This window comes from Medicago sativa, chromosome 8, assembly GCF_051527215.1.
Source record: "Medicago sativa cultivar Bolivia chromosome 8, Bolivia_mono, whole genome shotgun sequence".
NCBI lineage: Eukaryota > Viridiplantae > Streptophyta > Magnoliopsida > Fabales > Fabaceae > Medicago > Medicago sativa.
The window spans coordinates 30,502,764-30,574,852 of record NC_140756.1 but is presented as its reverse complement, the minus strand read 5'-3'; the positions used below and the strand labels follow the sequence as shown (position 1 = coordinate 30,574,852).

Sequence of the window (72,089 nt, the reverse complement as noted above, 5' to 3'; positions counted from 1 at the left end):
GAATCCTTGAATTGGATCCCATGATTGCGGGCTGATGATTGCTTCTTGCTTGCACCACCTCCAGAGGCTTCAATCTTCTTACTTTCTTCATTGATGTCATTGACCTTAACTTGACTTGGTGTGGATTTTGGGTGAAGGTTAGAGTTAGGCAAGGTTTTGGTTGGGAAGAGTTGGTTTAGTGATGGGGTTGTGGTTTAAGTGAAGTTTAAGAGTTGAATGATGGAGATTGGTGAAGAAGTTTTGGTTTTTGGGTTATGGTTTAATGGTGTATGAATTTGGTTTAGAGGGTTATGGATAAAGGATGAAAGAGATTATTTTGAATGAGGGAAAAAAAATAATTTTTTTTTTTTTTTGGCTGAAAAGTTGGCACACCACTGGCACGGGCCGTGCCAAGCTTCTGGAGGAGAGAAGAAATTTTTTTTTTTTTAAAAATTTTTTTTTTTTGAAAAACATTTTTTTTTTGTTTGTTTCAGGTCAATGACTTCAACTTTCTTTCACTTTTTTGTATCATAATGGACAAATACCTACAAAATAAATTAAAATAACACAAAACAAACAAAAATAAAAGCGATAAAAATCATGGGTTGCCTCCCACGAAGCGCTTGTTTAGAGTCACTAGCTTGACGGTTAGAAGGTGGTTTATTTATCCTATACCCAATCTCTCAGAAAGGGATAATGGCAACAAACTAACATGCTCTCCCAAATCACACATGGCTTTCTCAAATGTTTTATATCCTATGACACAAGGTATGGAAAATCTCTCTGGATCCTTAAGTTTAGGTGGCAATTTGTTTGGAAGTATTTCAATAAAATTTCTAAACTGCTCATCTAACTTGGATTTAGCAAACTCTTGTGTTAAATGAATTTTAGGCTCATGAGATGGTGAAACAAATGGCTTGTCATTCTCTCCTATAGCTTTCTCACTTTGAGGCTCATCACTTCCTATCTCTTCTTCATTGCTATGAATTTTACCAACGGGGTCCTCTAATTGGTTACCATCCCTAAAAATAATAGCACTTATATGGTCTTTGGGGTTGGTTTCAATTTGGCCTAGAAGGACGTCGGAGGTTTGAGAGGGATTAGCCACCTGTTGGGGTACTTGAGAAGTCTGAGTCTCTATCATCTTACTGTGAGTAACTATGGAGTCTATGTTCGATGTATGTTTGGCAAGAGAGTCCTTCAAAAATTCAGTTTGATTTTTAAGCTCTTGGAGCTGCTTGGATTGATCAATAACACATTTTTCTAGTAAAATTTCCAAGCTGGATTTTTGAGGAACTTCTTGGTTGTTTGCATAACCGGGTGGTGTTGTTTGTTGTCCAAAAAGATTTTGAGGGGTTTGAAAAAAAATTTGATTGTTTTTAAACCCTTGATTATATTGAGCATAGTTTACTTGCTCAGGACTTCTAACAACACTACCTAGTTGGCAATCAATGCCAATATGGCCCAATACACCACAAACTTCACAAAGAGGTGATACAGGGGGAGGTGTGACAGCACTAGTATTTATTTTATCAAATTTTTGTGTGAGTGCTTCAACTTTAGCAGCTAGATGATCAAGGGAAGAATTTTCATACATACCTACCTCTTTCTGAGAGGGTGAAGGAGCAACATTAGTGGTGTCCCTTCCGTAGGTCCACTGATAGTGGTTTTGTGCCATGTCCTCGATCAAAGCATATGCTTCTGTGTATGTTTTGTTCATCAAAGCTCCACCTGCAGCTGCATCAACATAAATTTTTGTGGGATACAAAAGGCCATTATAAAAAGTGTGCATAGTAAGCCAATTTTCTAAACCATGATGGGGACAAAGTCTAAGCATTTCTTTGAAACGCTCCCACGCATTGTAAAGCGATTCTCCATCTTTTTGAGTGAATTGTATGATTTGTTTTCTTAAGTGAACAATTTTAGAATGAGGAAAGAATTGGGCAAGAAAGTCTTGCTTCATTTGATGCCATGAAGTGATAGAACCAAGTTTCAATGAATTAAACCAAGCACTAGCTTTTCCCCCTAAGGAAAAAGGAAAGTAGTGCAGCCGTACGACCTCTTGGTTTGCATTCACAGTTCCACTGAGTCTTAAAAAAATTGAAATATGAAGATTCGGATCCTCAGTGGGTGATCCGAAAAATTGATTTTCCTGCACTAACTTAATAAGTGCAGGTTCTATTTCAAAATTGTCATCAACCGTTGGGTACACAATAGCATCGTATGACTCATTTGAAGATGGGATTGCATACTCTATGAGAGTGCATTCCTTAGCCATATCGTTATTATCTTCCCAAGAAGTTAAAGGCAAAAGAAGAAATAGAAAAAGATTTTTTTTTTATATATAAAATAAAATAAGATAAAGAGAAAGATTTTTTTTTGAAGTAAATAAAATAAAATAGAATCAAATAAAGATTTTTTTTTTTGAAAGAAACAATAAAACAAAATAAAATAAAACAACGAAAATTTTTATTTTTTATTTTTAGTCTAATCACTATTAAAAAGTTAATCAAATTTCAACAACTCCCCGGCAACGGCACCAAAAACTTGATAGAGCCAAACCGCAAGTGCACGGCCTATCGAAGTAATAGTAGTAAGAAGAGTATCGTTCCGCTAGGGAGTTGTGAATTCAATTAACTTTTAGAGAATGATTAGAAGATAGAGAAGTTTATAAAAAAGGGGGTTTAATTGCTGAAAGTAAATAACAATAATATAAAAGAGCCTTGGGATTATTGGTTTGCCATAATAACAAATCCTTCACTAGAAAAGACTTAAACATCTAATTTCATGGTTTACACACTAACTTCTAAAGACCGGTTTCCCTTAGCCCCTCACCTTTCCGATGAAAGTCCGGTGAGAGTTTACTTCTAGCAACCAAGCCTATTTCGCTGACATGATTTCTAGAAGATGCATAGAGGATTGAAACTACTCTTTGTCTCAATAATTGCAAAGACTATTTCACTGTTTTGCAATTATTGTCTAGATTCACTTGTTCCAACATCGAGACTCCGCTCTCGCTTTATGAATTGATGTTTGGGATGATGGATTAACGATTATCAAACCCTCCGCTTTCGTTTCCACAGTTTGATAATTGTTAATCCACGTTAAGACGGTGAATCTAGATTAGAAATTAGGGTTACATAGAAATTAGGGTTTAGGCTTGTTTTGTTTAGGATTGAGTCATTAGACTCCCCAACAATCCCAAGACGAAGAAGTCTACTCACTCATGTTCATCGTAGACATGGGGGAAGAAGAGAGAAAAAAACAGTAAAATAAATTGCAAAGAAAGTAAAAGAGAAATAAAGACTTTTTATTAAAATAATACTTGAAATAAACAAAGTAAAGGTGAATGTTTTATGGTGGAGAGCTACTCTATTTATAGTTTTACAATCGACTTAGAAACTAAGCAACTAAAGGGATAAAACGGTAAAGCTGCAACAGGGTAACTTGGGCCCGAAGAAAAGCAGCAAAAGAGTGTTCTGGGGACGGGCACGGCCGTGCCACATGTTGGCACGGGCCGTGCCAAGCTTCTGACTTTGGGGGAACATATTTTTGTCCCGTATCTTCGTATTCTTGCGCTGTATTTGCTCCAGTCCTCTTTCTTTCGCTCCAAGGCACCTTCCACCATATATTCATTCCTAAAATAAAATAAAAGACAATTTAAAGTAAAATATTCTAAAAGGAAATAAATTATAATAAAACTAAATCAAATCTTATTTAAAACTAAACTAAATAAAGCATTAAAATAAACTAATCTATGACTCATCATCTAGATACATTGGATAAGTACATCCAATTCGATGTTTTTCTTCACTTTAAGCAATGATAAATTATTGGGTAGTGAATTAGGGAGGATGATATCTATTTATACTGGAGGCATGACTATGGGTGGAATTTTTTAAGATAGTTGAGTGTATAGGATGAGTGGTGAGTTTTTTTGTGTAGTAAATTAGGGAGGATGATATCATTTAGATTTGAATAAGATAACATTGACGTCAGCGCAATCTGTAAATGTGATCTGATTGGCTGACTAAAATTTGGATAAGATGATGTTGACGTAAATGCTTACACCCTCGTGATCCGGAATTTGAATTTGATTGGTTCACTGAGATTTAGATAATATAATGTTGACATCATCACTCACGTCAGACGAATTTAAAATATGATTGGTTGACTAAAATTTAGATAAGATAACGCTGATGTAGACTTAATAATTTGTGCTTAATTGATATATCATTAATTAAATAATTAATTGTTTAATTAAATTTGATATTAATGATTTAATTAATATTTGGTTTAATTAATTAATCATTTATTTAGACTTAAATTTATTAAATAAGAGTTTTATTTTTGAATATGAAAGAAATTAATAAAAAGAAACATTTTTTTTTGCCGTAAAAAGAAAAAGGAATTAGAATAAAGAAGAAGAAAAATTAAAGAAAAACCAACAAAACAAATTTAAAAAAAAAAAAAGGACAAAGCTAATTTTTTGTTTCCATTCCCAAAACACACGTTTCATTAAAATTGATGGGAATGATGTCTTTTCGTAAACAAAAGTGGTAGTAGGATAAATAATCTAAAAACAATGGTAGTTTGGTATATATTGTTTTTAATAGTGGTACATTAATTGGAAAGAAAGAAAGAAAAAAAAAGCTTAGATTTTACTCTCTTCATGCATTGAAAAAAAATTCTAGAATAACAAACATGGTATGTGGCTCCAGTGTCAAGTATAAAGGTTTCAAGTTTGATTAGATTTGGAATAGTACAAATGATACGTGTATCTAATGGTGAATTTCTGGTGAAATGGTTCACACTATGAGAAGGTAATAATGTTGTGCTTGAATTTTGGAGATGAGCTAGAAATGGCTTGTGTTGTTTTGAAGTAAAGGCTAACTTTCCTATATTTGCATCAAGATGATCATCATCATATGTAATAGAATGTGAATCTTCCTCTTGTCCATTGGTATTTTAACAATTATTGACCCAAGAGCGCTTAGATGAGATGGAACGGGTCTCTTCTAGCTTAACCAAGGTCCTGGGTTCGAATCCAGCCTTGGGCATGCAGCAGTGTTAAAACTCTTAGGGAGAGCCTGCCGCCCATTTGGGTCCCACAATGCTCGAGGGATTAGTCTCCGCAGTTGCGCGCGGAGGATACCCGATTTACACCCAAAAAATTTTAACAATTATTGATCATGCCTCATTGATGTAAATGAGGAGGAACACCATGCTTTTTAAATGGTGTGTCCATTTTTGCCACAATGTGAGCTCACACTACATAATATTGCTCATTGAGCCCTTTGATAAATCAAATAACTTGGTCACATTCTTATTCACGCATCTTAGCAATAACATTACACTCATCAATACAATTGTTTACAGGAATAGGTATGAAATTATTCAATTCTTGCCAAAGTTTCTTCATTTTAGTGTAATATGAATAAATAGAACGATCAACTTGTTTCATAGTGTAGACTTCTTGTATATCAGAAATTCTAAAGATATCACCTTGATAAAATTTGTCTTTGAATTCTTTCCAAACTTCAGAAGAAGTATCCATCCATAAGATGCTTTGAGAAATTTCTGGTTCAACTCAATTGTTGAGCCATGACACGATCATAGTATTGCTCCTATCCTAAGCCATAGAATCATGATCTTCATCTGGTGGTCTTCGTAATGCATCGTAGATGAAGTGAAGCCTTTGCTTTGATCTTAAAGCTATCGTTATGGCACAAGACCAGGAATGATAGTTGTTACTAGATAGTAATGGTGAAACAAGAACAAGACCTAGATTCCCATTAGAATGCATGAAATAGGGGATTAATGTATCAGTTATATAACCTTTATTCTTGGTTATTGTGTGTCCACCATTGACACTTTCATTTGAACTATCAACAATGCAGGAAAAAAGGTAGAAGAAATTGAAAGATAGCAAAACTGGATAAACGAAATTCGTCTTCAACACAAATTGGTTAACCAATAACCACCTATAACTTTGTTTCATAATTGCTTTAACTATCAAACGAGTTAGTTAGTTACCTAACTAGTCGGTTACTTGTGAACCAAGTAACTGCCAAATCTATCATATTTTCCCTCTTTAACAATTTAAAATGAATATAAGTTTTAGAAAAGGAAAAATATTAAATTGCACGACACAATTTTCTTTACTATTGCACGGATAAGCTGATGATTGCAATTTGATTTGTCTCTTAATTTTTATTTGGATTGAAATGATCCATTTATCTTCTGACACGTTTTCTTTCCATGAAATTACAAATTACATCTTATTCTTGTTGCGGTGTTTATCCAAATCACTCATGTTGCGGTGCTTATACACAGAAGAGGGGCAGAGAAGGAGCTGAGCTAGCACAGCATTAATTATTTAATGAATCTAAAAAAGAGAAAGTTGCTAATAAATGTAACCGGAGGGAGTAACAATTACGGTTCAGTTTATGTTCTACGCATACCCTACTACCAGCACTATGATGCTCCCACTGCCTGTATTTATTGATACTCACCTCCCAGCTAGTTTACTACCTGCACTGCCCTGAGTATGCTTCGTAATGGGCTCAGCCTTACCATTGGCAAAAGGCCTAATAAGAGTTACAAGTTGCCTATGTTGAGCTGTTATTCACGCCCCCTTTCAGACCATTTGTTTTCTTGTAGAGTTTTTATATAATTTAAATCAGGGAAACGCTAGACGTAAGTATGCTTATTAACTAAGCATATAAAAAATATTGTGTTGGAAGAATTGTATTCAATTTTTAAAATTATTTTTTACTTTTTTCCTACATAAAACTTTTTTTTTTTTTAAAGAAAAAAAACTTAACAAAATCCTTAAAGAAACACGTTAGCAAGTCCCTATATACATCATTTGATAGTTATGATTAGTTTACACACATATATATGTGAAATAAAAAAACATGAGTTATAAGGTTAAATAGGTTTTTCTTGTAAAAAAAAAGGTTAAATATGTTTTTTTTTTTTGACAAAAGGTTAAATAGGTTTTTAGTTCTTACAAAATCATGAGTTTTTAAGTTTAGTCTCTATTAAATTTTAATCGTAAATTTAGTCCTCCACAATATTACAGTTTATAAATAGTCCCTGCATTAAAAAATATATATATAATTTTAGTCCTTAAAATAGTCTATATAAAATGCAAATATAGACTAAAAATGAATAAATTTTTTGAGGAACTAAACTTGAAATCACATGATTTAGTTGCGAATAAAAATATAATTAACCCTAACTCCCCAACCCCCCACATATTTTCTCCTTTTTTAATAATATATTTTATAAGTAGGTATCAGAGAATGAAGTTTTTTGGAGATGTCATCCTAATTGAGATGTTCAAAATTCTCTGTGATATTTAACCGCATTCTTAATTCATAAAAAAAAAAAAAAAAAAATAGTAGACATCATTGCAACTCACACATATTGTGAAGTCTTGAGTCCAAACTCTAGTCAACTGAACAGGATACTCTCTTCGTCCTATAATAACTGAGTCATTTGTAAAAAAAATATTGTCCCAAGAATATTGACTATTTTCACTTTTCAATACAACATTAATTACTTTTTACCAATTATAACTCTAATTAATACTCCCTCTGATCATATTTATAAGAAACATTTTACTTTTTTTTATTCATTGCATACATGATGTATTTGGTCTATATTCTATATACCAAAAGTACATTAATTACTCAATGAATCTAAAAAGTCAATTTTTTCTTATAACCAAAGCACATTAACTACTTTCATCACTTCCAATTCAATATATTCTACTTTACGAAATGTGCTACAAACTCTTACCTTCCACCATTAACAAATTTCTCAATATTTAAATCACAACCAAACATAAACAAACGAAAAATTTACAATCTACCTAGTCTAGAGTTAAAATTGGATATGGCCAAAAGCCAAAGTCCAAAAACAATAAATAGCCACCACAACTATCAATAGAGACAGGTGGCATTTCACATGGGAAAGGTGAAAATCTTCCCATGATGGACCATAAGTGATTATGGGTTAGATTTTAAGGTTGTATTAAATTTTAGAGTATTACTTTTCCCACCCTATGGCCTTCTCGCGCGCCCTATTTTTTTGACCAAAATACCCTTTATCCGGATAATATATTCCGGACAATATTCAGAATGTATAATCCGGACCGTTTGAAAATCACCCTGTCTCGTGAGGACTTGCGAAACTTGGGGTTAGTCAGTTGAAATACAATGCGGATAACATAATCCGGACATAACAGATGTATTCCGGAGAAGATATTCCGCACGCCCTGTATTCGAAACGAGCGGGAAAAAGTAGACGTTTTTTTCCGGAATATGTAATCCGGAGAGCTAGGTTATATATAGTTCTCCAGAACCTAGCTGAAGCAGACCACCTTTATCAAAAACACTCCCTACACCTCTAAAAAAAACACTCCATTTGGGCGAAATCATGGTTTGGAGCAGCAATCTGGCCATCAAGGGGTGTTAACATCATCATTTTCGTCTGAATGCAAAGGTAATGTGTATATAAACCTTTCCCTAGTCGATTTTTAGGCGATTAAGCTTTGATCACGTTGTATGATCTTCACTGTACTTTTCCGGAATATGTAATCCGCACTGTATTCATGCATTCCGGATAACATTTTCCGGACACCAGCAGTACAGAAACTGTGTTCATTTTCTGACTCTGTTTTGCACTGTTTTCAGTCATGGTTGTTCCTGTTGATCCCCCGAATGATGATGTACCTCAGAATGAACCTCCTGTTGTGGACCCGCTTCTTTTACTTGAATATGCGCATGATTCCGGAGATGCCAAATCCGAGAATCCCCCACCACCACCCCCGAAAGTAGTGGATGCTCCTCCTCCTATTCCTCCTGTTGTACCACCTCCAGTTGTTGCTGTTTGTATTGACCAGCGAGAACATTTTACCACCAAACACAAGTTTGCAACACAGAATGATTTGTTGGAGTGGGTTCAAGAGAAATCTAGGAAGCTTGGGTTTTCCACTGTTATTGGTAAATCTGATAACGGTGGCAACGGAAGAAATGCATTTGTTACTTTGATATGTGAAAGGGGAGGTTCATACACTGAGTACAAGAGAAAGAGTCGGCGTGAGATAGCTGGTTCGGTTAAATGTGAGTGTCCATTTAGGATGAGAGGTTACTTGTTGACTGGTGGTGAGTGGAGCCTCAAAGTTGGTGATGGTAAACACAACCATGGCATGACAGATGTGTTGAAAGGTCATAAAATCGTCGGTCGTCTAAACCCAAATGAATGTGTTCACCTTGAAGAGATGGTGGAATCTAATGTTCCTCCGAGGCAAATGCTTACCAACTTAAAGAAGAGGAACCGTACCACTTCAACTACCATCAAACACGTTTATAATGCTACTTACAGATATAGGCGGTCCATTAGGGGTACGAGGAATGACATGCAACATCTTTTGAAGTCTTTGGTTGATAATGGTTACGTTTTTCATTGTAGGAAGTATCATGATTCTGATGAAGTCAGTGATGTTTTTTGGGCACATCCAGAGTCTATCAAGTTGTTTAACACTTTCTCCACGGTGCTTGTGTTGGATTCCACATACAAGACAAACAAGTATCGTCATCCATTGCTTGAGTTTGTCGGTAACACCTCTACCATGAAAACATTCTCCATTGCTTTTGCCTATATGATGTTTGAGAGGCAAGACAATGTTTATTGGGCTCTTGAGAGGTGTCGTGAGATGTTGCACTCCAAAGATATCTATCCCAAAGTAGTTGTCACTGATCGGGACAATGTTTTGATCAATGCTGTGGAAAAGGTTTTCCCTAAAGCTACTACTTTGTTGTGCTCATATCACATTGGACAAAATGTGAGAGCAAAGTGTAAAGTGGATTGCAAAGTGACGGATCTCAAAGGCAAGAATGGGCAATCGATTAAGCCTGGTTCGGTTGTGAAGACTGTGATGGCTGCATGGATGGATATTGTGGACTCCGACACGGAGGGAGCATATATTGATAATTGGACCCGGTTCAAAGTTGTATGCGCAAAATTTCCCAAGTTTTTGGATTATGTTGAAAAGACAATTTTGGATCCGGTTAAGGATAAGTTTGTGAGGTTTTGGGTTGACAAACACCTTCATATGGGGAATACTACAACAAACAGAGCTGAATCTGCACACGCTCGGTTGAAAAAGTATCTGAGTAGTAGTGTGGGTGATTTGAGCACAAACTGGAAATCCGTTCATGCCATGCTAGAGCTGCAACATACCACAATACATGCTTCGTTTCAGACGAGCATTATCATGCTTGAACATTGGCTCAAAGAAAAGGTGTTGTGGTCTAGGTTGATCCGGAACATTTCAAGGGAAGCTTTGCATCATCTCGTAGTGGAGTACAATAAAGCACTTGAAATTGGTACCAATAAATCAAGATGTCGTTGTTTGAGTTTGATCACTTACGGATTACCGTGTGCGTGTATGCTAGCTTTGAAGATCAAGAACGGCACTGCCATTCGTTTGGAAGAAAATCACACCCACTGGAAGAGGTTGGGGTTCGAGTACGAGGTTGACCCGAAGCTTAAAAAAGAAGACATCTCTCTATTGCCAGAATGGGATATTCTCTAGGTATTTTTTCCCAACACTGTGTTAGTTTATGTTATGCCCAGGATTTCTGTTTCTGTATTATGTACTGGTGCAATCCGGATTACATAATCCGGACATAACAGATGTATTCCGGATTATGTAATCCGGATAAGTAGCATTTACGCCCCATGCAAGTGCATTTAAGGCTCATGCAAAGGGTGTATCGGGAAGTTCCGGATTATACAATCCGGATTACCTTGTCTATTTCGGATTGTATAATCCGGAAGACACCAGTAGTAACAGAATGGCATGTTTCTGACTGGTTTTCTTCTGACTGTTTTGTTACACATTGTAGGCGCGGTTCAAGGACGCCGATTACAACATGAAAGTGCATTTGAAAGAACAATTCCGGCAATTTATTTTACCCGAAACCACCTCTATGCGTCCACCGCCAAATAAGGTCACCACCAAAGGAGCTCCAAAGAAAGATAAGCAAAGCATTCGATCGACAAGGCGGTCCCCTTCCCTATGGGAGATTGTTGACTCCCAAGAGCAAGAAACGCAGGGTTCACAGACACGGTCAACAGGGACAAGTAGAAAGAGAGCATGGAAAAGCAACATGTCTCCTACTCCTCCTAAGCCAATTCCAAAAAATCCCAAGAAGCCAACACCCGTTGAGGTCCACATACCAAACAAAGACCAAATCCCAATTTGGATGCATGGCTTTATTCAAAAGGTTACGGATGTACCCGGTGATGGCCATTGTGCGTTCCGAGCAGTTGTGGTCCTACGTAACTTGACTGTTGATGATCACGTATTAGTCCGGTACAATCTTTACAAAGAGCTTATCGGTGTAGAAAATGACCGCTATCGGAGGATGATTAATGATGATAGGCGGTATAACGAGGTCTTGGACGCTCTATCCTACTCCGATATTGGCATTGCACCACCGGATAAATGGATGACAATGCCGGATATGGGGTTCCTCATCGCACAGAAATTCAACCAAACGGTTGTTGTGTTGTCCATTGGGAAATCAGAAACCTTTTTCCCTCTATGTGGTCCACCGCCTCCTCCAACTATCGATCCGTTGATATGTCTGGCATATGTGAATGACAACCATTTTATGGCCTTGAAATTGAAGGATGGTTGTCCGATTCCTCCCACTTCCGCTCTATGGAGACAATACCATCGAGAGGATGCAGACACATGGCCTGATAGATATGTCAGTCGTATGGCAGATTATAATGAGCTAAGTCGGGCGGCGGGTGTAGAGGTCATAAAAGATGATGAAGAATTGCACGTTGTTGAAAATCTTGATCCCGATGAGAGGGTTGGTGCTGGACCTGCTCCTGTTGTGAAGGTTGAAGTGGATGATAGTCTCATTGATCTTTCGGCGCCATAGATTAGATATATATCATTAGTTTAGTTGAAATGTATATCATTAGGTGAAATGTGTAATGATATAAATTCAACTCTTTTTTGGTATAATGATATATATATATATATATATAATCATTTTTTGAAATAATATTTAAGTTAATTGTCTTTTATACAAACATATATAATGATTTATTGAAAAAAAATGATAAAAACCACAATGACATGAAAATCTGTTCAGTTCTGTGCACTGATTCATTCCGGATTATATAATCCAGAAATCCCCGAGGGTAATTTTGGAAAAAAAATAGGGCGCGCTAGGAAAGGCATAGGGTGGGAAAAGTAATACCCTAAATTTTATCATACATCTCCCACACCACAACACTTTCTCTTTCTTCTCTCCCTCGTTGCTCCTCCCACCCCCACAACATCATCAACCTCAAACATGATTTCTGGGTTTATATTTCACTCTTTTTTCCTTATTTTTTTTATTTATCGTCAAAACATTGCTTATGACATTCAAGTTCATCATATAAAAATAATAACCAGTGGACATTGTTAAGTTCATCAGAGAAACCTTGAATTGAATTCATGCCTGTTTTTGTTTCAGACCTGATTATGATATCTAAGTCCATACTACTTGTTTTTAACGTTGTTAGGTTACTAAAGGAAGAGATCAAAAGAAGAAATTGAATAAATAACCCCCAAAAGAAGAAATATAGGGTCAAAATTGAATAAGCATAATGTTATTGAACATATAACCTTAATGACAAAGAAAACACTCAAAACAACAATGTTCTTGCAAGAGTTACCATAAAAAAAAACTCTACATGAGCAGATGTTGTACACTGCTTACATTTTTTTTTTCCAGAAAATCCATTCCATTTTTTTAGTTAAAAATCAATTTCTAATGCATAATATGATTAGGCGACAAACAACTGGAAGCAGCAGAAGCTAACAAAAAAAGACGAAGACAGATACATCAATTTCTAGTGCGTTTGAATCTGCTAATATTCTCCTATTGATCTTCAATGGTAATATAAACTACTTGGTATCCTTATCTCTCTCCAAAGTAGTTTAAGATGTCTAAATGTATTCCAGTAAGACAGTGAGAGGTACTCCCTCCGTTTCAAAATGAGTGTCGCTTTAGCCAATTGCACACAAATTAAGGAATGGAATTAGGGGTTGAAATGGGCTAGGCCGAGCCGGGCTTTGTAAGGCCTAAGCCTGACCTAATTCAAAAATTATAGGCCTGAGCCTGGCCTATTACCCGTCATAGGCTTATTTTCGAGGTCTGGCCTGGCCTTTTTAAAGGCCTGATGAAGCCTGAAAGCCTATTTAAAAGCCTATTTTACACTAAGGCCTAGGAACATCTATAAGCCTACCACTAAATAGGCCAAAACTTATGAAGGCCTAAAACACACAAATATGACTTCTACTAAATAACAAATACTTACGAAGGGCTAATCACACCAATATATCTGCTACTAAATAGCCAAATCATATGAAAGCTTGAGTTTATAAAAATAAAGCATCAACATTATCAATAATGAAATGCATATTATATATTAAAAGCTTAATAGGCCGGCCCGACGAGCTTAATAGGCTTTTTTGTAAGCCTTAGCCTAGCCTATTTAAGTAAATAGGCTTTATAAAAAGCTTGAGCCTGGCCTTTTTATTAAACGAGATGGGCCGAGCTAGGCTTTAAATAGGCTAGGTCATAGGCCCTTGTCGGACGGCCTAGCCTGTTCCCACCCCTAAATGGAATAAAGTAGTCAAATGTCACAACAATTTTACCAAATTATCCTAATCATCTATTGGTTTGTTTTTCATTAAAGAAAAAAGGTTAGTGTTAACTTGTGCCCTCAGGGCACATGTTAAGAATCTAAAAATGGAATTAAATAATAAATTTTGTCTTGAAAAGATAAGATTTCAAATTTCAAGAATATTGAATGCACAATTTCCAACAAAATATTTCTTTCTTTGGCTTCTTAACTTGTGCCTTGAGGGCACAAGATAACATTTCCCAAGAAAAAAATAATACTTTGGAAGTAGTGTAACATAGTATTAATTGAAGGGTACAATTGAAAAGAAAAAGTTATTATTGCATTGAAAATCGAAAATGACATTCATTTTGAAACAAATTTTTTTTGCTAAAGCGACACTCATTTTAAAACGGATGGAGTAGAAGATAGTGAGCAGAAAAATATAGTATAGACAGCCTATAGTAATATTAGTGTTCCTTTTCAATCTAGTGGTTAAAAAAAAAAAATTTCCCATGGTGGGAAATGATTCTCCTTTCCCATGTGAAATGCCAAAGACAAGCACCAAATTACACACAAATGCCAAGTGGATTTACCCCCACACATTACCTTTCACTCCATTAATTTCATCCCTCAATTATCATACATTGTTGTCCTTATTCAACCGTACCTTAGATTCCACTCAACCCTTCTTTCATTCATTCATTCCCTCTCTTTTCTTTCAAAAAATTGATTGATTTAATACATGTGACATTATTTAGGATACTGTCTGTGCCTACCTTGCCAGACACTGCACCTAGCCACCCTATACCTCTGCCATATACGGCTGTCAACGGCGGTGATTAAGGGTAGTTGAGATATGGTAACTTTTTCCCATCACAAGGTTTTTTTTATTTCCACCCCCAAAATCTTGTTCGGCCTCATTCTTCAATTCCATTAAAAACTTAGGCAAAAGTGGCTAAAATTTCAGGAACAATGACATTTTGATCATTGAATGTGTAATGAGTAGTCACAATAGTCTATTAATGTATCGAAAATTTCAAAATAATCTTTGATTATACATTATATTAATCAAAATAGTTTTTTACGTTAAAATATGTCGTTAATATTGTCATATTAAGCTCTCAATATACTTACTTATTGTCATATTAGTCCTTATGAGTATTTATTTACTATCACATGAGTCCTTATATGAAAAGAGTTAATGTCATCGTTGAGGGACTATTTTAATGTCAGATACTATTTTGACTAATGAATTACACAATCAGCAATTATTTTAAAATTTTGATATATTAAAAGACTTGTGATTATTTATTACATATTTATGGATCAAAAGGACTATTATCCAAAATTTAAAACAAGGTATAGTGGAGGAAAGAAGTGAGACAAGTTTCCATATTTGTTGGAAACTTTTTCAGAATCAAATAAACTTTTTCATTCCTTATTATCCCCAAAAAATTATTAAAATTTCCTGTCTATGTCTCTGCATTTCCATTAAATTTATCATCTGTTTTTCATTCTCTTTTTGTCAGATATTAATATTATTGTGCTGGTGAAGTTGATCCTCGTGAGTGTTCAGTTTTGATTTTCATTTTATTTTGTTTTATTTAATCTGTAAATATTATGTTCTTATTTTATACTAATGTTCTTATTTTATACTGAATATTATTTTTGAATTGTGTAGAAAATGTCTATATCCTAATTTTATTTGGTCACTACTTGTTACCAAGTTGTATTGATTCACATACTTACTAGTAGTAGTATTTCTTTTATTTGTATTTTGAAAAATGTACATACACAAAATATATTTGTAATTAGTACTAATTAGCATCTATCATTTTTTTACTTTCTTTTTAGTAGAATAAAATGCCTTAGGATATTGTTTAAACAACTAAAACAAGTAAATTTGTATAAAAAAAAGTTGTGTACATGTTACATTGAAAAAAAAAATTAACTTATATTTTTCATACAAAATTTATTTTTATAGATTTCTTAATCAATACTCTTAGACAGTCTTAAACAAAAAGATTATTTAAAATGAAAATCATCAAGAAATTTTAATCTTTAAGCAAAATGTTAGGGGTAACATTACTACTAGCTACCACTATTCGAGGTACTGCTTCTCAAAAGTCCCACACTCAATAATACATTAGAACTTTTTTGGCCTAAATGCTTGTCATATCTTACGTGCAAATCACTCAATTCCATTTATGCTTGTTACTAATTTATGATTACATAAAACACATCGTACTAAGATTCTGTGGTTGCTCGACAGTATTATCTTACTAGATTGGATTTTTGGACTGATTATGAAACTAACTAAACTAACCTCTGCTTGGTGTGGTTCATGTTGTGGTTTAAAGCTTTATGTACCACCCTAAAATACGCTTTGTGGAATCAACTTAATGTTGACTAACCAACTTGGTTCCTTTTCAATTGTCCATTGTTTAGAATTTTTTATTAGTTTATATGTTTATAATTGGATTAAATATGTTTTTGTTTCCTATAAATATTCTACCTTTGGTCTTTGTTTTTAAATCAATTCAGGTGTATCATTCAAAATTTTGAATTTTTTTTGCAATTATGTTTAGTACTTCTTTCGATTATTATTATAAGTAAAAATTTATTTTTTGAATTTATGGTGATTGTAAACCTAACCATATTTCTAGCAGCAAACATCCATAGATGTATTTATTCTAGATCCATTATTTAAAAGTCTTGTTTGAGAACTTAATAAATCAAAAGATCAATTTAAAAACAATTGAGTTCGAAAAAGCATTAAGCACGAGAATAAAACATTTATATAATAAAAATAAGATTATATATAATCAGTCATAAGGAGGGTTAACTTCATTTAATCTCAATATAAAGAGAAATTAGCTACTCATGCTCATAATCAATAGTATATATATAAAGTAAGGTTTTTTATGTCACATGTCACTTCCACATTCATTCTCAATATTTTTATTATTTTTTCTATTTTATTTAACATAAATATCTCAACAAACTTTTGATCTTATGCACTCAGTATTTTTTATCTCAACAAACTACACTTCAATTAATCAATCAATAGTATATATATAAAGTAAGGTTTTTTATGCCACATGTCACTTCCACATACATTCTCAATATTTTTATTATTTTTTCTATTTTATTTAACATAAATATCTCAACAAACTTTTGATCTTATGCACTTAGTATTTTTTATCTCAACAAACTACACATCAATCAATCAATCAATAGTATATATATAAAGTAAGGTTTTTTATGCCACATGTCACTTCCACATTCATTCTCAGTATTTTTATTATTTTTTCTATTTTATTTAACATAAATATCTCAACAAACTTTTGATCTTATGCACTCAGTATTTTTTATCTCAACAAACTACACATCAATCAATCAATCAATAGTATATATATAAAGTAAGGTTTTTTATGCCACATGTCACTTCCACATTCATTCTCAATATTTTTATTATTTTTTCTATTTTTAAAAACCAATATTTTATTTAACAAAAATCGGGTTTTCGGGTTACTTGATCGGATTGCTCCGAAACATCCCCAGAAAATCAGAAAAAATTCAAGGACCATGACTCCCATAGAAGGGACTTCTTACGGGACTCCGCCCCTCAAAATCCAAAATTCCATCGTTTAGACCCATTTTTCATTTTTATTAATTTTTCATATTCTCAGAAAAATCCGAAAAAATTTTCATTAGTTTTATTTGATTTTTAGAATTTTTTGGTACTATTTTTTATATTTTTATGATTTTATTTGACAGGTTTTTAGCATTTTTTACTTAGTTTTTTGTTGTTTTTAAAAGGAAAACTCAAAACTATTGAAATGTGAGAGAGTTTGATGGCTGATTATACATAAGAATTGTCCGTATTATAAAATCCGAAATAGTAAACATGAATCCAAATTTTAAAATCCGGAATGCACAAGGGCATTTTTAGAAATTTTACAGGGCGCGGGAGAAGGCAATAGGGGGGAAAGTAATAGTCCATGTTTAAAGGACCCAAAACTATTACCACTTGGACTAATTCATTATTGATTTTGTTACACTTTTTATTCTTGCATTAGACATTCATCTCATCATTTATATTTATTTTTAATTTTTTTTGAAATATTTATATTTATTTTTATGATATTATTATAATTGTAAATTTAAATAAATTCAATCTAATATACTGACACGTGTATTCGTGCACACAAACTTATAAAACTTATTTAATATCCAACCCGGGCAACGCCGGGTATTTAAACTAGTAGTTTTATAAGAGAGATGATGTGAAGATTAATAATTTGCATCCAACTCTCTCTCTCTCTCTCTAAATCTTCTCAATCTCTAACTTGATTCGCTAAGACATTAGTGAATTGTTCTGCATGTTTTCCTTTCAAATATTTGTTTTGATTCGCTAAGCAATTTGTTAGCTCACTTAGCGAATGACCCAATGCTCAGATTTATTGTTCTTTGCATTTCTTGGTCCTCCACACTACAAAGGGATATAATCAAAACTAAAACCTAAATATCTAATATGTATAATATATCAGGGTTTTTTCATATGTTTCTTGAAGTATAAGTTAATAAGTGTCATATAATATTATTAAAAACTACGTAAGTTTGACACTTATCAACACATTAATTACACTACCAAATTTTCTTAATAGATGTGCAAAAAGTACAATGGATTCTTATAAGGGTAGTGTTAACTTGTGCCTTTAGGGCACATGTTAAGAAATCTCAAAAAAAAAATATTCTCTTAAACTTTGTGCATTCAACTCATTAAAACATTAAAGATTAAATTTAATGCACGCATTCCAATATATTATTTTTACATTTGGCTTCTAAACTTGTGCCTTAAGGGCACAAGTTAACATTTCCCTTCTTATAAATAAGGACAATTGATGTATTCACTAAAATATCATCTATACTATATATAAAGGTAATACATAGTTTTATGGTGACTTTTTCACTTTCAATTATACCCTCCTTAAAAAAAATTGCTTAGATATTTATATTGTTGCTGTCATTCGATCAAAAGTGTAAGAATTTATATTATATATTTGCTATATTGTTAGTGTTATTGAAAAATATACGTATAGTTTGTTACAATATGAAAGTGTAAAATATCTTTATCTATAATTTTAATCAAAATTTCATTAAGACAATATCGAAAGAAGTCTGTCATTCATGAACACACATATATACATAGAGATTTTGGTGGGATCCTCAAAGAATCAAATTTCTTTAGGCTTTTGTGTGCAAGTTTATAGGGGGAGGGATCCTCTCTAAAAAGTGTGAAATGAGCAAATGACTCACTTAATTTAGGACAGAGTGAGTATTAAAATTCTCCATTAATCCATTAATCGATTTTGTTGCTTCTCCATTTCCAATACTTGATGTATTTTCAGCGAAAAGGAAGTTCAAGAGAATCACTTAACATTTTTTTATTCAATTAAATTATTTACATTATCGTCCAATAAAATTTTGCATGTGTTTAACGTTCCCACGTCAGCTGAGGTTTGATTAAAATGTGAGTAAGGGACTAGAAAATAAAAAAGGAGGTGAACATCGAGAGCTCAAAAAAACTTAAGAGGATTAAAATCGCACAATTGTGAAACTTCATGAGTTTAAATTGCATTTAACCCTTATTTTAACACTAATGTTACCCAAGTTATGTTGCTACTAATAAATTGTCCATTGCCACCATGGTAGATAATGACAAGAACTTAAGTGGGGGGACCATTTCCTATGAAACAAGCTTATAATCGACAAAATACAATTTTGTCACTGACATAAGATACCTCAATGGGAGACAAGACCCTAACATTGTTGAAATCAAAATAAAAGAGCAACATAAATTTAGAGCAATGGTGGGCTCTGTGCGATCCCATTCAACAAGAAGTTGCCTGCATTTTCGTTGACATTATGTACTTTGTGTCTCTCCAAATTACATAAACCACACTATCTTTGGGGCAACATTTTTTTAGAGAGACCTAACAAAACAGAGGGGACATTGATAGAGTACATTTTTAATTAGGGATTTGAAATAATGGGGTCATTGAATTTAATATTGCATTGAATTTTAAGTTTATGATTTCCATGTTGACACGTAGTTGAGTTACCACACGGCCATCCTCTCACGATCATCAATGTGTTTGCGAGGTGAAATGGAAATTTCTGTCGAGAAATATATAAACCTGAAATGCCGGCCATGGCATGACATATTTACAGATTATTCATCAACGGGATTCTGGTGTTGATGGTAAAATTTAAACTCTCGCTTTTGCAGAATATGAATGAACTCCTTACCAATAAAATCAACATGTATTGACAAAAAAAAGTACATGTAACGTAACTCCCCTCGATCACACAATAATTATCATAGATGTTTATGAGATTAATTAGAATAGACTGACGGTATAAAACAACTTTACACTGTCAGCCAATTAAAATTACTTAATTCGACACATTAGCCTAATGTTAAAGATAAAAAAAAAAAAAAATCAAATAAATTATTTTTCAATAAATGCCTTCAATAAATTCTTTAAGCGAGGGGTAGTAATCTCCAACATATCAGTGTCCAATAAGTGACTAAATTGAGACAAACACGACTAAAAACATAGTAAATTTTTATTCAAAGCTACTTAATGTTAGCTAAAGCATCGGTGCACTAGTTCGCTTCCTCATATGAATGTTGAATGACCATATCCAACAATCTACAAATCTTTAGGATGAGAGCCATTCCACAAGTCGTACCACATGCCCCCGAGTTGAGAATCTTCGCCATTGCTGCCAAATCAACATGCATCTCAATTAATGCGCGTAAATCAAGCCTTCTCGCATATTTCAAACCTTCAAACACACCCCACAACTTCCTTGTAAAGGCGCTACACATCCCCACACACCGAGCCATTCTCCTTGGCTATCTCTAATAACCCTCCACAACCAGCTATCTCACCCTCCTTATACAAGCCATATGTGTTCAATTTTACCCAACCATATGATGAGGTTTCTACCTTATATGAACAATCTCACGACAAACATCTTAAACCACATGATTAGTCTTAATCGACATAACATACTCCTTTAAATACCGTATTGGATGTATAAATGTGATCAGATGCATTAATTATTTAATAAACTTTAAAAAGTTTTTTTTATTTATAAATGTGATCAAATGAAGTATATATCTTGCTCTATTTTTCAAGTTGGCGTTATATTCATGCATAGTCATCACGTAGTAACCAGTATGACCTGGATGAAAGCAAGGGACAAGTCACCTTTATTGCAGCAAAGTGAAGCTTTTGTGGGGCCACGAATATAATGGGTTTGACCTCGTCATGAAACTCAGAGCTGGCTAACTTGCATATCAAAGTTCATTGCGCGGATTAAATTTGCCTTAGTTGGAGCATGTTCAAGACTTGATGATGAAAAAGACAAGGTGCATGCACATATTAGGATATGGAATTCTTGCTTAAATTTGTAATATGCATGTAAACATAAGTTATACTATAACAGTGAATTTACCAACAAATATAGTGTCCCACACCTAGCCGATAATTGAGTCCTTTATGATCAATGTATATGAAAGAATCAAATCAAATAATAATAAAATAAATATATATTACAATGAAAATGATCATGTCTTAGGACATTCCCCGTTCATATATTTTTGAGATTAATTCTAGTAATTCAACGTGTGAGAAGCACCCTTTTTATTGGTGGTGTCCGGGATTCGAACCCCAGACCTTTTTTGGTGGTGTCCGGAATTCGAACCCCAGACCTTACATATATTATACAGTATCCTTACCAACTGAGTTAAGCTCACGGAGATATGTGAGAAGCACCCTAATGATACACATAAATATTTCAAAAGCCATTGAAAATTAACAAACGAAAACCTTTGGTCATAATAGTCAAATAAATTTCGTTCATATATGATCAATGGTTAAGAATAATGCAAAATTCAACCTCTAGAGTCTTCAAATTCATTCATTGTTTGAAATGAAATATTTACCGATATCCGCTCGTATCAATTATAGGTGATCTTCGACATGATCAATTTAACATGTTTACAAGTCATTTGTCAAATTCAGAGAATTTGATTTTGGTGATAACCGACATAAACTAAACTCCTTACTTAAAATATGGTATCGACAAAACGAGTTATTCTTAAAATATATTTACCCCTGCCCTAAAATATTTACCTCTATTTTGAATCACTATGTACACGACCGCCCCCAAAACACCCAAATTCAATAATTTGATACTCTTTTTTTTATGAATAATTTGGTACTCTTATGATGATGTGCTTGGCACTATTATACCATCCAATTTTATTTTTGACACAGGCAGTATATACCAGCACATAGTGGCTCACATGTCTCTCAGCTTAACAAAAATGTTATTGGAACCTTTTTATTAATCTAAAGTTTGCAAAAGTAACACAATGGTTTATCAATTAATGATTGCTTGCTCCAATTATATTTTGTTTTTTGAGAGGTGCCCAATTTTTTTATAAACTTATTTTTTTTCTATGATAAAAAAGAACAATAATTATTCGACAAGCTCAAACAAATTCCCGTATAATATTTAATCCGGCCCACTCTTCTCTACATGGAATCATGCAATTGAGCAATTTAAAAAAAAAATAAAAAATTCATGCATTTGAGCTACCTCCGTTAATTACATGCAGAAAAAAGTTAGTATTAATGAAAACATTTTGATTGTTATCTAGAGTTATTAAAAAAAAAAATTCAATGATAAAAAAGAGAAGGGGTATTTTTGTAAAAATCATTAATAAATGTCAAATTTTGAAAAATCATATTCTCCATTTTTTCTTAAAGAAAATCATATACACCATTTTAACATTGGGTCCATGTTTGCTAACAATCAATTTATTAGACACTCACATCAATTAAAATTTAATGGGGATTTAAATAATTTTATAGGAATAAAAATTGCGCACATTTTTTAATTTTATGGAAGTTTGATTGTTTGAACTAAAAGTTAATGAGTTATCCAAGAGCGTTTAGATGGGATGACACACTAGTTTAACCAAAGTTTTAAGTTCGAATTCAGCCTTGGACAAAAGCAGTGTTAAGTCTCTTAGAGAGATTTTGTTGCCCATTTTAGTCCCATAAAATTTGAGAGATTAATCTCAATAGTTGTACGCGCGGAGGACACTTGATTTAAAAAAAAAAACAAGAGGCTAATGAGTTAAATAGTGTTCAAACTCCTAAAAATGTATATATAAATCCAAAATACATTTAATCTTTCTATTAACCTGGCTAGCCTTATTTTTTGACAACAACTTTCTGATTCATCATAGTTTGGACAGTTTCCTCGACAAATTTCATTCAATCTTATAAAATTTAAAGTCAGCAGAAATTTTGTGTTTTTGAGTTATGAGTTATGACTTGCATGACATGTATAGAAACACCTTTTAGGCTCTGTTTGGTAAAAATAGCGGTTAGCTGATAAGCTAGCTGATAGCTTTTAGCTGGTAAGCTAGCTGATAGCTTTTAGCTGATAAGCTAGTTGAAGTGTTTGGTAAAATTAGCGGTTCAACTGACTGATAAACGTAAAATGACATAAAAGGGCATTCTTGATTCTTAATAAAAGTTATAAATATTGAGAAAAAATATTTCTTGTTTCTTGGTAATTTCTTGTTCAAAAAAAAAAATTATTCGATAATTTAAGTATTTATATACATTTTCTTTTTGAAGACTTTTAAATTAGTTTTCTTGGCTAAAATTTTATTTTGAATTTATTTTCATTCAGTTTTTATACTTTATAAAAAAGAAAAGTATACAATTTTATTTTAAAACAAAATACAACATAATCCAACCATAAGATAAAAAAAACAAAAGTGCTAAATGAACAAAAACAAAGAGAAGTTCTATGAATATTGAACAGACAAGTTTGTATATATACACACACTGAGAACAATTTCTTTGTAGAAAAAGAAATTGCTATAAAAAGATCGTATATTATTAATTTTGAAGTGCCTGTACCGTACTTGATGTTGTTCGTATAGACTCAAAACTAAAATGTACACGTTAATTTAATAGCTAGCCTCGTTTTATTTTATAATACGTAATAAATGAATATTAAGGGTAAAAGTGGATTTTAATTAAAATAATAAGGGTAAAAATGTAATAAAAGATGATAAGCTAGAAGCTATAAGCTCAAACGCTATTTGGAATAGCTTCTGAAAAATAGCTTATAAGCTCGTGAAATAAGCTATAAGCTCGTATTGAAAAAGTGTTACCAAACGGGACTTTTTTTGTCAAACGAGCTTATAAGCTAAAAGCTAAAAGCCAAAAGCTAATGTTTGAGTGTTACCAAACAGTGCCTTAATAAGTGTTTTGGCTCTATGAAAAATGCCAAAGCCAACTGATACTATCTAGCAATATAAAATGATTTTGTTAGTAACGTGGGACAAAAAGATAGGAGAGTTATTTTTTTTTCCTTTCTAAATTTGGTATTCAATATAAATCCAACGATTTGTAGATTAATTTCACCATCTACTAAGAAAGAACCCATTTAAAGTTAAATCAAAACTCTATATAAACTAGTCTACAAAAATGATATCAGAATAATTTAAATAGAAGTCTTTGAGAAAAAGCACATTTGAAGATCTTAGTTACTGGATCAACTTATGTGGGTTTATGAGATATTTGATATATCAAGAAAATTGCTTTTTCATAAATATGTTTTTTCATAAATAATCCCAAGATTAAGGTAATGATCAAAAAAATTAATAGGATCCAAATAATTTATTTATTTTTATTTCTCCTAAGAGATATTGTCCCGAATGGCTAGCGATAATCAATTGTCCAATTAAATTTTTCCTGGCCACAAATCAAGGAAGGTGGTAGAGCATAATTTAGAGGAAATATTGAGTACATCTCGTGAGACTCTCGGGACAATAAGTGTTGCGATACATAACAATTTCCTACATATAATGATCAAAATTATTTATTTTTTTGAAAGAAGAAGAGAAAACTAAAATTAGAATATACATGTAATTTGCTAAAAATGGCATTGACAATCTCTTCACCACAATTTCAATCTACCAAAGTCTTGTTTCCTATTACTTTTAGGAGCCAAATTCGGAATCAATAGAATGATGAGTTGAATCTCTTTGGTCTAAACTAACTAAACAAAGAAAACAAACAAAAAACACAAAGAATAAAAATAAAGAGAAAATTAATTTATTTTATTTTATTTTTTTTAAAAAAAAGACAGAGAAAAATTAAAAGAAAAAAGAAAAAACAAAAGCCAGTTACTGGTTCCAACCAACCTTTTCTGTTTCCTTGTCAATCTAACAGCACAACACAACAAGTTTGTATCATCAAAATCTAAACACAACCCATTTTTCAAAACCAATTAAGGAACCAAAATCAGAGGAAAAGTTTCAAACTTGACTTTTGGGTTTGGTTTTTTTTTCATCTTGTTTTTTTCCTGCAGAAAATGCTTTTTTCTGCAACTTTTTTACCCTTGATGAAAACCATGCATTAATGGAACAAAAAGGGTGAATGGTATGTGGAAAGTAGAAATCTTATAGAGAAAAGAATCAATGAACAAAGAGTTTAACAGCATTGTTAAGGTTTGGGAAGCAGCAGTTAGAAAATCAGCTGGACCAAAGAAAAGGGTAAACAGAATATTCACAACACCAATGTCTGTTTCCCATGTTGATGATGATAATGATGTTTACCAGGTTGAGAAGATTCTCAACAATGGTGATTTTTACACAGGTCAATGGTTGAATAATTTTCCTAATGGTCAAGGTAAATATCTATGGACAGATGGTTGTATGTATGTAGGTGAATGGTTAAAGGGTAATATCACTGGTAAAGGTAGGTTTAGTTGGCCTAGTGGTGCTACCTATGAAGGTGATTTCAAAAATGGTTTTATGGATGGTAAAGGGACTTATATAGGTTGTAATGGTGATACTTATAAAGGTTTTTGGGTTATGGATATGAAGAATGGTAAAGGGACACAAAGTTATTGTAATGGTGATTTTTATGATGGAGAATGGAAAAAAGGGTTGCAAAATGGACATGGGAGGTATCAATGGAAGAATGGGAATCATTATATTGGTCAATGGAGGAATGGTTTGTTTGATGGAAATGGTACTTTGATGTGGCAAAATGGGAATAGATATGATGGTTGTTGGGAAGAAGGTTTTCCTAAAGGGAATGGTACATTTAGGTGGAGTGATGGTAGTTTTTATGTTGGTATTTGGAGTAAAGATTCAAAGGAGGAACAAAGTGGTACTTATTATCCTTCTTCTGGTGATTCCGATGATGATGCTCGTATGGATTGGGATCCTATGGACCTTTTTTCTGTTGATTTGATTGATTGTTATGTTTGTGATCTTGAGAAAGTTTCGATTTTTCCTTCACAGAAGAATTTGAACATGTTTGGTTTAGAGGAAGATAAACAGTTATTGTCGAAGAAAAGTACCGATGTTAATGGTAGGGCTAGGTGGATGTCAGGGGATGAAAGGGTTAGTAATTATAGTTCTGAAGATGGTTCTTATAGCAGTTATGATGGATCAAGGAGTCCTATGATTGATCATTCTGTTCCAAGAGTGCCAAATTTGAGATTAAAGGCTCCGAAGAGACAAGGAGAGACTATTTCCAAAGGGCATAAGAATTATGAGCTCATGCTTAATTTGCAGCTAGGTATCAGGTACTTATCATAGTTTTTACTTTTGATGTGATTAATTCTCATTTTTCATGTTTAGGAAGCTTTCTAGTTTAACTGTGTGTTTGGTTTTGTGGTGCTGAAAATTGATTTTGACTGAATTAATTTTATAAAATTGGTACGTAAAGTTGTTTATGTTTGGATGTATTCGTGAAAAAAGTGATTTTTATCGCTTCATGTTTGGATAGTTTGGATCAGAATTTCTTTTGTGTGTCTACATGTCAGTTAATATGTTTGAGAATTGATTCTATTCTAATAGAAATATTAGCTTTTAAGTAGAATTGATTTTGAGACAATTCTGAAGTTCGAAGCCAGACATAACAATTCATGCTCAGATTACGTCTGGCTTACCCAAACGAGATTCTGGGAGGTTCGAACACAGATTTAGCTTTCTTTTTTTGTTTTTTCCTTTCATTCTAAGTGATATACTGATAGCTTGTTTGCTTTTGCGGTGCCGAAAAATGATTTTGACTTGGCTTATTTTACCACGCTATTGGTGCAATGATGAATAAGGCACTCAAGAAAAAATAATTTTCCTTTCCTTGATTCTAATTTTAATTGCACCTTTATTAATTTGTTGTGCCATAGCACAGACATGCTGTTGGAAGACCTGCTCCAAGTACATCTCTTGATTTGAAGTCTTCTGCATTTGATCCAAAAGAAAAAGTATGGACTAAATTTCCACCCGAAGGATCCAAGCACACACCACCTCACCCGTCTTGCGAGTTTAGATGGAAAGACTACTGTCCAGTAGTGTTCAGGTAATCTTTTGATGATTGTTATTGTCAATTAGGTATGCCGTGTTTTGTATCGGAAAAATCTGCTAAATAGCGGCTATAGTGCTACAGCGTAGCAGAATTTGAACAAAACACTTTTGTTCCGTGATGCACTATTTTGTAAAAAATGTTGTCAAATAGCGAATATAGTGGCATGGAATTTGAACTAACAGCTATGTTCTATGATCTGCAATTGACAACACAGACTTTGTTCATTGATGCTGTAATTGTTTCTTGATCTTTATATACAAAGATTCGGACAATAGAACCTATCTGCTTCTCCGAATTCACCGATCCTAACGGTTCACTGCGTTTATATATGCAGGGCTCTAAGAAAATTGTTCAAAGTAGATCCAGCTGATTACATGATATCATTATGTGGGAATGACGCCCTTCGAGAGCTCTCCTCCCCTGGAAAAAGTGGAAGCTTTTTTTATTTGACGAACGATGACCGATATATGATAAAGACCATGAAGAAATCAGAAGTAAAAGTGAGTAGTTCCCTCTTAGTTGGCCTGATATAATATAAGCCATTAAGCCTTAAGGTTCCTTCTTAGGCATGTATTGTATACTTATCACATTATATGTTTTTGAATTAGTTTCAACTATTGTCAAGTTTACAAGGCTTCTTTGACATGATAGTTCTCAGTTGTAGCTTCGTTATAGATATCATTTTATTTATGTACTACTGAATTATATTTCAGTTGGAACTGTTTAAAATGATTGCAGGTTTTCTTGAGAATGCTTCCTGGTTACTACAAACACGTTCGTGCATTCGAGAACACTCTAGTCACCAAGTTCTTTGGCCTACATTGTGTTAAACTACCAGGAGCTTCACAGAAGAAGGTAATGTTGTGTTTTTGTATAAACTTCTACTTTGACAGAAGTACTTATAATAATAATTGATTACACTCGATACATTTCAGGTTCGGTTCGTCATCATGGGAAATCTATTTTGTTCACAATACGCAATTCATAGGCGTTTTGACTTGAAAGGTTCAACGTTTGGTCGTACAACAGACAAATCTGAGGAAGAAATAGAGCCTACAACAACGCTTAAGGACCTCGACCTAAATTATATATTTCGGTTGCGAAAGTCTTGGTTTCAAGAATTCTGCAGGTACTTATTAATCACTTCTTGTCTCACTCAACATGTGTATCAAGAAATCCAAATTATGTGCAGTCTTAAGTTTGTGCAGTCACTATCTCGGTCATTGGATGAAAATCAAATAGTTCGTTTACAAACTCGTAATATGAACTGTCTGATCCATATCCAACGGTCAAGATGCAATGACTGCAGGAATTTTCAACTGCATCAAATCCATTTTCATGTACCAAGTAGGAGATTGAACTATACTAGTTTTTGTTAAATTAAGCACAATTGACATTTTTACTTGTGCTATGTGAATAAAACATGGTTACATTTTGTAACATTTTTTCATACAGGCAAGTGGATAAGGACTGTGAATTTCTTGAACAAGAAAGAATTATGGATTACAGTATGTTGGTTGGTCTTCATTTTCGAGGAGTATCATGTAGTGATGCCGGTACACCTTCTCGCAGTTCTGGCGCTCAAACTCCAACAGGTTATGTCTTATCTTAGATGGGTTTTCTTAGGTTTTGATTTTTTACTTGAATATTTTCTGAATTCATTACATATACTGCAGGTAACTTCGACGATGGAGCTCCTCGTCTTTCTGGAGTCGATGTGGACCGTATCGTAGTAGATCCTAGCCGGTATAGTCTTTCACACACATAATAGCAAAGTTTTCAAAATTTTCAATAACTATTTAGTTTTGATAGCTAAGTTGTAACTAAATGGTTGCATTTTCTGAAAATATTTGCATTTTGTTTCAATATTTCAGGTGGATTCAATTAGGTATAAACATGCCAGCGCGAGCTGAAATGACTACCCGAAAAAGTTGTGACACACCACAGTTGGTTGGAGAACCAACAGGGGAGATATATGAAATCATAATCTTTTTTGGTATAATAGATATATTACAAGACTATGATATTAGTAAAAAGCTTGAGCATGCTTACAAAGCATTTCAATATGATGCAACTACAATCTCTGCCGTTGATCCAAGACTATACTCGAAACGGTTTCGCGATTTCATCTACAGAGTTTTTGTTGAAGACACTTCTTGAGGGGTTTTGTTTTTGAAATCTGACCAATGCACATTAGTTGGAGGGTATTTTGTGATTGATATGTTACACATTTCTGAAGTTTGTTCATTTTCCCTCCCTATAGTTTGTCAATTTTTCATTTAATTTTAGTCACAGCTAATGTATGTTGTAGTGTAGATTTTGAGAGTTACTAAAGCCTTTTCCAATTGTACATGAAATCATCAAAAGGGTAAAAAAAAACATTGGAAATTATACATTTTTGTACATGAGGTTGAGAGTATTGGTATTTTTTTATTATGTTAAAAAGGTATTAATCATCCTTACCACGTTTTAATGGTATGAGATTTTAAGTGCATGTTTGAATTCACGGTAAAGCTAGTCTCAATTACTCACTTTGAATCAAAAAGTTCATCTTTTAAGCCAAGGTTTGACAAGAAATGGTAAAAAAATTGTGTTAAAATGGGGGAAAAAATATACTAAAGTTTTAGTCATTTGATTTAAAATCATGTTTATCAAACTTCTATTGAAAGTTTTGTTCTTACCTTTTGACCTTAAAACGAAATTGTTGGCTAACTAACACCTCATTTGGGATTATGGTGCATCTTTTTGAATGCTATGGCTGTGTTTTATAAATGAACAAAAACAATAGTTTCATGTGACTCGATAAAAATAGTTTCATATGCTCTAAGAATAAGAGCATTACAATGTTTCAATAGATTGGATTAAAAAGTCAACGAACAACTTTGAAGTTAATGAGAAGCTATGCACATTTTGATGTTTTGGTTGATCAACCTGCCCAATATTGTGGTCAACCTATCTTCACCTGGCTCTCATATGATGTAGAAAAACATTTCAATTTTTTAATAACAAATATTATTAGAATTATGTGAGAATAATACAAGGAGTACTTAACCTGTGACTTAGTTTACGTGCAAGGGGTACTCCACCCACGAAAAGAAAATATTTGCACCTCCTATAGAGAGTTGAGATACAATACGAAACCCATTTAGGGTTGACCTAGTGGTTGGTTTGTAATCTTGAAGTTTGCTCTTCTCAATGTCTCAGGTTCGATTCTCTCTGGTGTCAATATCGGTGGGAAAGTCCATACAGATCCCCCACAAGATCCCCCGCAAGTGGGTGGTGTCCCCTCGTATCAGTCGTTTCTTGGATTGGATACTGAGTTTTTTCTTTTTTTAAAAAGAGTTGAGATACAAAAGAGGATTTGAAAACCATTTGAAATACATACAAGGATCCCCTTTTCTTCTCGTTAGAAACCTTCTCCGAGATTTATTATATTGCATCTAAAATATCTTCAACCTCCTGAATTTTGGATGAGAAAATTATATCATTCCTAACCTCCCAAATTTTCTAAATTGTTGCATCCAAATGAGAGTTAATCATTTTCGGTATTTGTAATTAGAAGAAGAGAATGAAATAAAATCAAGAAGAGACACCACATTTTTGGACAAAATCACACATGTTTCAATCCATTTAAAAATAACATACCAAATCTTTCTTACAAAGCCACATTGCAAGAAAATAAGGTCCCTTTTATTGCAAAATAATCCTCCCTCTTTATATATAACCCCCTTCGTAAGAAAAGTTACTATTGCAATTAATGTGTCTATTTTGTTTGTTAATATTACTAAATTGTCATTTGTTTGTATGTGTATTATTAAATTTAATTTTTCATATTTAAAAAAAAAAATACTAGCATCAATGAAGGGTATGTTTATGATAAAAAAAATGCATCTAGTAATTCGAAAATATTAACTCAAAACCACTTCGCCAATGAAAAAATGGAAGTGACTAAAGAAAAACTAGATAGAGAAAACCAAGACCGATTTGTTGGAGAGAGATAAAAAAAAATTGTTGGAGAAACATAGATATTTTACAAACTTCAAGAGTAATTATTTTATCACTTATCTGTCGATAAATTTGTTATATACCTCTAGAAAAAAGGATAAATTTGTTGAGAAATTCTTGTGTAGGAACGAACCTAACTATCATTCTTACAAACAACAAATTAAAACATGACACCTCATTTTTTTTCTTTTAACCATGATTGGTGGTGGTGAATACTAACTGCAAATAATGGTTGAGAGAGGGGAGGAGCAGTTATTTTTCATTTACTTAAATTATTTCCAAATTATTTTAAAATAAAACAATGATGTGTCATGTTTTTTTTTTTTGAAGTGGCGAATATTATTAACCAACGAGCCCGTGCGAGAAGCACTAACAAGCTCGGGTGGAGAAAAAAAATACAAACAAGGGGAAATCGGTTGCCACAAAAATTTGGCTCGAACAAAAACCCCTTAAAAAAACCACCCAAAATAAAGGAACCAATCCAAAATAGTTGTGACGCAGGCATATACTAATGACGAAACACAAGCATACCCGTGCGTCACCACCACGACCACCTAACCCACCAAAACAACAAGACAAAACCACCTGCACTGGTACAACACAGCCCAAACAAGGACACCAACTATCGCACAGCACTGCAGCAGGCAAAAAAGGCCGCTGTCCAACAAACCAATAACCAGCAGCAGGCGCTGACTGCAGCAGCTGCAAACCCAAGCTGGACAGCCATAACAACAGCCAAACAGCAGCAGAAGAAGCTCAAAACAGACACCAAAAAACTACCTCCTCAAGTCTTTCCTAGCAAGGCACAATTGAGGGTTCCAACACCACTCATAAAAGAGGCATGACGGCGTGGTCATTCGACTCAACATCCATTTCCACGACAACACCTTGATCTTGTCAACAATCTCATCAACCTCCATTATGTTATCTTTAAAAATCCTCTCATTCCGGACTTTCCACAACACCCAAATCGTTGCTTGCCAAATCAACCTAAGACCAAGAATAACATTTTTATCTCTAGCCCCCCCACACCAAACTTCAAAATGAACAAAAAGGTTTGGAGGAGTAATGAAAACATGGTCAAGCCACCACATCAAGACTAGCCAAACCTTGCTAGCCAAAACGCAATGGAGGAATAGGTGATTAGTTGTTTCCTCCGTCCTTCCACACAAGGGACACATATGCGAGATCTCCGGACCAATAGCATGTCTCAAAGCAAGATTGGAGATAGTTGGAATGCGGTTTAAAAGCATCCTCCAAGTGAAAGCTACCACCTTAGAAGGAGCCATACTCTTCCACAAATCAACGAATACCCCTTTTTCCTCCTCCCTCCAAACCTCCTCACATAAAACTAAACCCTCCAATTTTGCATATGCCGATTTCACCGAGAAAGCACCCGAGTCTTCCAACTTCCACCTCCACACATCTTCATTAGAGGACAACCTCGACATTTCCAAATCCTCCTTAAGACTTCGAAGCACCTCCTCCTCCCACATGAAGAGATGTCTTCTCCAAGTAAGGACCCAATCAATACCTTGGTCCGAAGCCACCCCTACCTCTCCCACTTTGGCCTCCTTTTGTGTTGAAATCGAGAAAAGTCTTGGGTATCTTTCTCGGAGACATCTACCCCTATTCCACGGATCATTCCAAAAGCTTGAATTCAACCCATTCCCCACCTTCCGTTCCACTTCCAAGTTAAACCAATTGACACTCCCAAAATTATCAAGCTTAGACAACTCCTTCCACTAAAGGGAGGCGATATTCGGGCAAGCTCCGCTCCCCCCCTCCAACAACTTGCCAACGCAATTACCATACTTTGCTTGTAAGACATCCTTCCACAACGCGGGTTTCCCGTCTATCAACCTCCACCGCCATTTTGCCAACAAACTCACATTCATAACCCGGATGTCCTTAACCCCCAAACCACCGTTACACTTTTCTTGACATACCGACTTCCATCTCACCCAACTAATCTTCCGGCCTCCACCGACACCTCCCCAAAGAAATTCTCTTTGGATCCGGACTATCCTCCGCCAAACTTGCACCGGCATCCTCAACAAGGACATATAAAATATTGGAATAGAATTTAGGACCGAATTAAGGAGCACCAATCTACCTCCAAAACTAATATATTTATGCCCCCAATTGTTCAACCTCCCACTAATATTCTCCACCATAGGATCCCAAGTTGCCATACTCCTCGAGTTAGCACCCACCGGGAGACCCAAATACTTAAATGGAACACTCCCCTTACTACAATTCAAGAAGTTACATGCCATATCCATAAACACCGGGTCGACATTCACCCCTATCAAAGAGCTCTTGGAGAAATTAATCTTCAACCCCGACACCATCTCGAAACCTCTAAGAAGAGATTTCAAAGCCCAAAGGTTTTCCACGGTTGGCTTGCCAATACAAAGGGTATCATCGGCATATTGAAGATGGGAAATTGCCAAACCATTTCGACCAACTTGGAATCCTTCAAATAAATTCCGATCCACCGCATTCCTCATCAAACCACTAAATCCCTCCGCTACCAACAAAAAAAGAAACGGTGCAAGCGGATCCCCTTGTTTGAGACCTCGGTTAATACATATTTCCTCCGTAGCGCTACCATTCACAAGCACCGACATACTCCCTCCAAAGACACACGCCTTCATCCAAGCTACCCACTTAGCACAAAGACCCACTCTACCCATCATATACTCCAAAAAGCCCCAATCCACCGAGTCATACGCCTTTTCAAAATCGACTTTAAAGATAAGGCACTCCTTCTTCTTTTTCTTGGCAAAATCCACCAACTCATTCACCACCAAAACCCCATCCACCAAATGCCTCCCTTTAAGGAACGCCGATTGTGATGGTGAAATGATTGAATTCAATACACCCGCTAGCCTTCTAGCCAACACTTTAGCCAATAACTTGTAGAGACAACCTAGCAAAGATATTGGCCTAAAATCCTTTAACTCCATAGGTGAAGAAACCTTAGGAATGAGAGTCACAAAAAACGCCAACATACTTTTAGGTAATACTTCATTAGCATGGAATTGATCAAACATAATTCTAACTTCATCTTTCATTAAATACCAAAATTCCTTGACAAAAGCAAAATTGTAACCATCCGGACCCGGACTTTTACTTCCATCACTATCTTTCACCACCGCCTCAATTTCCAATATAGAGAAAGGGGCCACCAAGAGATTATTATCCTCCTCCGCTAAAATTGAAAAATTCACCCCATCCAACTTTGGCCGCTCCCATCTATTAGCCGCAAAATGATTAGTGAAATAGTTCACCACCTTCGAGCGAACTTCAAAAGGAGACACCACCCAACCATTACCCTCCTTGAGGGCCTTTATAGAATTCCTACTTTTTCTTAATTTGAGACATTTATGGAAAAACTTGGAATTTGCATCTCCCTCTTTAAGCCAACGAGACTTAGACCTTTGAGCAATCAAAGCATCTTTAGCCTTAAGAAGCCTCCATAATTCTTGGAACTTAGCTTTACGGAGACTCACTTCAAACTCATTCAACACACCCTCTTCCCCTTTCTCATCAAGACTTCTAATGACTTCCACCAAACTCTCCACTCTCTCCTCCATCCCACCATACTCAACCTTATTCCACTCCTTAATCTTGAATTTAAGGCCCTTCAACTTCTCTTTTAACACAAAACTCATCCATCCGGGTATACTTTGGTTCCTCCAAGCCTCCTCGACCACCCCTTTGAACTTACTATGATTCAACCAAAAATTATTAAAACGAAACGGAGTCGGGCCCCAACTCCAACCTCCATTTTTTAGCACCAAAGGACAATGATCGGAAACATCTCTAGGCAACACCCAAAGTGCATTTGCCCCCCACACTTGAGCCCATTCTTCCGAGATAAGCATCCTATCTATTCTACTCATCGATCTCCCATTCGGATGGTACCAAGTGAAACGACGACCCAAAATATTAAGATCCTCCAACTCCATCTCACCAAGAAAGTTATTAAACAAAAACATCTCTAAGACTTGAGCCGCCGACGATTCCGCATTCACCCCTTTCCTCTCATCACGTCTTCTAACCACATTGAAATCACCAACAACACACCACACACCTCCTCTTCTAAGGTTACGTTCCCTAATAAGGTTGTCCCATAATCTCCTCTTAGCCGGCAAATCACATTTTGAATAAACATTAATAAGCACACATCTAGTTTTCTCCACTCCCCAATCCAAACCAACTCCAACATAACCCTCCCCTTGAAAGGCTTCAATTAAAGTGGCACTAGATTTCCTCCAAATAGAAAGAATACCCCCACTATTACCTTCCGATGGCCTAAACACCCAATCACAATCTTCATCACCCCATATAGAATAACATAAGGATGAAGTCACCTCTTCCAATTTCGTCTCTTGCACCGCCAAAAAATCAACATTATTTTCTCTAACAAGTTCTCGGATTTTATTCTTCTTAACCCGCCCACCTAAGCCTCTCACATTAAAGGTCGTCACTATCATTGACACGACCTACCCTCCTCCTTGTTAATCTTACGTTTCACAGACACCTCTTCTAGCTCCACTAACTTATCAATAATGCCACCCTCATTCATAGTAAAAGACATACCGGCCTCCTTTTGAACTTTAAGGACCCTTTTAGCCGCAAGGACTTTCAGTTGTTTACCTCTTCCAATAGTATCATCATTATCTCCGAAAAAGTGACCAATTCCGGAACCTTGTAAAGACCTCGCTTGACCTCCTCCTCTGCCTAGACCCCCATCGAGACCTTCCTCCTTACTCCAGTCATCGTCTCTGCATAGCGGATGGGATACCGTCCTTCTATGAGTAGAACAAACCTTATAACTCCTGTTACCTACTTTATGCGTCTTCTGGCCACCTTCTACAGGGAAATCTTGAGCATCCCCTAAATTCTTCTTAGCCAATGAAATTACTTTCTTCTTCTTCTTAGACTTTTGCCTCGCAGATAAGATCCTCTGTTCCTCTGCATCAAAGTCTTCAATAGAATCACTAAAGTCCGAATTATCCGAGCCGTCCGAGAGAAATCTAATATGTCGGTTCACCCTCCCCACATCCTCCCTATCCACCTTTGCCACATCCAAATAACCTTCATCACCCCTATGTGCCACCTGAATTGAGTCAGGAATAATTGAGTCCTCTTGCTGATTAGAAGAGACGGAGAAAGATAGTTCCTGGAGTCTTATCTGAACCCCCTTTTTCTTTAAAGAGCGACGCCTTTTTGAATCACAAGAGTGGGCTTGGCTCCCATCCTGTAACATCGGCCCAGCTGATAGGATAGGCCCACTTTTACTACAAATATCTTCACACAAGTCAACACCCTGGCCCACACCAGCACCAACATCTTCAATAGCAGGCGCGTGTACAAGAGATTGCTGAGCAGTCAACAAAGCTGGCGCGTGATCACTACCACCCCTGACCTGCTTCCCACTCGCCGACCCACTCCCATCCAATCCCACTTCCTCTCTAATACATCTGTCAAGTTCCTCTTTTCTAACATCTACACCCTCACCCATACTTGCCGCGTGGCATGATGCAATAGGGTCATTCAAAAACTCCTTCCCTAAAGGACACAAAGACTGATCACCTTTGGAAAAATCCTTCTGCACATGCCTTTGTTCCTCTGTCCCCATAAAAGTATCAGCAAAAGGTTGGTCTAGACAGACTTCTAGGGGTGCAGTATTCACCAATCTAGGACTGTCCTCATAATCTGAAAATGGGTCCCCTTCTCCTTCAACAACATCCCCAACACGTGATGCCATTGACGAGGCAACCTCCCCTGCATCCGCCGCCAACTCCGGCAGCCACCGCCTCCCTCCCCCCTCCTCCACCACCCAAAGACAGAAAGCAGCTCCCATCACTTTGAGGTTTACCTTGTTATCTATTAAACTTTTTCTATCAGTGGTAATTTTGATTCTGGCATAGTCCAGCCTCTTCCTAGTTATCGTTATTTCATCAAAATCCAAAAACACACCAAAAAGATCCCCAAGCTTCTTGAAGAGTGGTTCATCCCACACATGAAGTGGGATACCAAACACATTCAACCACACTGTCCTTGTATCAGCAACAATCTGAGGAGACCACCTCACCACCTTCTTAAACATTAAGTCCCACCAAACTTTGTGTAAGGAGATTACTGATTCAATCTCAGCCACCCCTTCTATGTATAGAAGCATCAGCTTATCTCCCATCCCTGTAACCTTAACTCTATGCAGCCCCTCCATGACCAAACGTTGACTCACCTCAGCAGCATCCATAAGACTGTGAAGCTCACCAACAAAACACCATTTCAGAGAATCCAGTAGCTCTTCTGATGGTTGAGCCTCCAGCGAAAGAACAGCATCAGTAACGACATTCTTGAAAGTTATACCTGGAACCCTTGGTGCTCCTCCACCTTTAACCACATTAGAAGTCCTCGCAACCACCACCTTCTTCTTTTGATCCTCCCTTTGGAACCTAGCTCTATTAACCTTCAACCTTGAATTCCATAACCAAACCTCCTTCAAGCCCTCTTCCAACTCATCCTCATCTTCAACTTCTTTGAACTTAACAAAGCCAAATCTCTTACCCCATCTATCAAGTTTCTTCGGCACAAAGACTTCCTCCACAAAACCAAATCCGGCAAAAAGCTTCCTGAGATCAGATGTTTTAGCTTCCTCTGGAAAATTAGTGAAGAAGAAAGGAGTAGTGGTGCTATCCAGGTGATGGAAGGATGTCTTCCGCCCTGGCGCCGGCAAGCCACTCCCTGCCGGACCTTTCCCTTTAGAATCCTCTCTCACATTTGTCCCAGTGGACCCACACCCCCCCACAGCCTCTCTCTCTAGTTTCTCACTCATCTCAGTACTTTTTGTAAGTAATCCTATGTTCAATTATGATGTGTCATGTTTTAATTTGTTGTTCGTAAAAATGATATGTTAGGTTTGTTCCTACACAAGAATTTCTCAAATTTGTTATATAAATATTTATAGTAAAGGATTTTGCTCTTACCAAATAAAATTTCTGAACCCCACCCTACGTACTCATCGAACACGACATGTTTTGCCATTGTAGGAACAAAATCCGCAAAGATAAACCACCAATCATTTCTAGCCTGTTTGTTAGCCGACTAATAATTTGAGAGGTGGTCAATAATGGACCATGAGCCATTAATGAGTTTTAAACGAGACAGTAGGCACACACCCATGATTTTGAGACAAGATCTTGAAAGTATGATCTCTACATTTGTTTTAAGAAAGGTTTAGAAATATAATAATCTTCTTGTACAAAAATAGATACAACATTTTTCATAATGTTGAAAATGTCAACAATGTTTTCATTATTTTAACTTTTCTGCCTTAAGATTTTGAGTGTAAATGTAATGTCTTTTGGTCAAAGTCTTGCAAGTGTTCAAGGTTTGATCTCTTTTGTATACCGAGAAAATAGAGTTGGGGTGAAGAATCTACCTTGTGTGAGATTCTCATACGGAAATTAATCACTACTCTCTCCGTCTGAAATTATAAATTGCTTTGCTGAAAAAAAATTGTCCAAAATCGTAGATCGCTTTACAATACAAATAAATCATTAATGTTACTTTTTTTAATACCCTTAATTATTTATTACTCTATCGTCTTTCAATTTGTTAATTTATCTTTCTAATACCATTTATTAAAAGACAATTTTGGAAAATAACTTATAACATCTCTTTTTCATACAAAATTGATTATATTTCTTAATTATCTCCAACATCATATAATTTGCGACGGACGGATTATTAAACAAACGTGGAAATTTGATACCTAGGTAACCCAACAATATATTTTAAAAAAAGCTTAGGATTCGGATCTTGGAAGATGTTAGTCAAAGTCTGGCTGAATTTCTCTTAGTATGAGTACAATGGACAATCTACTTTGGTTTGGACAAACAATTGCATTAGAACAGATGCAAAAATAGAAGATTTTGTCGAAGAAATTCCTGGGGAATCTGCTACATTTGACAGTAGCCGAGTAAATAGATGTTACAGGTGACTGAAATTGGCAGTTTTTGTATTGGTTACCAACGGATATAAAAAAAGGAGGTTGTCAAACAATGAGAGGTGCAGTATGATGCAGATGGATGAACCGTATTGTGTAAATTGTAGGAAGGAGGTTGAAATAGGACTGCATGTACTCAGAGACTGTACCAAAGCAGTAGCATTATGGATGAATATTGTGCCAACTTTTTCGTGACATGTTGTGTATTCGGACTCAAAATCACACCATTAAACTTAAATGTGTGAAGTAAAAGGAAAGTAATAATCAATATCAAAGTAACCTCAAACAACAATAACAACAACAACAACAACAAACTTAGACGTATTCTAGGAATTAAGTGTAAAACACAACCACAGTCAAAAGATAAAGAGAGAAGATAAACAAACACACCAAAAAAAGATTTACCTAGTTCGGTCCAACAACGACCTACTAACGGAGAGAGATTGATCTCTCTAATTTACTATCAATATTGAGCTCGTTACAAAGAGATACAAAAGAGTACAAGAAATTAGCTTTAACAAGTTCTTCAAGAACAAAACTTAATTTCTATAATTTTTCCAATCTCTTCTCAAGAATAAGAGACTCAATGATTTCACTCATCCAAGATGTTTACAAATGTTTCCCAACTCAAGAGAGTCTCTCAAGAGAATCTCACCAAAGACACTCAACCTTAAAATTACATCCTTTTGATTTTCCAAGTTTCTCTCTCTAAAAGTCCTCCCTAAATAACGAACAATGAAGCATTAAATAGTGCTCAAACTAGTGCAAAATCTTATCGTGATTTGCCTAAATCATACCACGATAAAGGTAGTACACAATACAGTATTACATCCTTATCCCAAAATTGTGCTACGATTTTTACCATCGCGCCACAATTTTGCTTCTAATAGCTACCTTGCATTTTGTCTAAAAGTCGTTTCACGATTGTCAACTTACAAAACTTCACAAATTTTTTAGTCAAGTTACAACATGACATGCTTTCTTCTATATCAATTTGCAGTTTGGATAAGGATAATGTAAGGATAATATGGAGTGGAAGTATTACGGGACCTTATTTATGGAGTTGGCATAACAAGGAAGTTCATATAGGTTGGAAGGCTCCGCAAGCAGGTTGGTAGGTGAGACACATTTAACTTTCGAGAACTTATAATCTCTACTTTCATAAATCACTTCAGAAGGACACTTCCAAAAGAAAACACAAACACGAGGTTTTTCAGAATTGTGTCAATTTGCATAATAGATTTCTTCAGTTGACTGATCTTTATAGGGTTATGCTAACTAATGTCCAATTATTAGTTAAGTTTAAAATAAAAATGTTTTATTAAAAAGAAATAATTGTTTATTTTAAAATGTTTAAATGTCCAAAGCACTCGTTAAAAAGATCTTAATTTATTTATAGTTTGTTTGGAATAGTGGTATTTTTCGCCTCCCAAGATAGATTTAACGTGAAAATGAAGAAGCTGCATTTTATAGTTTTAGAGAAAACGCACGTTAAGCTTGCAACAGAAACAAACAGGAGCTTAGTAAAAAAAAAAAACAAGATCCTAATTTATACAAGTATTCATTATGTTTGAATCTAAATTGTTGTCCTTAAAAATTACCCGTCTAAAGCCCAATGATGAAAGTAAACTTCAATTTAACATTAAATATAAATTCCCTAAAAAACATTAAATATAAAATTTCATGACATCGATATCTAAAGTTCTTAATCTAATGAAAGTTTGAAGAAATTGAACTTCAATTTATAGTAGAGAATTTACAAAATAACACAAGAACCATTGGATTTCCATGCATAACCGGAGAAAGATCTACCTGACATCAGAAGAAAAAAAATAAATTTATTAATTGTCATTAGAACATTATTTTCTTTATTTCCTACACAAATCTATAACACAAGAACCATTGGATTTCCATGCATAACCGGAGAAAGATCTACCTGACATCAGAAGAAAAAAAATAAATTTATTAATTGTCATTAGAACATTATTTTCTTTATTTCCTACACAAATCTATATAAAATGAAAATAATGTGAGTTAAAAAAAAAAAAACTGAATTTAAAAGTTGTTACCTAAACATTAGGGTAGCTACAATAATATGTAATGGGCAAAATGTGGACCATATTCTCTCCGGTCAATTTTTAGACTCATCTAAAACAAATATGGTTCTTGGATCAAGTTCAGACGATTTAAATTTTAAGTTTGATATATTTATTTTAAAAAAATCAAAATCTATATTGAAATTTGAACTCTACAATTTTTATTCAACCATCATGGTTCATAACCGTCCTCAATGAGTGAATATGTCAAAAACGGGCATATTTTCAATCCAACGATCCGATTTGGTAAAATGTATAATGAAAGCAAAAGAAAGAGCTTCAGCAGTTACCTAAAGTCATGTTGCTAGTTATTATTGAGCTATAGAAATTAATGGCTGAAAGAAAATTATTACAGCTATGAGATGTGACATTCTCTTGAAAATGTCCTAGTTTCTAAGGAAAGAGTGGTCCAAAGCTTGATGAGGAGAAGCAAGAAAATAAATGTGATGAAATGAGGAGACATGTTTACACAATTCTAGCCAAACTTAATCAATGAAAACATAAGGAAAAAAAAATCAACTTGTTTATATTAAAAATTATGTGAATGGCTAAAACGAACAATTCGTCAAGTTTAGATAGAATTGTGTAAACATAACAAATCAACATAAAAATACAAACTTTAGATAAAATTATAAAGAATTTGAATTTCAAAACAACCACAAAATTTGGTAACATAGAAAACTTACTTTGGAAGGGGTTAACAAAAAAAAAACCATAAATTGACACAAGTATACATAGACAAAAAAGTAAACCACTAAATTAGTCTCCGCCTTAATTAGACACTTTTAAATAGATCTACGAAATTACGAGTATTTAAAAAAGATTTGTGACTGTATTAAACTATCAAGTTAGTCCGTGTATTTAACTATTTACTATCAATTAAACCCCTATATTTTAACAACCTACTGTTAATTTGACCCAAGTTTATCCACTTACTAGCATCAAATTAGTACCTAGCATATTCTTTCAATGACTAATAATATGATTTTTTTTTTAAAGAGTTTGATACTTTTTTTAATATATTCATGAAGTCAATAACTAATTTAATGGTATACTCAATAAACTAATCAACCTAAGGAATTGAAAAATTAGGCACCGAACTCTTGCTGAATCAGATTCAACAACCTAACACACAGTTGATGATGTGTGGTTTTGAAATGTTTCACACACTAATGACATTAAAAAAGTGCACGTGCAATGTTTGTCTAGTTGTCCTTTTTTGATTGAAGGTGACATTTTTAAAGTGATCACTATTCTTTATTCTTATGAAACAAACAAACAAATGCATAAATTTAGTGTAATAAAACAAACAAATGATCTTATGAATCCAAAAAATGCAACAAGGTGTCAATAGCTCAATTAGTTGATATATTGACAGCCTTTTCTAATGGTAAAATGATAAAGAGAAATGATTTTTGTATAATCGCTTTGTAATAGTTTTTGTGACAATTTTCTCGCTCATTTTCACATTATGATTTTATTTTCTCTCTATTATTTTGGTTTTCGTGTCAATACCTATTTTTGTTTGCAAATATATAGTTGTTTCAGGAGTTATCATACAAATGGTTGTTCAAATAACACACCTTAATTAGAATACAATTTCAAGTAGAGTCAAATAATCAACAAACAAAATACTGTAAAAATCCAATTTTATTTTCTAAAACCAAATTATCATTATAACAATACAAGTACAACAAAAGGGTCTAAGTAGATATCAGAACATTACCTTAAAGCAATCTCAACAAGCAGAGGCAGGGTAAGCATTAGTTTGAACCTCAATTGCAGAAGAAGAACATTCTCTATTACTCTTTCCACTTCCATTACTTCCAAGTTGCAATTCTGAAACACAAGGCATTGTTTCATTTTTGTCATCAACACCTTGATCATAGAGAAACCCTTTGAATACATGGCCACTTATATTCACAGTAGCCAAGTAAGCAAGTTCATCTTCACCATTGCCAACAGCAGATACTCTATGGCACTTGAAAACAGCAGGCGCGCGAACATAGCGAGGCAAAGTCTGCTTGAAACCAGGATCTGCAATTCACAAACAAACATGAGAACACACGATGTTTAATCAGAGTTCAGCCAATTGTGTCTACCTCTCTGACGAGTGACGACCATGCCTCCGGGGCATTTTTCTATTAACCAAACTTAGGATATACACAATTTGCATTTAAATACTACAACCTAGTTTATAAAGTAACAATGATTCATTAAAAAAAGTGAGTAAATAGGTATTTTAGTTCTTGAATTGTATTGTTAAAGTCATCAATTTAATCCCTTAAATTTATGAAATAACAAAATTAGTTTAAGCTAAAGAATATCAATCAATTTAGTCTCAGAGGTGTCCTGGTGTCGGACACACGTCGATGACCAACACCGATACCGACACGACACCTATGATTACACTGGATTATGCCATTTCTGTAAATCATTATCCGTGTCGGTATGTTCGTGTTCGTGTCGTGTCTGGTGTCCGTGTTTCATAGGTCTCGGCCATAAAAAAAAGTTTTGTAAACATTCAATTAATATGATTATTTAATCATGGAACAAAAAGTGAAAGTACCTTGGTGACAAGAGCTAGTTATATCTAAGCTTAAACTTCTTGTTCTAGTGGCAGCATTAGAACTAGAACTATGAGAGTTAGCACCAGCATTATTCTGTGATGATGAAATCAAAATTCTCTGCCTCTTGGTACCAGAAGAAGCACCACCATCACTGTCACCACCTTCAGCCACCATTATACTCCGGTCCCGCCTCATCGAAGCCGGTATCCACGTGCTCTTCACGTGAGTACTACAATCAAAACCACGACCTTTACAACAAGTCCTGCATCTTTTATAGCTACAATCTTTCTTAGCTCTATTTCCACAATCTTGACAAACCCTAAACTCACCATTTTCCTCACAACTCATCATCAAGTTTTTGTTTCTTACATCATCTTCTTCTTCTTCAACTCTTTTTCTTGATGAATTCATCATCATTACTTGTTGTGGTTGGCACATCTTGAGGTTCCAAAAATTTGAGTCTTGATGAATATTCTCATTGTTATTGTTAGGGTTTTGATGATGAGGGTGAGTGGTGGTTAGGAGTGGGAAAATTCCAAGACCAACACTTAAGGCTGATGATGAAGGTAAGGGAAGGTTTGGATTGTGATCTGATGAAATGGTTTGGTTTTGTTGGTTGTGAAGTGATGAAGGAGTTTGAGCTATTAGAACCAAGTCTCTTAGGCCTAACATGTTCATTTTTGCAACAAGGTTTTGGTTTTGGTTTTGTTTATTTATTGGGAGAATGTAATGTAAAGAGAGGATGGGATTAAGAATTTTTTTTATTTGATGAAAAATGTGTGTGTGATTGTGATTTGGTTATGTATTGTTTTGTTTAGGGGAGTAGCATTGAGAATAGAATAGGGAGATTTTGGAACAGAAAGGCACCACTGCTACAGGTTTGAATTCTGACACTCAATCTCCACTTACATATTCTTTCTTTGGTTTTTCAAAGAAGAGCAGCTATTTATTATTGGGACTTGCTATTTATTATTGGGTGATTTTCATAAAGTTGTGTTATTTTCCCTAAAAAAATAAAGTTGTGTTATTTGTAGACACAATCTCTCGGCTGATATTAAGTGACACAATTAACTATTTTATATACTAGTCAAGGGATAATATACAAGGCATAATATACTTTATATGTTTTTAATTATAAGATTATTTATAAAAAAAAAATTTGAATATACAAATTTGTTTTCAAATATGAAAAGTAAGTTTGAAAACATTTGTGTACTTCCTTTGTTTATAATTAAAAGACTATTTACAAAAGTGTTTGTCTTTAAATAAAAGATTATCTATAAATTTTAGATACATTTATTATTATTTTTTCAACTATACCCCTTATCAATACAACAGGTTGTTTTAAAATATGAGTATTTTAGTTACTTCCTCCAATGAAAAAGGTGAATTTAATTAATCATTTTGTATCTTTAACTTTTTAAAAACTAAAAAAATTATTAACTTGTGTTCTAATGACACACGATAAGAATTCAAAAGTAGAAATTTTAAATTGAAAATGGCAATGATTAATTTGACAAAGTATTATATGTGGTGTGGTTCTTTGATGTATATCTTTATAACACTAGCATTTGTTTTGATTTTTTTTAATAATTTAGTATAAAACTATTATGGACTTGTAAAAAAAATATCTTAGGTCTGAACATGTGTTTTGGAGTAAATATTGAATGGTTTTTTTTTTTAAGTGATGATATCTTATAGGAATCGCTTAAACAATGTTACACTGAATTTATCAAGGAGGTGATCTAACACGGATTGGGATTCTCTCTCGTGGATTTTTAATCGGAGGAAGTGGTGTAAATCTCCATCATTCAACTATTTCTTATGATTTTGACTCGATTTAATACAACAATTATGTGGCTAAGGTTGTACATACTCTTCAATAACTTGAGAGGATCCGTTTCCATTCTAATGGAGAATAACATTTGTCAAGAAAAACAGTTTTAGAAAAGAAAAAAAAACGAAGGAAAAAAAAAACCCTTATTTAATTTTATTAATGCATTTAAAACCCTGAAATTTTCTCAAAAAGTTATTCTACTAATAAATACTTCATAATAAGAGCATTAGAGCTTTTTAGTGCTGCCTATAAGTGGAGTCTGATAGTGGAATTGATGTTTGGCAGTTTCTTGCACGTTTTGATTTTGAACTCATTGTGGAAGAAGATTCACCATTGTCTTATGTTTGTTTTAGTTGGAAATTGAATAAGGAAAAGCAGCAATAACACGAGTATTATTAATGTATCTGCATGTAGGAAATTTAATTGTATTTAGTGAGGGTTGTACAAGGTACTGCTATTTAGTATATGTACAAATTTGTACATGCGGAAAAATAGTGCAAATGACAAATTCTTATGCCAGAATCTATTTTAGATAGGAGGAATGATAAATGAACATCAAATGTTGTCGACCACCGTACTTTAATACGGTTAAGAGTATAAGTTAAATTTTTTAATGCTTTTTAATTGTTTTGGAATGCATGCCGGTTTAGAATTTCTTTACGAAGATCTATGGTGTCGAAAAAGGTTGTTGATTTTTTGTTTTTTTTTTGAGAGAGAAGGTTGTTGATTTTTTATTGTCTATATAATCTGCTCTTTGTATATGCTGTCAAAAACATCCATGTCGTTAAATTAAGATTCTATCACTTCTTTTAGCCTTCTTGCTTCCGCCTTTTTCGGTTGAGGGATAAAAAATTAAAAGTTACAAATAGTACCTTCACTTAAAATTGTTTTTAGCCTTTAAAATTGATTTTATTTTCTTTAAAATACCAAAAAATAGTTTTAAAGAATTAGATTTATTTTCAACATTTAAAAAACACTTTTAACACATCTAAAAAAAAAAATGGGTAGTTCTTTTATCGATTTGGCAAGCATCATCAAATAATTTCCGGATACTGAAGTAGAGCAAATGGGGGACCATACTCTAATCTAGATTAGATCCTGCTGTAGAGTTTACTAGACTCTATACGTAGGTAATGATGACATTCTAACCTAACCTAACCCTATTAGCCTCATAGATTTACCTTTTAGACCATGTACAATGGTTACTCTCATTCAACACCATTCAACACCAACTTTTTCAATTTCCAACACTCCACATCATCTTCTCTCTCTTAATTCAACACCCATTCAATTTTTACTCTCCAATGGTTTTCATTCAACACCCTACCCCACCACTTTTTATTTCTTATTCTTATTTAATTTTTGTTTTTATAATTACATAAAATTATAATTATCGATTATAATTAAATTAAAGTAATACAATTAACAATTTATTTTTTAGTTTAAAATGGAAAAACAAAATTTCGTAAAATAATTTATTTTTATTTTCTTAACTTAAAATGTAATACAACAAACTAAGCACGCGACACACAAATAATAAGATTAAGAGAGTGAAAAACTTGGTTTTTGTTTATGTATCCAAATGAAATGATCCAAGTCTCTATTTGTAGAGAAAAAAAATTACGAATTTTAGTAAAAAAATAAAAAAATAAAAAAATTATTTGCAACGAAATAATTGAGTCCAAAGCATTAAGAAGATTAAAAATTGAAACAGCCAATCATGTTGCACCACCTGTCCCTCCTTCCCACAGAATTCGTTTTCTCTCTCCGTCCTCTGCACACTCACGCTCCTTGTCGGCGCGTGTGCTACACGCGCCAGGTTTTGGCCAATGAAGCAGCGCCGCGTGGCATCCGGTGCAGGTTTCAATTGTGTTAAATGGGTTCATCATCTCTCTCATCCATGTCTTCATTCAACACACATTAAACACACCATTGCAATGCTTTTGCCTGTTGAATGTCAGATTCAACACAACCATTGCAAATGGTCATTGGAAATAAATAGGGATAGCCTTTAGCCCCTAAGACCTATAACCCTATGACAAAACTACGGCTAAAGATGAATGAAAGTTGGCCAATGGCCCCTACTTTCATGTTTCACCACACTTCACCCAACTGGATCAATAATAATGTGTTATAGTCAGGCGTATCTCAGACCACTCAAGGCTCAAATTTAATCCAAAGAAAATATTCATATTTAGAAGAAAAAATATTATTGATAATAATTAATATTTTGAGTGTATTCCTTTTCAAGATTTTGAATTCAATTCTCTCTCATGTCAATTTAATTGGATAAGTTAGTTTAATTTCTTAAAAAAATTATATTTAGTGTATTTGATTAAATAAGTTTTGATCCTTATAAATATATCAAAATTTGTTTTCAATCCTCGTAAAAAAGGTAAAATGTTGAATCCTACAAAAATTTTAAGCATAAAGTTTTAATCTTTATTAAATTTCAATTTGTTTAATTATCTTTACATTTTTATATTTTTGAATGATTTTTTTCATAGATGTTTTTTTTTTTTGTTACTTCTTCTTGGTGACAAGTATCGAACAAGATACCACATGATTGAGAAGCAAACTTCCAACCAAGTGGTCTCTTGGAAAACTGACTGATATTTAAAACATTATATGAAAAATTCTTTTTGTAAAATATGAGCTTAAAATATTATTTCTAGATTCAAATATTCATTATTTTTATCTTAAAATTTTGAAGTTAAAAAATTTATATTTAATTCATTTCATATTAGTTTTTTTTGAAAAGGATTTTTAATAAGGTCTAACATGCATGGAAAAATTCATTGAAAAATTTAGAGTTTAAGGATAATTAAATTAATTTAAATTTAACATATTTTAAAACTTCATGCTTAAACTTTTTATAGGAACGTAAATATGCAACATTTTTATGATGACTAATAGCAGAATTTGATATAATATTTATGGAAAATGTTAACTTGTGCCCTTATAGCATAAGTTAAGAAATCAAATGTAGAAAGTTTTTCTTGGAACTTGTGCATTCAATGCTTTAAAGTTGCAAAAGTTATACTTTCAATGAGAAATGATATTTGTACAACCATTTTATGACAACTTTTGTACAACTTTCTCTCTCATACTCACATGATGTACTTATCCTCTCTCTTCCTTTTTCTCTCTCTATTGTTTTTGACCAATGAGAAGAAAGGAAAGTAAGGTTGTCACAAAAGTTGTCATCAAATGGTTGTCAAAATATCATTACTCACTTTCAATACAAAATTTATTTTTAATTTTCATTTTAAGCTCCTTAACTTGTGCCCTAAGGGCACAAGTTAACATGACCCAATATTTATAAGGAGAATACTAATGAATGCCCTTAGGCCATTGGTTAGAATACTAAAATAAGTAAATGATTCGATAAAGACCATAAATATTTAAAGGGAAATGTTAACCAGTACCCGGGGACACTGGTTAAGGGTCAAATATAGTAGGATTTGCATTGAGAGATGTGTAATCAGTGCATTAAAAGCTGAAAAAGTATGTTTTTTTAATTTAAAATTTCCTCTTTTGACTTCCTTAACCAGTGCCCCGGAGGCACTGGTTAACATGACCCATATTTAAAAGAATCTGTTAAGAAATATTTACACACAAGATCTTTCATAACTTGATTTAAAAGACAAAACTTTTAAATTGTAAATATAATTCAAACCCACATTTTTTGTGTTCTCCCACCTTCACGAGTTTGATTGTATGTTGACAATAATTTCACAAAGCACGCAATTAAATAATATTCAAAATTATCACAACACATATAATTGCTTACAATAATCAGGGTTTGTGTCTTGTCTATCATGAAAGGGTAAAAGATGAATAAAAATAGTAATAATGAATAACTAATAAAGACCATCAAGAGATAAATAATAATAATTATAATTGGAAGAACGAGACTTTTCATACTATAAAGTGATCATGCATATTTATATTTCTACATACAAACAAATAAACGATATGGGTGAAATTATCAAGTTTGTTTTTGCTATGATTATTTATCTTTTTATGCTCACCATTGTAACCAATGGTAAGTTTATTATTGCAAAAAAAAAAAAAAAAAAAACAAACCCCTCTTAATTTGATACTCAATGTTTCATTGCATGTTACTAACAATATTTTTTTTTATTTGTCATCAAAGCGGTTACTATATGTGATTCTGATCAAGATTGTCGCAGATATCGGTGTGACCCTCCTGAATATCCAAGGTGCCTAGGGATACTTTGTAAATGTGTCTATATTAGCGATTAAGTTCAAAATTGCTTGTATGGTATTTCTAAAAGCGAATAATTGTATTTAAAATTACATTTATTCGCTCTTAGAAGTTATTGAGAATAATTTAGTACACAATTAAAATGATCCGCTTTAATAAATAAAACATAAAAAATGAGGTTATTATTGTAAAAGTGTCATGTTTTATGACAAAACTATTGCATTTCATAAAATCATGTAATTCTATTATTTTATATTTATTTAAAATAATTAGTTAATGACTCTCATTTTAGTGGTTAATGACATACTCAATGTAATTAATGAGATATATGTTTTTTTCTTTAAGTCATAAATGTATTTAAAAAAATCATACATAAATTGGGGGGATAAATGTCAAAACCCAATTAAACTAACAAAACCTAATAAACGAAAGCATGATACGTCTCTAAAGAAAAGGGTTGAAAAAAAAAAACTAGGGGGATCAAACCATGAGCATTCCAAAACAAGATATTCATTTGATATTGGAGACATCGTTTTTCTATTGTGTTTGTATGTGTTAATTGTTAGTATTATGGATTGTTGACTTCTCTTTTTTTTTTTTTAGCTTTCTTTAATTATAATAAGATATATGTACAATAAATGGTTAATGATATATACATTATGTTTATGTTCTAAAAATACTTCTCTAGAATTTAATTTTTTTAAAAACAAATTGGTCAAAAAAAGAGCATTCTTCGCCGTATAAATACATTCAACGGTAAATATGGTGTCTAAAAGTGTGTCTTAAAAGTGGGTTTTCATAACTATTTCTTATTTTATGCAGTATATTAGACATATATGTAGTTTGTTAGTGATGGGAACTAACAAATTAACACAACAATAAATCAATATGTCAGTAGAAAAAAAAATCTCAACTTATAAGAGTTTGTTTCCTTCAGAATAAATAATAATTTATGACCAGCGACAAAGATATATATATATATATATATATATATATATATATATATATATATATATATAGCAGTAAATGAAACATATCTAATACAAAGGGAAAAATGAGTTTTAATGTGAAAAAAATGTTCAAAGCAAGAGAAAAATTCATAGGACTTTCAAGAAAAATAAATATCTATTATAGCTTAATAATGGTATAAAAGAGTCTCAACATGGTGCACAAACCGGACCAACAGTCTATCAAAAGACATAGCAAAAATGCCTACAAATGAAAATAATATAATAAAATTACATAGTTTTGCTGATATTATGTGAGTTGATAACTCTCATTGCAAGCCTCATTTTGCCTTTGCCGGTCCAACTTTCGAAAATAAAAATCCACATGTTTTGAACCTTCTGTCATAATTTGAGCTCGATCAAATGATAAACAAATCCACAATCGCATTGTAATGTAACAAGTTTGAAAAATACAAAAATTATTTTTACATTTATCATAGCCTAAAAATTATTCATCAAGTAACATATTTTTCTCGAACAAAATTGAAATTCTTTAAGAACTTATTCAACCATAGACACTATTTGCATGTTTTAGTAATGACAATGAACTTCTCCTCACTAATAAACAATATAGAGTTCCTAATATATGTTGGAGGAACAACTTGCATGTGCGAGCGAACACAGAGCGTGAGGAAACCAAGTCTGGTGTTCCTCACATATTTGAGGAGGATATGTTTTGAGTGTGAAACGAAAATATAATGAGAAAAAATGATTTCTGCATTTGACGAATATGTGAGGCATACAGCTCACATGTTTAAGCATAGAAATGACGTGATCATTCGAGTCATGGATACATAGTATAGGAAACAGTGCAAGCTGATGAATCAATATTTAGTCTATTTTTATATATTATTTAGTTTCGTTTTATTTAGATTTAAGTTTATTTTATTTTAATATTATTTCCTTTTAGAGCTATTTTACTTCATTTGCATATTATTATATTTTAGGAATGAATATTTGATAGATTGAGTCTTTGAGCAAAAGAAAGGAGAATTGGAGCTGATTCATGCCAAAAATATAAAGATCTCATATATAAATATCTTGTGCAAAGAATTTGAAGATCCTTCACCAAAATATGAAGATTTGATACAAAAATATGAAGCCAACCAATGGAAGCTTGACACATCCCCAATTTGCTTTTTAGTAATGAGGATGAACTTCTCCTCACTAATAAACAATATAGAGTTCCTAATATATGTTGGAGGAACAACTTGCATGTGCGAGCGAACACAGAGCGTGAGGAAACCAAGTCTGGTGTTCCTCGCATATTTGAGGAGGATATGTTTTGAGTGTGAAACGAAAATATAATGAGAAAAAATGATTTCTGCATTTGACGAATATGTGAGGCATACAGCTCACATGTTTAAGCATAGAAATGGCGTGATCATTCATGGATACATAGTATAGGAAACAGTGCAAGCCCACATGTGCGAGTAGTAAAGGATGGATCCTGAGTTATGTGTCACGACGCACATACGACAATATCAATTTGTAAATGTGAATGATATATTCAGTGAACAACATATTTTAGATAGCATTGCATATGCAGTGAGGGCTGCTCGCATATGTGACAAAACACAAAATTAAACAATATTTAAGGTAAACATCATAATTATTTAGGTTTTAACCAAACCCCAAAGGCTGAAAATTTGTAGTGTGTTTTCTATCTCCTAGAGTTCCTTTCCTCAGTCATCCAAATACGTTCGATTTTTCATTGATTTTATATCAAATTTCTCAACCAAAAGCATAAGAGAACAATTTTAATTGAATTAAATTTTTTTTTTGTTGATTCTACCGATTGGTTAAGTTTCTGATTGCTAAAATCATCTTCTTCATTCATTGGAATATATATATAGTGTCTAATCCTACTTGTAATCTCAATTTTGTAGAATATCATCGGTCATTTTTTGTAATTATTAAGTTGAGGCCAAAAGGTCGTTTTATGGTAAACCTCAAGTATCCCAAGTTAATGGGGGATTTGAATCGATTTAGTCATGTGTATAGTGATTAGTAGGAAAAACAGAAATGTCTAATGTCCCACTTATACATGGGATAAAGAGTACTTTCAAACATGAATGTCCCACCCATATCAAGAATGTCTAATGTCTCTTCGATAATTTATGTCCATTCGGGATAAATAATACTTTTAAGATCATACTCCCTTTTTGGAATAATAATGTCCTGTCAGAATTAAGAATGTTCGTAATAATATATAGTCTTTCAATATTTTTTCTACTTTTGGAGAAGTTAAAAAGTCAGAATTGTGGTATCGCCATAATTGAGTGGTCGCAGTACCATATTGATATTTTGGCGAACAAAAAGGTTATAATGATGATAGCACCATATTTGAGTGGTTTTAGCACCATAATAGAGTGTTCACAATACCATATTAGAGTGGTTTTAGTATTAAAGAGTGATCTTAGTATCATAGTGGAGGTGTAAATCTCAAACGGTTTTCAATAGTGCAGTAGTTAACTGCACAGTTGTAGCTTGGATTGTTTTATCCTGGAGGCGGTGTGGTTGATAGTCTATCTTGTATAATTTTTGGCAGTGTCACGAAACATCTTAAAAAGAGAGACCTAGTCGTGACTCAATCTAGAAACAAATTCGGTAGATATTCTGTTTCAAAATAGAATTTGGAAATCCAAATACAACAATTTGGAAAACCAAAACTAACAATTTTAAACATTTTTTTTGCCATGTCAATCGAAGAAATTACTAACTCGAATTTTATAGTCCCTAAATACAAGAATGATAAAAAAAGGCTATTGAAATACACATTTATATTGAACTCGATGAAGTGCTTATTGTTATAACAACAACACTAAGAAATTCACATATGTGACTTTGAATTTGTTTGAAATTTATTTTCAAAAATAAGAACCACACTGTGAATAAGTAACTCTAACTCCCAACAGAATAGGAACCCCAGAATGATCCTAAATTAAAATCAGTAACCACCATAAAAAATAGCATTGGTTCACAATTTAATTTTAATACAATTTTGAGAAACCAGATCATATGTTCTGCAAGTATATGAACAAGTAAATTGATGCTCTGTTGTCTAGTCTAGCTAAAAAGAAATTCACTAATATGACTAATTAAACCAGTCTAGCTGGTGAATTAAGTGAATGGTGGATAAACATTACCACATCGCGCCATGTTTGTTAACGATTATGCTATGTTCTAAAACATATAATACTGCTGGAAATAAGAAAGTGTTGTTAGAATATTATAACATTGTTAAAGTTGTTGGCATTAGAGATATGAAATTGCAATTCACGTAAAAAAAGAAAGAAGCAGAATTTTCAGATTTCTTACCGAACAAAACTGAGTTCACTTCGACTTAATGAGGGACTTGTATGCCATTTATTCTCGATAAATAGAGGACTCCACTCAAGTCAAAAATCATACCAAAAAGTTCAATTGAGTTTTCGAGAACTCTTTCTTTCTTCTCTCGTCAGCTTGTATTAATGAGTTATTCTTCTCTTTATCTTCTTTTTGTGTCCCTTTGGAATTAAGCGTGTTCTTAAGACCTTAGTTCATATTCGGTATAATGTCCCTTCATAATTAAGAATGGTCTTAAGAGCATAGTCCCTTCGATATTTATGTCTATTCGGGATAAAAAGTACTTTTAAGATCATATTCCCTTTTTTGAGTAATAATGTCCCATCAAAATTAAGAATGATCTTAATAGTACATATTCTTTCGATATTTTTCCTAGTTTTGGATAAGTTAAAAAGTCAAAATTGTGGTATCACCATATTTGAGTGGTCGTAGTGCCATATTGATATTTTGGAGAACTTAAAGGTTAGAATTGTGATAACACCATATTTGAGTGGTCTTAGCACCATAAAAGTGTGGTCACAATTCCATACTAAAGTGGTTTCAGTATCAAAGAGTGATCTTAGTACCATATTGGAGGTGTAAATCTCGAACGGTTTTCTATTGTGTAGTAGTTAATCATACATTTGTAGCTGAACTTGTTTTATCCTGAAGACGGTGTGGTTGATAGTTTGTCTTGCACAATTTTGGACAGTGCCACGAAACATCTCAAAGAGAGCGATCTGGTTGTGACTCAACCTAATATAACTTTGATAGATATTCTATTTCAAAATAGAATTTGAAAATGTAAATACAACGGTTTGGAAAACCAAAAATAACACCCTATTTAACAATTAAACTAGTTAAATATTATATTTGGGTAACTTATTACTAAATGAGTTTGGATGTGTTATCTAGGTTGTTGTGTGATTAAAATTATATCGTAAAATTTCTAATTAATATGCCATATTTTTAGGTTGAATTAATATGTCATAATGTGGAGGTCAATTTATAACGCTTACTTGAAATTTGTTATATTTGAATAAGTTATTTTAAATGTAATAATTGTTGTATGGTGATGTTTTTATCCTTGGTAAGTTTTTATAATTGAGTGCTTATGAATGTGTTATGTGCTAGTAATGTGATTCTAGAATATTTTTTGAATTGTGTCAAACACACACAGAGTCTGGATGATATACCAAAGCTGAATAAACTTTTGGGTACATCAGAGCCTGATGATTTGGAGTCTGGTCTTCACTTGTTTCTGAGTGGCTTCTTTTTTTCTGATCCAAAAGATGACTTCTGATTGACCTTTCTTTAGATCTTCTATCAAGTCTCCTAGCTTCTCTAGTGCTTCTGATGCTCTTATACATGTTCAGACCTTGTTAAATTTTAGTCTATGGTCCTTCACACTTGAACATATATTAGCATATCCAACTGTTCTTCAATACTTTGTTATCATCAAAACTTTAAAGGCATTGTACAAAATCAATTTTATTCCAACAAAAGAAATTAATAGATATCTTGTAGAAAATCCAATGTATAGAAGTCAAGCAGTACATACTCTGGTCATTATAGTTGGGTTATTATAATGGATTAAGTCCTTGAAAAGTATTGAAGCAATGTGATTTAAATCTAACAATACTTTTACAACAAAGTTAAATGATTTGATAAAGAACCATAATTATTTAGGGAAAGCGATTAAGATAGATTTTTTTTTGGTTACAAAGCTGACGGGAAAACAAAGAATTAAAACAAACAGAAAAAGAAAAAGCTAATATGAAGCTAACTACTCCCGAAGATAAAAGGTGCCAGCGGTATCACTTCTAAGAAGGTCAAAGAGACCAGCAGAGGGTGAATCATGAAGAACAAGACCATCATCAGATGAAGCTCTAAGCTTCGCCATGAAATCTACGCACTAGTTCCCCTCATTGAGAGTGTGAGAAACCGTAATATTGCTTTGAAGAAATAACTATTTTATGTTCTGAAGAAGGATTGCATAAACATGGTATCTCTCAACGGGGCTTTAAGAAGATTGACGCAAACAAGAGAATCAGAATAATAAGCTAGCTCCGTATAACCCAAATCCTTAGCCAATACCAGATCATGATATATGGCACAAAGTTCAGCTAACATAATATCATATGAGTTTGGAAGAAAACCAGAAAAAAAAACGCAAGAAACAAACCTGAATTATTTTGCAAAACCCCTTCAAACCCTGTTCTAAGAGGAGTACCATTGCAGCTACCGTCAACATTCAAAATAGCACAAAAAAGATTATTGTCGTTCCATTTGACATATCGTTTAACTGTAGTAACAAGAGCAATGGGAGAAAAGTTGTTTGTTATTACGTCAATCGAAGGCTTTATGCTATAAATAAACTAGTGTAAAAACCAAGTTTCGCCTCCTAAACACATAAGGTTTCAATGGCACCAAGTCCACCAAACTCCAGCTGAAAAAATGGTTGCCTCAGAACCCCTAACACCCTCTTTAAGACAGTCATGTGCATGATTGGGAGAGAAGAACTCAAATTTAGCGAAGTCTAATTGATGCCATATCCTGGGAGAAAAGTTGCAGTCTCGTAACTTGATTTAAAAGAAAAATTTTAAATTCTAAATATAATTCGAATCCACATTTTTAGTGTCCTTCCACCTTCATGAATTTGATTGTATGTTGAGAATTTTGCTTCGTGTTGTGTTTGGCTATCTTAACAAGGATGATTTTTTTTCTTCTTTCTGGTGGTGGTCGGGGTTCGAACCTCAAACTTTGCATATATTATGCATTGCCCCCACCAACTTAGTTAAGCTCACGAAAACCTTAACCAAGATGATTGTTAACCATATCTTGCTAATATATGTATCATGCACATAAATAGTTGATACATTGTTTCTTTACTTTATTATCATCAAAACATCAATTGTGATAAATTGTTTCTTTACTTTATTCACTATCTTGCTAATTTATTGTTTCACATAATTAATTGATGCATCATGCATTAATTGATTTTTTTCCCCCCGAATATTATTCATAATAATATATTCCATTCTATCGAATCAAAGTATGACACCTAAAAAAATACACATCATCTCAATTTGGTCAAAATATGAATATGTTCTAAGTTTTTTCGAAAGAAAAAAAAAACAGAGATGAGATCCCTACAAGTATGACGTCGGAGTTTGAACTCCAACAATCCATTTATTCATCAATTCTAATTATTAGGTTACTTTTTTTTTCAATTGAAAAAAAATTATTAGGTTACTTGACAAATAAAAAAAGACAAGAAAAAAAATTGAGGGGAAGATCACTTTATAAAAAAATTAAAATAAAAAAGAATAATAAATAGGAAACTTCTACGGTACACCTGCAAATTAAGGTGTACCGGTACTCCTACTTCAAAAAAGTTTACATTAACTATTATTTTTATGGAATAAATATTTGTTGATATTTATATTTTAGAAAATGTCATTTCATAAGACCATTTACAATGACCTATTGAAAGCCATTTTCAACATATTGAAACCATTGTAGTGGGGTATTGAAAATGAGAGAAGAGGAAAGAGGTGATGAATGGTTTCAATAAGTTGAATTCTGTACTGCCTTGCCACGTGACGTGGAGAGAGAAGGAATTTTTGATAAAGCTGTGACATGTGGTACAACATGATTGGCTGCTTAGATTTTTATCTTCTTAATATTTTGGACTCAAATATTTCATTGCAAATAATTTTTTTATTTTTTTATTTTTTTACTAAAATTTGTGATTTTTTTTCTCTCTACAAATAGAGACTTGAATCATTTGATTTGGACACAGAAACAAAAACCAAGTTTTTCACTCTCTTAATCTTATTATTTGTGTGTCGCGTGCTTAGTTTGTTGTATTGCATTTTAAGTTAAGAAAATAAAAATAAATTATTTTACTAAATTTTGTTTTTCCAAAAAAACTAAAAAAATAAATTGTTAATTATAATTGATAATTATAATTTTATGTAATTATAAAAACAAAAATTAAATAAGAATAAGAATAAGAAATAAAAAGTGGTGGGGTAGGGTGTTGAATGAAAACCATTGGAGAGGTAAAAATTGAATGGGTGTTGAATTAAGAGAGAGAAAATGATGTGGAGTGTTGGGAATTGAAAAAGTGGGTGTTGAAGGATGTTGAATGAAAATAACCATTGTACATGGTCTAAGAAAAAACATCTTTTCATTGTTTATAAAAATCATAATATTTTTTTTTACATTTTATTGTAAAAAATAATAAAAATTCTCTATCATGAGTACTAAAAATTCAAAAAAATTAAATTTTATTTCGTCGACGTTTTTGGTAAATAAGATTTAATAATAACTATTCTAATTATTATAATTATTGATTTGGTGTACCAACATACTTAAATCATTTGGGTGTACCATAAATTTGCGAAATAAAAATAGGAAATAAAAAATTGCTGAGTAAATTGCAAAACGGTGCGTTTATACGTTGAAGTATTTTTGTTATCGTTCTTCTTAATTCTCAGTCACATTAGGGTTTTCAAATCTGAAATTCCTTTTCCGATCGAAGAATTCTCCGTTCAATTGATTGATATGGCAGACGAATCGATCAAAACCGTAACAACTCAATCCCCTTTTTCTTCTACAATTTCAATTTCAAGTTTTGATTTACAAAATCCCCTTTTTTATTGCTCTAATTTTTTTTCATGTTTGATGCATAAAAATGTAGGCTTTCGTTGAAATTCAAGGTCGTATGATAGAAACTACAAGGAAATTGAAGCAGGTTCGTTAAATAAATTCTTAATTTTCAGTTACTGTTGTTATTTTTATTTGTGAAGATTATTATTTATTTTTTATTTGATTTTGATTGAATTTAGATGAATAATTGAACTTTGTTTTGGGGATTATTATGGGTACCTTTTGTTTTTGTGAGGGTAGTTGTAGTAATTAGACTAAGTTGGTGATTACTATTTAGTTACATGTTTAATTGAATTTAGATGAATAAATGAACTATTTTGTCACAATGTAAGCAAGATTTAAGAAGTGATGTGTATGTTTTGTAATGTATTGGAATTGATTACGAAGTATCGACATTTGACAGTAATAATTTGAGAAAATGAAAGGGATTGAATATTTGAATGTGACCACATTTGTCGATGTCAGACACCATTACGTGTCCGACACTAGACAACCCTTCAATCTGAAGTGTTGGTTCTACATGGTAAAAAGTAAAGGTTAAAGTACTGAAGGGAGGTCTTGTTAATTTGAGTTTTTTTTATCAAGGTTGAGTTTGGGTCAATTCTAGTTATCATATCATATCCCAAGTAGTTTTCATAAAGAGCAAATGCTATTTGTTACGAAAGATTTGTACAAGAAAGAAAAAAAATGTATAAAAGTAGGATATTTGATCAGTCGGATATTCTTGCTGATTATACATGGGCGAGTGGTGGTTATTATGTGTTACATGATACTACATTGGAATTTTGCATATTTTGTCAAACTTCTCTCGCTACAATAAGCATTTTCCTTTCATAAATTATGACAGTGTTTTTCCTGGTTATTTTTGCATAAAGACAGTGTAGACACATTCAATTAATAATTCAAGATGCATTAAAATAATGATAAAACAAGAAACTTTAATATTATCTTGATATTTTAGTTGATTGTGCCTATATGTACTGTGCTTATACTAGAATTGTGCTCTTCTGGTTTCAAAGAATTTAGACTTAAAAGAATGTTTAACTTTAAGTATTACTACTTGTGTGTGCTAGGATGTGGATGCATTGCACAAACGTGACAGTGAATACATATATCTAAGTTCTGATTTCTGAAAGAGGATTCATAGATTTATTTATTTAGAAGAGTTATATAAAAACCAATAAAGGAAACCTTGATATTTGTATGTTGCATCAAGAAGTTATATCCTTATTAGGCGTTGCTTTAGACTCTTTAAATTTATATTATCCCATTGCATGCAGGTGCAAACCCAGATACGCTCCAAAGAAACAGACAAGAAGCGTGCTTTTTTGACAATGGAGGAGCTGAAGCAGGTTCCTGACGATACTAATGTCTACAAATCCATTGGTATGTAAAAGATATCTTAGGAATAATCTTACAAGTATTTAGAATTGTGTTGCATATGTATTTTATTAGATGCCCTATTTTTCTTCAGAAATATAATTAATCAGTTTATTTTGGTTTTTGCAGGGAAAACGTAAGTCGTGGTTTCCTATTTAAACATGCTACAAAATAGAGAACAAAAGCTTCATTGTTGGGTTGATTAGAAAATATAAATGACATACTCTAATACACTCTTAAATTGTGGCCAGGTTTGTATTGGAGACGAAAGCAACTTTAATGAACGAACAGGAGAACAAGTTCAAGGATAGTGAAACTTCAATTACTGCATTACAAGTAAATGTCATTCCTTCACTTTTATGGAAACTTCTATTCTTTCATCATTTATTATCTTATAACTACATTGTTCTTGAATTTCTAAAGTTGCATGAAAGAGAATTATATTCAAGAATGAGACAAAAATATAACAGATTTAGTTAAATTTCTGAATAGTAAATGAGTTTCATGATGTCTGATCTGAGTGAACAAATAATATGGCTTTGGACAGAGCTCAAAAGAATACTTGGAGAAGCAGATTGCAGAGGTGGAAAACAATTTGAGAGAGCTGTTACAACAAGATCCCGGTCTTGCTCGTCAAATTATGTCAATGAATGTGTAATGTAAATTATCCATTATTGAATTTTACTGGCAGTGGCGGGTTTTGAACGAATAGAAACCTTTAGGATTTGTGAAATTGTGAGGACATCTATTGCCTGCTACGTCTGTTCATGGTTGGTGTTTGATCCCTCTCGAATGTTGTCTTTATAGGGATGATTGTAATTTATCATAATTCTTAGAATAATAGATTATCAGACAATTTCTTTACAGTTTATGTCTCTTATCTGACTTGAGAAGGCTTTGCTGCACTTGATGTAGCAGTTTTGAAAGCTTGATTTATTACAATAGACAATGATGAGTTTGTTCTATTCATTCATGCTTCAGTTAAATATGTTTTTCCAAAACATCTATTTCATTCTTGTTACACAATATGAAAATAGCGTGCATGGAAAGCGTGATGAACATGGAATCAATCATGGATGATGTCATATGAGCTTGTAGAATAAACCGCTTATAAATCTTGGTAGTTGAATCTATTAGAGAATGTTGTGTACTTCGAAAATATTCTCTTCAATTTTGAGTTATGTGTTACGTAGATTGGAGAAGAGTGGCTTGAAGAGTGTGAACTATAAAGTTAAATAAGTAGTTTATAAATTTGTTTGTTAGATGAATTTATCTTGTTAGTTTATGTTATTTACTATGAGCTAATAATATTTTTCTAATGCTATTTACAGCAGCATTTGAGCCTATATATTCTTTTTTTATCATTTAATAAAATACACTTGTATGTCTTCACTAGATAAAAAAAAAAAATCGTAATCCATAACATAAAACAATTATCATGTGATTTATAATATCCCCTTTCATTTCTCAAAATTCTAATTTTAAGATGATAAATGATTTAACATAAACTGCATTAATCAAAGTGAATTATTTTTTCTCAAAATGTGAAAAGAAAAGTTATTATTATAATAAAATATATCAAAAGTTGTCTTTTTTACATCATTTTATATTTAGAGTGACTTTATCAGGCTCCTAACTTTTATTTTCTTGGTTTCATCATAGTAGTAACATTTTGCATTTGTTTTTCTTCATATGTTCATTCTACTTGAGGTGATCTTATTGAAATGTCAAACACTAAACGTGCATATATCTTTAAGCAGTTGGTAATCAAACATTGGTTCCCATTCTTGGTTAGACCCCAACTCCTTTTGGTACATTAGTTGTGCATTTAATCACCACATAAAAGCAAATATATTTACATGCTGCATTTTTTTTACATACATACCTTTATCTTTTACTGATAGCATCATGTTGAAAGTTCTAATGTTTTGTAAAGTTGATAATTTAAATAACACACGCCCTTAACTATTTCTGCTGATTTTTGTGCGGCATTATAAAATACATGAACTAATGGATTAGCGTACTGTACTCCCTCTGGTCCTATTTATAAGAAAAAGTCACAACTTTTAAGGTATATTTATTGTTTAAAAGACTTTTCTAGCCCTCATTTAATGTTTGGTTTCTTTTCTTATATAAAGGACCAGAGGGAGTATTAAGCAAGCAAACCACAAATTCATTGTTTCAGTGTAACAATCATGCAAGCAAATTCAGATGGACCTAAACAAACTTGCACATACAAGTCTATTCCCTTAAATACTATAGCTTCCTTTATTATTCTTCTTATCATCAAGTATTAATCTTTAAATGAGGAAAATAAATTATTCATGACACAGCTATATCAAATTTATTAACCAAGATGTGAAATATTGAACAAAAATGTATACCAAGACCATTGTCCTCTACACTACATCAAGGTATCAACCACAAAGACTGCATCAGAATGTCTCTTCTTTACATCAACAGCTTTGAATTTTATTGACAATTCTTCATGAACATGCTAGTCTTTGGTCTTCTTATGGATGATGTATCTTCTAGAATCATGTCATGTGATTCCAGAAATCAAGAGTTTTGAAGCTGTGATCTGTAGATGTCATGACCAGAAGTAGCTGGAGTTACCGGAGACAACCTGACTGAGAAGGAGTACGGCACCGGAGGAACCAAGTATTGGTCGTGAACACATGGAGACCAACTATCGTCTCCTCCCAAACCCATGTGCTTGTGGTCTAGATGAACCTGTAATATCGTCAAACTATGAGAAAATGACACACCATAAAAGGATCAAAGATGGTAACATCATACTACATTATCAAATTTTACAAGGACTACAAAGCAATGGTATTATATTTGCAAAGACTAAAAACTAAAAATTATTACACACCCTGGTAATATACTAGTAATATTTTTCCCATCCAAAAAATAATAATAATAACGATGCAGATTATATTATACATACCTCAATGTTATCTACTTTAACTAGCTCGTAATCATGTGCGGCTCGGTCAAGTTCCGAAGTGCTATAGTAGCTTGCGCTCATTTGCATGGGTGGAGAACTACCATATTTTGAAGCATATATTCCAAAACCATTTTTGTTCAAGAATGTTGCCCATCTAACATCTGCCCTACCACCAGATTCCCCGGGAACAATATAAGGAACATGCAACTCATCTACATTCTTCTCATAAACCGCAACCTGTGCAGCAGCCTTTCTATCTGGATAACACTCAAACGGCCCTCTTCCATACCAACTTACTTGATCCAATGATTTTTCCAAGTTCATCTCGATTCCCACGCGAGGCAAAGGAGGAAGATCAGCATTTGGTTTCACATTGCATTCCAAAATGACATCCCCTGAAGCATAAATTGTGTATGTCATTTCTGTTATAAATAAAACCTTTGATTTGTCTTGGTTTCGAAGAGAACCCTCCTCGCCCTTGGTAACACCATGGAAAACCACCAACACTTTAACCGCATTTCCTGTCGTACTCTGTACAGAACAGCTCTCAGCAATAAAGTGGACACTATCAATTCCAGCAGCTTTCCACTTGGACAAATAACTATCAGCTCCTCCTCCTTTATCATTGTCAATGGAAGCTCGCCAGAAACACGGGTGTATGCCCTTATTCATAACATGTACGCCTTTTACCTTCCAGCTTTCAATTAAACCTGTTTTAGTGTTGAATGTTAGGTCCCAAACATCCTGCTGACTGACTTTGATTGTATCTCCAAGTGTTTCAACAACTAGATTGCCACCACCGATATTGATAGCCTGGAATCATTCATGAAATAGAAAATTTTAAATTAAGCATCATATACATACATGTCAAAATTACTAAACCTCATTATTCAAACTCAATCCTTCAAAGAGGTAGGCTTTGGTTCTAAATTAAATTAAAAAAATAAAAAATTAGTGTCTGTTTACTTTCTAAGAACATCTTCAGTTTTCATTTTCTAAAATGCGTGCGTTCATTTTAAATTATTAACAAAGAGATGGAAGACTCGTGTAGTTAAACATTTGTGATAGAGAGATGGTGGAAGGTCAAGCTAGGAAACAATGTTTTGGATTTTAAAAAATTTCTAAAAATGTTTGATATGTTTACAAAAGTTGCAAAACAAAATGGTGAGAGAAATATTTGATCTATATTTTCTCATGATTAGTTGAAGTGAAATTAAAAACAGGAACATGGAAAGTAAACTGGTCCTTACATGAGTAACAATGTCTCTCTTGGATGGCAGTTGAACTTGAGCAGTAGTAACAATATGACCAGCTTCAACCCAGCGCGTAGAGCTCAAAAGCTTAGCTGTAATTGTTAAAAATATTTCCTCTGATGATGATGAATCCCATAGAGAATACCATGGACCCGATTGCCAATCAACGACATAACTGCTCTGCGGCTTTATTGGGGGAAGACTCAACTTATCAGATCCAAGTTTGTATCCATCTGCTGAAATATACCAGCTGAATTCCAATCCTTCTGTTGTTTGAAAAAAATGGGTGTTTTTTATCTGCATAATAAAAAATAAAATTAATTATCAACTACTTATTTGGTTTAGGAAACACAAAATTTCAATGAACTATGAGTTACCTCTAATTTGCCGTCATTTAAATTCACCTTGATTGGCTGGTATAAGAACTTCACTTCTGAAAAAAAATAAAAAAAGCAGAGTCATGACAAACGATGTAACCGAAGAAAGATGCACTGAACTGTTACGTGACAGTGTGTGCCACAAAATAATACAATCTGTTTAAGTTACCATGTAAAACAGGATGAGCAGTTCGATCAGGCCATACGAGACCGTTCAAACAAAAATTCAAATCATTGGGAATATCTCCAAATTCACCTCCATATGCCCATTGCTTTGTACCGTCTGCTTGAACCTTCCGAAGAGCCTATATGCAATCAAAATGAATTAATTCATTTTTCAAGCAATGTTGATCATCCATTAATTGGTTATAGTACTCAATGACCACTCACCTGATCAACCCAATCCCAGATAAAGCCTCCTTGGAGTCCAAATGTGTTGTCAATTGCTTCCCAATATATATGCAAGTTCCCATTGCTGTTTCCCATTGCATGTGAATACCTGTCATTTGAGTTTATAAATAAAAAAGCTATAATTATCTATCATAGAAAAAACTATGGAAGAGTAGATTTCAAGTCATTATATTGTTGGTGTGAAATTCAAAATCATACTCGCACAGTATCAAAGGACGTGTTTCGGTAGGATCATTGGCAATTTTCAACATGTCCCAAACACGCATATACATAGGGCACACAATATCAGTGCATGGAGTTCTTGATCCACCTCCTTCATAATGTATCACCCGCGAAGAATCTCTTCCTCGAATCCAACCTGACGCATTAGACAGAGGTGAAAAAGATCAATAAATAAGATTCGTGAGCGACATTTTATTTTTTTTTAAAAACACTTAAATGGAAGTACCTACCAGCCATAGCAAAATGATTTGTTCCAAATCCAGATTCATTCCCTAGAGACCAGGAAATAATGCATGTGTGATTTTTATCCCTCTCAACCATGCCAATCACACGATCCAACATTGCAGTTGCCCACATTGGTTCCAGAGTAGGATGCTTGAGATGTTTAGAATAATCAAAACCATGCGTCTCAATATTAGCTTCATCTATCATGTACATGCCAAACAAATCACATAGCTCATACCAACGTGGATGTTGAGGATAATGGCTGTTCCTCACGGCATTGATATTGTTTTGCTTCATTAAGACCAAGTCCTGTATGCACATCATCAATCATCAATGTCTGAAAAGTGAAGACATCTAGCATGTTGTCCACCATAAAAAAGATAAACCGACAAACTTATCAAGAAATGATTCAACCATAAGTCCTTGTGAGCTTAGCTCAGTTGGTTGGACAATGCATAAAATATGCAAGGTCCGGGGTTCAAACCCCGGCCACTACCAAAAAAAAAATGATTCAACCATTATTAAGATTTTATTTTGGTCCTAACTCATCCTTACAAAGCCAGTTTGTAAGGTAAGCAGTGTACTTTATAAACTCTTTTCAATACACCCTCTCATGCTCAACACTATTGGGCCTAGTGCGTGTAAATAATCTTTAATCATGTAAGAATTGTATGTGTCAATATTGTGTGTCATATGAACACATATGATTTGTCTTTATCATCACAGAAGGAATGAAGTAATAATTGCATAGTATTAAATCAAATCCTTAATTTGTGTAACGGTGTCGCTAATTCTTAACTACTATTATTTACATAATAAGCACATGCTTTCTAATAACAAACAAGAATCAAAGCATTTTCCACTAGGCGGGTTTGGGAACATGGACATAATAACAACACCGTAACATCATGTCATTAATCAAGTCCAAGTGATATAGACCATTTAAATCTAAATATCTCTACCTGATTCAACCTATAACTTTCCTTGATCTCCCTTGATTAGATATAAAAGAAAAGACAAGATGTACCTTGACCATGCAGGATTCAATGTTTGCTTTTCCCACTTCTGGATGATGTTCATGCCTGTTCACGCCTCTTATTACAACGGGATGTCCATTAACCAGCAGTTGTTTGTGGGCTTTAGATACATTTTTAAAGCCTACTTGACTTGATTCACAGTCAAGCACACGTCCAGATTTATCTTTGAGGACGACAACTAATGTATAGAGGTATGGCTGTGAGAAATTTAAACAAAAAAAAAAAGGTCAGATAGAAACCAAATAGGTAAAAGAGAGAACAAGTCTGCTCCACAAAAACGGTCGTATGAAGCTTTAAGAATATTCAAACATATCAAATAAACATTTAATCACTGAAAAATGTACGGAATTCCATATGAAATTGTATCTGGCCATGGAAAAACAACTACAGACAAAAATTACATAGGAAAGAGGTGACATGACAAGAGACTCAGTGAACATCAGCAAGATCACAGTGATAGTGTAAGCATCAGACGCAATATCTCAGGATCAAATTTAACAGTATTTGTCAATAGAAACTTAATCTAAATTATTTTTCACTGTTTTAAATCATTGGTTCACCAATCAGTGGTTGAAATTTCTCACCTGTTCTGCTGACCAAAGCTTTGGTGATTGCAGTTTTCCCACGAGTGTATAGCCATAAAACCCTAAAGGTGCAGTTGTTGGTCGGAATGTTATGTCGGCTACATTAGATGAAAGGAGATCCGGATTCCCATCAGAGGATTCCCAACTTCCAGAATCATAGAGTGTAGCTTCTATGGTGTACTTTGTAAGAACATTATCAATTGATGTATCTTGTAATCTATCTATTTTTACTTCAACCTGTATAATGCATACACGAGTTTGATATTATCAGATTTCCCAAACAACTACATACAGATATAAATAACATCTGCATTTCATAATATAAATGACAAAATGGGTCAATTTTAGTATAATGAAGGCGACAGAGATAAATTCTATTTGCAATAAAATAACAAAGTTCAATTTGTTTATATATTTGGGTAACTGCATCCAACTTTTACAAAAGCAACAAAAGTGGCAGAGCCTTTAATATAATTGGATTTAGGTAAGTTTTTTCACAAACAAAACCACTTATAGATACATAATATAATTAATAGTTGTGACTTGAAACATAACAAAAGTATTTTCATAATATTATTTTTGCTTACCAGCATCTCTGCAGAAGAAAAATCTTCAGCGAGGTTAGATTTGAAGAAATAGTCGGTGATAAATACCTACATGCAAAATATTTTGAAAGACGTTAACATCAACCAGAAAAAATTAAGCAAAAACAAGAATTAAATAAGTTACAGATAAGTTATTTCAAACTTGAATCTTCTAGGGCATTAAATCTTAAACGAGGAGCATTCAATATCCAATCTTTAATATTAATTTGTTGTGTATAACATTATATAATCTCATCATCGTACTGAAAAAACGTCAGCAAAACATTTTAATTTTCATAAACATTAACATTTTTCTTTCAATCATTTGAGAATATGCGTTTAACTTACAATGATGAGTAGACAGTTAGAGAAAACAAACCTCTGGCTTTGCTAGAAGAAGAACATCACGGTGGATGCCAGACATGCGCCAATGGTCTTGATCCTCAAGGTAACATCCATCACTCCATCTAAACACTTGAACGGCTAGAACATTCTTCAGGTCTGAACCACATGGATGACAAAAATCAGTGACTTCAAACTCTGCAGGTAGCCTGCTGTCTTGACTGTCCTTGCAAAATAATGAATTTTTTGTTTATAAAACCAATAGTTGAATGATTGAGAAGCTTCATTCATAGTATATTCGTTTTTCAAAGAAAACAATTTATTCAACAGATCCTATCCAGATGTCTTATTGTTTTATTTTACTTGCATTAGAAGTGACAAAATGTAACGTGAACATAATGCTTAGACTGCTAGTAGATGTATCTCTTTATTGACGAAGACCATAGTTACCAACCTATAATCATTTGTACAGTATTCTTTTTTCTTTTCTAGCATTGCCATTAGCATTTTTATCATATGTTTTCTCTATGTTTTACTCATAATCTACTAATTAAGTTGAAAATACAGAAGCAAAATATCAACAAGCAAAGTACGTGATTGGGTTTGTGATGGCACATTGCACATGCCAAAGAGAGAGAGTGAGAGAAAGTCATACCTGTATCCTATAGGATGGCCGTTTATCCACGCACAAAAGGCGGAATCAACTGCTTCAAAATGTAACAGAATTCTTCTACCTACACAATCAACCCAATGTTATTTAACAAACAACTGACAGGAGTGCAAGCCTATAAAGAGTAAAACAAATAGACGACACTTTTTCAAAAATAAGATACAAAAAATAAACGGAAAAGATTGCAGAAACAAATCTTGGAATACTTGCAACATCAAGACTATCATCACTCGTAACAACCCGTGTTTTCTCAATAGTCAATGAAATTGGTTACATTAGGAAAAAAAGCAGTCCACCAAACTCATTGTATAATACATCACAACTGTATTAAAGTACAAAATACTGTGGACACACAGAGAACTAAAGAGCTAAATAAAAATACCAAAAGAAAAACGCCAAACTCCAACATAGTATATATATTGATAAACAAAAGGAGAAATAAATCAACATAGTTATAAGAACCGAATTATACCTTCCCACTCTTTAGGAAGATGGAAGTCCATTCTGTAGCAGCCAGTTGGATTTTCCGTAGGAACGAAAGGAGGATCAAGGGGAAATGGATATGTTACATTTGTATATATAGGACGGTCGAATCCATGCAGCTGCCAATTCGAAGGAACTGTCCAATTTCGAAGAAAGTAATTAGACATGGATGACAATTTCAGCACTTGTGAGAGAGAAAAAAAATTATTCAAATCAATTCAAATACAAAGTACACCACAACATTCTATGCAAAAGCAAACTAAAGAAATGTCTAAGAAAATTAAAGCAAACATTATAATTTGGAGGTTTCTTGCTGGCCCTAACTGCCCCTGTTGTCAATCACAAATCGCAATAAATAGTGATTTGTTTGAATTCTGATATGCTACAATGTTATAGCACTGCTATTGCCACTATTTCACAACACTTTATACTAAATAGGGTATTGTGGAACAACAGCGATTTGAACTAATTTCTCTACGCTATAGCGCCGCTATTTGCGAAAGAGTACCAAATATACACTGCATGAAATTTATAGACAAAACACATCCACTTACCAGGTAAAGTACTCCATTCTGAATCCTGGAACTCACTATCATGAAATTTAGCAGGGACATTGCTGGGATTAGAAGCCAAGAAAAATTTCCAATATCCTGACAAAGATTTAACAAAAGGCAAGTCTTTGACCCAAAATGCAGCACTCTCAAGAGCTCCATTAACAGCATCATCTTTCCAAACAGCAGATTGAGAAACCAGATAATCCACTTTGCTTCGTTGATACCAATATTTAAGTGATCCTACACATCACAAAATTCCATATTATTCATACAGAAAAATAAACAAAAATTGTGAAACATAACAAAATTATAATAAAACAATATCAACTTTAGGCCATATTTATTTTTAAAAAAAATATTCGTTCACAGAAATTATACAAATTTCACTAAGTGATCATTTCTCTCCGAAACAACCGACAATAGTTTAGCCTTATTTCATATGCAGCAGTGAACAACTGGTTCATTTTCTACAAACACATTACACACTATATAGCACTAACACTTCTGATCGAAGACGTGCCTAGTGTCTGACACGACACCGACACATGTGATTACTTCCAACTTTGTTATTTTTTCAAATTATTGCTAACGTCAACGTGTTTGTGTCAGTGTCCTGTCTAGTGTCCATGCTCCATAGCATACACAGATACATCATTCCACACTTCATTATTTTTTTAAATGGTTTCATTCAATTGGCAATCATATGAAAAACATAACTCTAATAATAGAATTTGAGGGGAAAAAACAAACATATAACAATTTTCTAGCAAATTAGATATACCCTTTTGAAAACAAAATAAAAAATTGAATTTTGGATTTAACAAATGCCTACCCTTTATCAAATCAAACCCAAAACATCATTAAAAAAAATTAAAAAAACAATCTTTTAGATTCCAAAAAGAAGGAAAGAGGTTAAGTAACCTTCAACAGATTCATGGCAATGCAAATGAACATGTGGGTCTCTTTTTCTCCATTTGATGAATGATGGGTCTTCCCAAACCTTATAACTATTGTTTGGAGCAAGAAGAAGTGGACCAACCAAAGAAGATGAAGAAGAAGAAGAAGCCATAATCTCCGAAACTGAAGTGTTTGGAACAAACGAGGAATATTAAAAAGATTAAGAAAACGGTTGGTTTTTGATTGATTTAAGGATTAGTCAAAGGTTGTATTGCATGTTGGTGATCAAAGCCAATGGAAGTGGAACATTTGTTGTCGTTTAGTGGTTTGTAGTGATGGTGGTGTTTATGGTTTTTCTTTCCACTAAGTGATGATGAGTGATGACTTTGAACATCCTATGGATTGTTGTTTCGGAAAATGGAATTTTTCGATTTATGTGATTTTCTTTTTTTGTTGATGTTAAATTGGATTTTTTAACAGTCATATTGTCATATTCATTATCAAGTGTAGAAACATATTATCGTCGAATAAATGTGTAAAATAATTATGCACCCGAGTGTATATGACATTACATACTCGTTAAATTCTATTTTATTATGTATAATTTTGCTTTGATTATTTTTTTATTTTCATTGGCACCTAACATTGATTTGTTTCTGATTCAATTTTTTTATAGAGACTAACTAAAAATTTATCTTTTTTTCAAAGAGACAAATGTATTTAAAAGTAGTTTTGTCAAAAAAAAATCACAACAGAAAGTATATTTCCTTCGCACATAAATATAGATTTATTTATCTTATCCATTCAATCAGACAGTCATCTTCTCTACAAAGAATAAATAATAGATTGAGTTGCAAAGCTAACCATTTTTTTGTGAAGGGGTTAAATATAAAGAAATAAAATGAAACATGTTTCGAGTGTTGTTTTGGCATTTTCTTCATGTGAACAAAGTTTTGTTTGTAGTTACTTAAGTAATCAGGAGTATCAAAATAAGATGAGATACATCTATCAAATAAATGGATATCGTTTAATTTTTATATTTTCTATTAGTTTTTGACAAATAAACTCATTTGTAGCTTCTAAATATATATTAATGAGGTAACTAATCATAAAACATACTAATTTATTCAAATGAAGAAGGGAAAAAAATTGGGTA

The 72,089-nt window shown here is 33.3% G+C and overlaps 4 protein-coding genes, 1 long non-coding RNA gene, 1 other non-coding gene and 2 pseudogenes across 9 annotated transcripts; 5 read left to right on the top strand and 3 right to left on the bottom strand.

The window, feature by feature from the left end:
* Positions 1-1,787: 1,787 nt before the first annotated feature.
* On the top strand, positions 1,788-1,895 carry LOC146898316 (small nucleolar RNA R71). The gene has a single exon (XR_015024373.1). It is a non-coding gene; the product is annotated as a small nucleolar RNA R71 (small nucleolar RNA).
* A 3,281-nt stretch (positions 1,896-5,176) lies between these two features.
* On the bottom strand, positions 5,177-5,980 carry LOC146898315 (uncharacterized; annotated as a pseudogene).
* Positions 5,981-8,668: 2,688 nt separating this feature from the next.
* Positions 8,669-11,951, top strand: LOC146898314 (uncharacterized; annotated as a pseudogene).
* Positions 11,952-24,990: 13,039 nt separating this feature from the next.
* On the top strand, positions 24,991-29,635 carry LOC146898313 (phosphatidylinositol 4-phosphate 5-kinase 4-like). The gene is made up of 8 exons (XM_085732065.1): positions 24,991-26,400; positions 27,009-27,176; positions 27,517-27,682; positions 27,921-28,037; positions 28,118-28,311; positions 28,638-28,777; positions 28,859-28,928; positions 29,057-29,635. The coding sequence occupies exons 1-8, from the start codon at positions 25,283-25,285 to the stop codon at positions 29,340-29,342; spliced, it is 2,259 nt and encodes a 752-aa protein (XP_085588191.1). The 5' UTR covers positions 24,991-25,282; the 3' UTR covers positions 29,343-29,635.
* An 11,123-nt stretch (positions 29,636-40,758) lies between these two features.
* On the bottom strand, positions 40,759-44,880 carry LOC146898312 (protein LATERAL ROOT PRIMORDIUM 1-like). 4 transcript variants are annotated; one of them, XM_085734613.1, is made up of 3 exons: positions 43,882-44,880; positions 43,039-43,349; positions 40,759-41,028 (listed from the first exon to the last, which is right to left on the bottom strand). In XM_085734613.1, exons 1-2 carry the CDS (start codon positions 44,558-44,560, stop codon positions 43,051-43,053), a joined length of 978 nt encoding a protein of 325 aa, XP_085590739.1. In that variant the 5' UTR covers positions 44,561-44,880; the 3' UTR covers positions 40,759-41,028; positions 43,039-43,050. The 4 variants fall into 4 exon arrangements, with proteins under 4 accessions (XP_085590739.1, XP_085590738.1, XP_085590740.1 ...); XM_085734612.1 differs by having other exon boundaries at positions 40,912-41,152; positions 43,882-44,854; XM_085734614.1 differs by having other exon boundaries at positions 40,937-41,148; positions 43,882-44,857.
* Positions 44,881-49,630: 4,750 nt separating this feature from the next.
* LOC146898311 (uncharacterized) lies at positions 49,631-50,096 on the top strand. The gene is made up of 2 exons (XR_015023056.1): positions 49,631-49,767; positions 49,879-50,096. It is a non-coding gene; the product is annotated as an uncharacterized LOC146898311 (long non-coding RNA).
* Positions 50,097-58,665: 8,569 nt separating this feature from the next.
* Positions 58,666-61,207, top strand: PFD1 (PREFOLDIN 1). The gene is made up of 6 exons (XM_085732064.1): positions 58,666-58,880; positions 58,993-59,046; positions 60,242-60,347; positions 60,471-60,477; positions 60,593-60,677; positions 60,889-61,207. Exons 1-6 carry the CDS (start codon positions 58,857-58,859, stop codon positions 60,997-60,999), a joined length of 387 nt encoding a protein of 128 aa, XP_085588190.1. The 5' UTR covers positions 58,666-58,856; the 3' UTR covers positions 61,000-61,207.
* Positions 61,208-62,585: 1,378 nt separating this feature from the next.
* Positions 62,586-71,340, bottom strand: LOC146898309 (glycoside hydrolase family 2 protein). Its single transcript, XM_085732063.1, has 16 exons — positions 70,958-71,340; positions 70,037-70,276; positions 69,472-69,618; positions 68,985-69,063; positions 68,367-68,550; positions 67,991-68,056; positions 67,404-67,640; positions 66,810-67,016; positions 65,788-66,091; positions 65,534-65,693; positions 65,315-65,423; positions 65,094-65,229; positions 64,925-64,980; positions 64,545-64,844; positions 63,295-64,107; positions 62,586-63,074 (listed from the first exon to the last, which is right to left on the bottom strand). Exons 1-16 carry the CDS (start codon positions 71,103-71,105, stop codon positions 62,901-62,903), a joined length of 3,360 nt encoding a protein of 1,119 aa, XP_085588189.1. The 5' UTR covers positions 71,106-71,340; the 3' UTR covers positions 62,586-62,900.
* Between the last annotated feature and the right edge of the window lie 749 nt (positions 71,341-72,089).

Coding starts and splice junctions, on each gene's coding strand:
- LOC146898312 (XM_085734613.1), bottom strand. CDS start 44,560: ATGAACATGTTAGGCCTAAGAGACTTGGTTCTAATAGCTCAAACTCCT. Junction 43,350..43,881: donor AACTAGCTCTTGTCACCAAG/GTACTTTCACTT, acceptor TGTGAATTGCAG/ATCCTGGTTTCAAGCAGACT.
- PFD1 (XM_085732064.1), top strand. CDS start 58,857: ATGGCAGACGAATCGATCAAAACC. Junction 58,881..58,992: donor CAGACGAATCGATCAAAACC/GTAACAACTCAA, acceptor ATAAAAATGTAG/GCTTTCGTTGAAATTCAAGG. Junction 60,678..60,888: donor CTTCAATTACTGCATTACAA/GTAAATGTCATT, acceptor GGCTTTGGACAG/AGCTCAAAAGAATACTTGGA.
- LOC146898313 (XM_085732065.1), top strand. CDS start 25,283: ATGAACAAAGAGTTTAACAGCATTGTTAAGGTTTGGGAAGCAGCAGTT. Junction 27,683..27,920: donor TGAAGAAATCAGAAGTAAAA/GTGAGTAGTTCC, acceptor AAATGATTGCAG/GTTTTCTTGAGAATGCTTCC. Junction 28,929..29,056: donor ATCGTAGTAGATCCTAGCCG/GTATAGTCTTTC, acceptor TCAATATTTCAG/GTGGATTCAATTAGGTATAA.
- LOC146898309 (XM_085732063.1), bottom strand. CDS start 71,105: ATGGCTTCTTCTTCTTCTTCATCTTCTTTGGTTGGTCCACTTCTTCTT. Junction 67,641..67,990: donor TTTCTTCTGCAGAGATGCTG/GTAAGCAAAAAT, acceptor TGCATTATACAG/GTTGAAGTAAAAATAGATAG. Junction 65,230..65,314: donor TCTGGGATTGGGTTGATCAG/GTGAGTGGTCAT, acceptor GATTGCATATAG/GCTCTTCGGAAGGTTCAAGC.